At 42.0% G+C, this 72,089-nt stretch overlaps 4 protein-coding genes, 2 long non-coding RNA genes and 1 pseudogene across 8 annotated transcripts in view; 5 read left to right on the top strand and 2 right to left on the bottom strand.

The window, feature by feature from the left end:
- LOC121693365 (zinc-binding protein A33-like) overlaps nt 1–5,272 on the top strand; it is a 23,155-nt gene extending 17,883 nt beyond the window's left edge. The window contains exon 7 of the mRNA XM_042072747.1: nt 4,469–5,272. Coding sequence (XP_041928681.1) covers nt 4,469–5,010 — 542 coding nt within the window. The 3' untranslated portion in view covers nt 5,011–5,272. The remainder of the gene's footprint in view (nt 1–4,468) is intronic.
- Nucleotides 5,273–13,325: 8,053 nt separating this feature from the next.
- LOC121697184 (zinc-binding protein A33-like) lies at nt 13,326–17,237 on the top strand. The gene is made up of 5 exons (XM_042078571.1): nt 13,326–14,010; nt 14,117–14,212; nt 15,364–15,594; nt 15,761–15,770; nt 15,896–17,237. Exons 1-5 carry the CDS (start codon nt 13,615–13,617, stop codon nt 16,492–16,494), a joined length of 1,332 nt encoding a protein of 443 aa, XP_041934505.1. The 5' UTR covers nt 13,326–13,614; the 3' UTR covers nt 16,495–17,237.
- A 2,803-nt stretch (nt 17,238–20,040) lies between these two features.
- LOC121693015 (E3 ubiquitin-protein ligase TRIM39-like) lies at nt 20,041–24,837 on the top strand. The gene is made up of 6 exons (XM_042072150.1): nt 20,041–20,697; nt 21,006–21,101; nt 21,353–21,583; nt 22,543–22,565; nt 22,651–22,769; nt 23,295–24,837. The coding sequence occupies exons 1-6, from the start codon at nt 20,317–20,319 to the stop codon at nt 23,891–23,893; spliced, it is 1,449 nt and encodes a 482-aa protein (XP_041928084.1). The 5' UTR covers nt 20,041–20,316; the 3' UTR covers nt 23,894–24,837.
- On the bottom strand, nt 22,992–25,092 carry LOC121693497. The gene is made up of 3 exons (XR_006025524.1): nt 25,018–25,092; nt 23,106–23,110; nt 22,992–23,002 (listed from the first exon to the last, which is right to left on the bottom strand). It is a non-coding gene; the product is annotated as an uncharacterized LOC121693497 (long non-coding RNA).
- A 2,569-nt stretch (nt 25,093–27,661) lies between these two features.
- LOC121692959 (zinc-binding protein A33-like) lies at nt 27,662–51,502 on the top strand. 3 transcript variants are annotated; one of them, XM_042072063.1, is made up of 7 exons: nt 27,662–28,079; nt 41,924–42,181; nt 42,882–42,977; nt 43,463–43,693; nt 48,791–48,813; nt 48,899–49,017; nt 49,541–51,502. In XM_042072063.1, exons 1-7 carry the CDS (start codon nt 27,942–27,944, stop codon nt 50,137–50,139), a joined length of 1,464 nt encoding a protein of 487 aa, XP_041927997.1. In that variant the 5' UTR covers nt 27,662–27,941; the 3' UTR covers nt 50,140–51,502. The 3 variants fall into 3 exon arrangements, with proteins under 3 accessions (XP_041927997.1, XP_041928004.1, XP_041927988.1); XM_042072070.1 differs by having other exon boundaries at nt 27,662–28,084; nt 41,929–42,181; XM_042072054.1 differs by lacking the exon at nt 27,662–28,079 and having other exon boundaries at nt 41,777–42,181.
- On the bottom strand, nt 33,935–35,556 carry LOC121693420. Its single transcript, XR_006025497.1, has 3 exons — nt 35,368–35,556; nt 34,470–34,732; nt 33,935–33,991 (listed from the first exon to the last, which is right to left on the bottom strand). It is a non-coding gene; the product is annotated as an uncharacterized LOC121693420 (long non-coding RNA).
- A 2,571-nt stretch (nt 51,503–54,073) lies between the features above and the next one.
- On the top strand, nt 54,074–57,942 carry LOC121693161 (annotated as a pseudogene).
- The last annotated feature ends 14,147 nt before the right edge of the window (nt 57,943–72,089 follow it).

The raw sequence follows: 72,089 nt of genomic DNA, 5'->3' as shown, positions 1-72,089 counted from the left end.
ACTTGATAAGTATTGATAAATGGTGCATTGCCACTTTAAGAGAGTCTAAACGGTTCTCATAACGTCCTTTTGCCAGCTATGGCTCACAATGAATAAGGCTGATAGGCACTCTAGCCTTGTTTGTTTGCACCACATTGACAACACAATATTAAGTTATTACAAGGAGCCTTCATTGTTAGGATATGGAAACACGTAATGAGTTGTTGCTAGCATGACATTTCTGTTTGCAGTTGGCCATTAAAAGTGCAGTATGAGCATGGTAGCCACCTAGCTATCTGAATGGAATAGTCAAGTCAAGTCAAGTCGGCTATGTTTCAATCAGCATTATGCTTAACAAACGCTAGTTAGTCTGTTAACATTCATATTTGCAAGCCTCCAAGTACAGACGTCATCACTTTAAATCCTACCTGTTGCCTTTCACCATCCACTTATTTAACTGAGCTGCCTTGCTACAGCGGCGCTTGGCATGTTCATTTTGTGAAGATGTTATGTTACAGATCTGGCTGCCCAGAAAGTATATGATTTAAGAATTCCTGAAATGTGAATTGTGATCTGTGAACTGTGAGTTTTCTTTTCTGTAACTGAAAGAGTTTAATTCTAAGAAAAGGGGGGATGTCATGTCCATGTGTAACACACCCCATCAGAATGTTCAGGGGTATTATGAGTAGAGCGGATAAGGTGGAGTTCATTAAATTCGTACTCAGTAAGCAACAGACGTGTCTATCTGTGGTCCATATTATTTAGATTAAATTCGGCAATATCTCCTTAATTCATCAGTAAAGTTGAGATATAACAGTACTATATACACCAGGGTACGAATAGCATCCACTTCTAACTATACATTGATGCAAACAGAATACCTTATTCAGAGTGTCTAAATCAGCAGCACAAAACCTGTTGCCATTGACAGCGGTAATTATATGTTTACAGCGAATTACATGTAAATATTTTACCGTAGAACGTTGATAAATCCCAATCAGGTAAATGGAGCATTCTACTAGCATTGTGTATATCAATCAGTTTTGGTTGATTAAGGATTTAATTTTCGCCAGAAGCAATCAAAGGGACTTAATTATGCTATGGAGGAGTAAAACTTTGACCATGGTTATCCGTCAGGGTTTTTTGAGGAAATAAACTCCATAAATAACCATTAAAGGAAATGAAATGGAAAACAAGCATGGAACAATGTTTTCACAATGGAAAAATGGTTCCATGCTATCCTTATGGGGCTACATGCCCACCAAGTTTCGTGCACCCCGGTCTTTCAGTGTCCCGGGAATCCTTGACGGAAAATTGCTCATACGAAAAGAAAACTATATGACCGTCGCTTTTCTGCGCGGCGGTCATAATAACAAAAAGTTGAAATCTGATAGACAGATAATGAATGATCAACACACAAGAGCAGGGGGAGTGGTACAAATAAACATATCAGTAAGTTATGTAAAAGACAAACAGTAGAACAAACAAAATAGAAAATAACATAGATCAAATAAGCACTTATACTAAGTTAAAAGCCAGGAAGTAAAAGTAAGTTTTAAGATGTGATTTAAAAACAGGCAAAGACGGAGCCAGTCTTATATGTAGTGGGAGCTCCTTCCATAGTTTAGGGCCAGTTACTGCAAAAGCCCGATCGTCACTGCTCTTTAACCTTGATGGTGGGACTACAAGGCGGCCTTGGTCAGCAGACTGACCTTGATGGAGCAAGTGGTTTTAAAAGTTCTGACAGATACAGTGCCTATAAAAAGTCTTCAACCCCATGCTAAAGTTGACTAAAAAGGGGAATAAAAAAAAAAAAATTGGAAATGGATCTTAATCTTACCTTTAAGGACACCATTTTTTTTGTGAATGAATAATGTATCATAAATAAATAAATGTTCTTCATTAAATACAGGGTGCATACCTCTATGTTAAACCTATGTTGAATTTCCATAGAGGCAGGCAGATTTTTATTTTTAAAGGCCAGTTATTTACATCCTGATCAATTTCCCTTGGCCTTTGGAATTAAAATAACCCCAGATCATCACATACCCTTTACCATATGTGACCCAGCGAAACCAGTCGTTTTGGTAAAATTTACAAAATTAAGTTAATGTGCTCACATGAACGGCCATTGGCTAAGCTTTCAAACGATATGTATATTGAGGGTATTGCAAAAAGTATCGCTAAGATAACCGCATCCAAAATTGGCATGGTTCTCCTGTCGCGATACGCCAAAAGGGGAGAAAATCACCTTTTAAGTAAATTGTAACGTGCGATAGTGTGAGGACACAGCTATTATCAGCCTTACGGTAGCGTGACTTTGAAGCAGATGACTTACTATGTCAAGTTTTATCAACCGAGTGAGTGTCTTCAGAGCCCATTTACGGAGAGCCGGATCACTCCCTATTAACTCCATTGTAACTGCAATCTGCTGCAGTTCCGCTAGGGGCGATCACGAATAAGTGCAAAAACAATGGGGGTCTATGGAGCTAGACGGCTAAATGTGTCTCTTTCACCTGGTTGTCGTTGAAAAATCGAAGATTGGATTGTGGTTTCTGCAAGATCAATGGTCATTATAGGTCAAAAGTTGAATGAACGAGTACTTACGTCCTTTCGATTTCTTACAGGTTGGGTCGTTGTTGCCCACAACACACTAGCTTTCTGCTAATGAATGACGTCATTGACGCATTTGAAAGGCTTTTTAGAACAAATAAGTGACTCAAAAAATTTAATACTCAGCAGTTTGTATTTTCTCTGCCCCCTCTTTTGCATGCAACATTTAAATTTCTGGGCAAAAAATGATATCACGAGAAAAGTGGATTTGAGGGGTACAGCTCCATAGACCTCCATTCATTCTGCACTTATTCGTGAGCGCCCTCATGTGGAACCAGAACAGGAACTGCAACCAGTTCAGAAACCGGAAGTTTCCCCAGAGTGGCGGTTCTCCCTAACCTGACCCTAGCCAGATGAATTTCGCTCCGCCTAGCTCCACTCATCCATCTGGAACCGATCCATTGAAGTGTTGCTTCAGAAGGCTGGGCCTAATCAAAAAATGCTTGCATATGATTGAATAAGCCACTTGTCTGTCATCTATTGACGTGCTACTTCAACCACTCACATCGAAGCCAACCCGTGACGCTAATAACAGTCTCACAGTCGCTTCTACGCTATGTCACATCTATGAAACTCCCGCCCTGCGTCCTGATTGGCTGTACCATAAAATCGGTTGCAAAAATCACTCTCAATGGAAGAGGTCCCAGATGGATGTGAGTGAAGCTAGGCAGAGCTAAGCGGAACGAAATTTATCTGGCTAGGGTCAGGTTAGGTTCTCCCCTTATTAGACATAGACCTCTCCAGAATAAGTCCCGCCTCCTAACTTCCGTATCCATCCAACCTTCGGTCGTCAAATGTCTATGGGAAATAACATGGCGTTTTGAAAGATCGTACCTGTCAAACTCTGTAGGTGACAAAGTAGAAAAAGCTGCTGGGCCGATTGGCCTACACACTTCTGCCATCTAGTTTCCACTGGATTTTTTGATTTTCGGTGCCGTTTAAGTAGTATAGTCTATAGTATACTACTTAAACGGCACCGACAATCCAAAAATCCAGTGGAAACTAGATGGCAGAAGTGTGTAGGCCAATCTGCCCACCAGCTTTTTCAACTTTGCTACCTACAGATGTTTTACCGGTATGATATTTCGAAACGCCATGTTATTTCCCATAGACAATCGACGCTTGGAAGTTGGATGGATACGGAAGTTACGGAGGCGGGACTTATTCTGGAGAGGTCTATTCTCTGGTGTCATTTTCTGCCCCCTAGTTAATACCTGGGACAGTCATAAGGTGTCACTATAGAATATAATTAATGTGTTTCGGGGGAAGTAAGGGGAGAAGAAGTTTTATGTACACAGATTGTGTAGGCTAGCTAGGCTACAGGCCCACTTTTAAAATGTGCTACTGCTTCGACAATGGACTTTTCCTAGTCTGTAAAATGACGCCAGGATATTTCTAAAACTTTGTGCTTTTGACCGTTCGTGCCCTGAAAGGCAAGTCTTTCACATTGATATTCGGTTACATCTGCCAAGATGAAAGAAGAAAGAAATTTGAAATTTGTTCACAATATGAAAGTGTAGACTGTATACTGTTGAATTATGCAAAAACCTGAAATTCGACATTTTAACCTGTACGTTTGTTTATCGTGGATATCCTCAAAATAGCACTGTGCGCAAGACGACTGGTTTTGCCTTGCAGGGTCACATATCTCACGATTGGCATGGGGTATTTTCCATAAGATCATCTCTCAATGCATATCAAACCAGCTATTAGGCTAACTGAAATAAAACCATCCCAATCTCTAGGTATGTTGGTACTGTTACTACTTCTCCTGCCATTACACTTGGTAACACCACTATTAATAATGACCATCATTCACATCCTCATCACACATCACTCAGTGTTCAGCTCATGTGTGTGTTCTTTCTCTCTGCAGCTCCTGTGACTCTGGATCCTAACACTGCACACCCACGACTCATCCTGTCTGAGAATCTGACCAGTATGACACGCGGTGATGAGAGGCAGCAGCTTCCTGATAACCCAGAGAGATTTGATAAGTATCTCAGTGTTCTGGGCTCTGAGGGCTTTAACTCAGGGACTCACTGCTGGGACGTGGAGGTTGGGGACAGTACCTGGTGGTGGGTGGGTTTGATGACAGAGTCCCTCCAGAGGAAGGGACAATATGGCAATGTGAGTGGAAAGTGGACTCTGTTTAATAATAATGGTAAATATATAACATGGTCTCTACCACAGCCCTCCACTCTCCTCACAGTGGAGAAGAAACCCCAGAGGATCAGAGTGCAGCTGGACTGGGACAGAGGAGAGCTGTCATTCTCTGACCCTGATAATAACACTCACATACACACTCTCACACACACTTTCACTGAGAGAGTGTTTCCATACTTTAATGGTGGTAGGGTGTCTCCTCTGAGTATTGTAGCAGTGAAGGCCTCTGTGTCAGTAGAGCAGCCCAGTTAGAGCAGAAACTGTCTCTGTCTGAACAAGAGCCCACATGCAGCATCTGAAACCCCTATGTTGGAATGTTTTGACTTAGGAAAGATAACCCCTGTGTCACTGAACTAGGGGTGACCCTCAGGATGAGGGGTGGTAAACATTTCTTATCTCTGTAAAACAAACATGGTTAGGTGATCACTGGTGGGTGACAACTTGTGATTTCCGTGGGTGTGTGTTAAAGCAGCACCAAAGAACTTTTCCTCTGTCGCATGCACGCTTTGTTTATCCAGCGGCTTTGTAAATAACAATGTCCATACACAAGGTAGAATTTGTTGCATGATTTTATGAAAGTAGGCTATGATGTATTGTGACATCATGCAAGTCAAATTTGTAGTTTCTTATGTCTCATTCCATCGAACTACAGATCCGCTACCCGATCTGGCAAACTTACATAGTGCGGTTATAGCCGATAGAGGGCCGCGAAGCGAATGCAGAAGTGCCGTTCACCCTGTTACGAGTTGATGAACCGCAGAAAAAATTTTGGAAACATTTTTTTAAGGTGCAAAAAACTCTTTGGTGTTGCTTTAAGGGTATAAGAGTTGGCTTCACCCACAGATGTGTGGGCTTGTTACTTTGACATTTCACGTGGGTAACATGCTCCCGGCGTCGTGAATAAAGCTGCAGTCTCACACCATTTGTCTTGGATTAATTTTGACCACACTGCCACAAGCACATCAAAATATCAGTTCAGTAAACTATGTGGACATTTCTGCTTTTTAGAAGTTAGCTCAATTAGAGGGTTAATTTGGTGGCCATTTTTGGAAGACAATGAACACTGTATACACATTGCAACAGTGACATTTGGCTATATACATTACAATAAAATTTTATTTTAATTTTAATTATTTGCAAATTGGTAATGTATATGTAACACCTGTGCTGTGCACACTTGTAAATAATTTCATATGAGTTACATTTAATTAAAGATGTCACTGAGAGATGAAAGCCTCTGCCATCTAGTGGTGATTATTGTGTAACTACACTCTCCTCTCTCACCTGTGAGGTTCCCAGTAGCAGAGCAGCAACACAGCACAGGTCCAGCTAATTCTGCTGCTGTCTGATCTGAGGTCAGAAATGCTGGAGATTAAACAGCACTATAGAGACTGAGAGCACTGCAGTAAACACAAACTCCTGCACTACTGAACTCTTGATCATCATGCACATGAAATAAAGAATCATATTAATCTGATGCATTGGCAGTGTTAGTGTCTCTGTCTCTGTCCTTCATAACCAGATGGCAGGTCTAATCTACACCAGGGAGCTTTGGGCTTTGCTGAGTTTGAACACGATGAGAAGGAGGAATAAACAGAGTCAGAACTGTGTGATTTCCACAGACAGATAAAACAGCTCTAATGATACTACCATGGGCGTAGATTTAGGGTGGGACGCTAAGGACTAGTCCTAATCAATATTTTAAGATGACAAAATTGTCCCCACCAATATTTTAGCGAACTCATTTGTGCTGCTGATTCCGACAGCCAGCACAACATTCTTCTTCTTCTTCTTCTTCTACTAGGTTTTACGGCAGCTGGCATCCACAATGTTGCATTGCTGCCTCCTGCTGGACTAATGCTCTACAAAATTAAATTCTCCCATACAGCCCAGTATCAGATACAAACTTAAAGAAGTGGCGCTTTCCCTTTACACTTGTGCCCACATCAAGCACACTTTTTAGTGACACTTCCTTCAGCCCACACCGCTTTAGGCACCTGAACAAGTCTTGCCTATGTGATTCATATTTCCTGCAAAATAGCAATACGTGTTCAACAGTCTCCCTCTGCTGGCAAGAACACAGTCCGTCCTGATGCTTTCCTAAAATACACAGTGTGCTATTCAGACATGTATGGCCTATTCTCAGTCTTGTAATGATAACATCCTCCTTACGCTTACCACTAGCACAGGCCGTAACTGAGTCAGAAACACTACTATAATGACATAATGACATTACATACAATAATGGAATAGAGAATGATGTCTGCCCTTTGTGTCTTGATCCCAAAGATGTTGCCATTTAATAAGAGAATTCTGCCATATGATACTCTTTCCTTCAGACTTAGACAGTGTCAGAGGAACATCTATGGCTTCTTTTCGAGTCGCCTCCTTGGCCAACGCATCCACCTTCTCATTCCATCTGATTCCCACATGTGCAGGTACCCATAAAAATGACACCTTCACTCCCTTTTTGCCTACATTATTGAATGCCAATAGTAGGCCTATCTCATAAACAATATCCTGCCGCCCCTTTGACATTCCCTTTCCAAGGCTTTTGACTGCAGACACAGAGTCACTGCATATTAACACCTTCCTATCTCGTAGTTGATCCGCCCACTGCACACCATCAAGATGGCATATAACTTGTGTTGCCCCCTGCAGGTAACCCCAGAACCTAGTCAACGTCAGCCGTTTCTCAGACGTAACCCCGGGCCTAGGCAGTTAAGACCCACGATACCCCCTAGAGGTTATTGTAGATAGCAGGGACCTACTGTCGAGCGAAGTTGCACGTCTTCCCTCTGCGGCGCAGATAACCTATTACTCCTATTTTTAAATATACCCCTTGGAAGTTGATCGGGCTTCCGTGGTGGATTTATTGAGATGTTTATGAAAAAAGGAGCGACTACGCCTAGGTCTCGAACAGTTGGCTAACGTGCAAAGATGTTTGACCCTAGAGTTTATCTAGAGACACAGGTTATAGGCTACTTCTTGCTCACGTTTTATAAGGATGGAGATTTTATTACCGTTCAGCAGTACTAAAGTCCAACTAACCCAAGTCTTAGACAGAGCAGATGAATAACCATCTTAAACCAGTTATCTTACCCTCCTGCTGGAATTCGTAGAAAAACCAAGAAAAGACAAATACTGCTTGAAGAATTGGATGCCAAGGTTAAATGAGTTTTTTACTTTTCAGCACTTTGGTGATGTTACAAAATGCGGCGTAATATCCACTTGCAGGTTACAATGTTGTAGAAAATGGAAAAAGAGTAAATCCACAAAATAGGAAAATAGTAAATCCAGAAATGAAGAAGAGATTACAATAAAAATGGTAAATCCACAAATGGAGAAAAAGAATATAAGGAAAAAAGTAAGTCCTCAAAAAGGGGAAAAAGTTTTTATCTGATTATCTTCTGCAGTCACTCTCTGTCGGAGTAGCAGGTCTGATATCTGCAACAGGTTCCACAGAGTTTCGGTCCGCGACTCAGCCTGGCACGACGTCCAACACTTTGCTTCTCAACGAATTTCGGAGGACGAATTCTAACAACCGCACGCGACATCATAAAGCAAAAACCCAACGAGTTGAAGGAAGGAAAAAAAGAAGAAGCAGCCCCGATCATTTGGTTCGACCCCTATTTATACTAGGTAGACTTGACCTCCCCCACACATTCCTAAGGCAAATCCATCCTACTTTCCCACGACAGTTTAGAACCTTCTAGAAGTTCCCACGATAGCTGGGAATATTCTCACGGTAGCTGGGAAAATTCTCACGATAGCTAATACATTCTAGAAGTCACTTATCTCCGGGTTACATTTCGGAGATGCAACATTACATTCAGTAGGCTAATTATGGTTTAGATAGTTTCAGAAGTTACACAAACAGTTTACATTCAATGACAATTATAACAATGTGACATTACATTTAACAACGTAGCCTACACTTACAGTCATCAAGAGAGTTCGGTTACATTCTTACAGGTTACAAACACTTATGACATTACAATGCAATCTGAATACATTCATTTAAACAGTTTTGAGACATACAATTCTCTAAGTACATAATTCCCTAAACTTTACAATATCAGGCTACTAAAGTACTTGTATTGATTCATTTCATTCATCGCACTTTATTATGTATTATGAGGTCATTGTTTGCAGTTATGGTTCATTTTCCATTCTTTTATTCACATTCAATAATCATCAACTCTTTCTGAGGTCAGGGTGATTTGGTTTAGTAATCCTGCACATTGTTCAACATCTGCTTCAACACATTCATTCACTTCCACGCTTTCAGGTAAACTTAATTCAAGAGTAGGTTGCAAGGTCATTGGTTTAACATTACGATTCAATTCCTGGTCAGTTTCTTTCCTAATTTGTCTAATCATATTTTCTAGATCAGAGAGATTACCTTGATAGCTAGCGCTGAATCTAGCCTTTATGCGTTTTCGCCTTGTAAGACGTATTGGTTTTGTGCTACCGCTCTGTGGTCCATATGGATCGTGTTCAGGCAACACGTCAGGGTGATAATGTCATTTAGCAGAGTACAGGTACAGAGCCAATGAAATGCAGTTGACATCCAACCAGAAGTGCAAAGAAGCATTAAATACCAAATGCAGATAGAGTATGGTTGTGTAGACAATAGAGATTAATAATGTACAGTGTATGGATAAAGATTCCAGATGACATGTTTATATATACTGTATACAGTACCCTCCAGAATTATTGGCACCTTGGGTAAAGTTGACTAAAAACAGGTATACAAAATCTTTTGAAGATTCATTGTACTCTCACAATGAAAACAATGAGGAAAATCCACCCTTGAAGGGAAGAAAATGTATTCTGAGAAAAAGGAAAATCTCATAAAGAAGTAAATATTTTTAATGAAAACACGTTGCTCACAATAATTGGCACCCCTAGAAAAAGCTTATATACAGAACCTAACAGAAGCATTTTCCTATCTAATTTCAAATTATTTAAGTTAATTAGAGTGCCTGTGAACTTTCAGAAGTAGTTCATGACTTTCTTTTTCACTAAGGTATGAAAGTAAAGTGACACAGAGGCTAAATCCTCTAGTCATTTTTCAACATCAGAAAGACAAGAGAATACACTAAATTTAAATAAAAAGAAAGTGTGTTGAAATTTTTATAAGTCAGGAAATGTCTATACCAACTAGGTACTTTGTTGAAAATGCCTATATTTGCAGTTAAAACAATGATTAAATGGTTCTAATCAACTGGAAATGTGACAAACATGCTTGGACAAAGATCCAAGGTTATCTTGCCCACACGTACAGTATGGAGGATGGTAATATAGGCAAAAAATTCCATAAGAACCACTATTGGAGAGTTACAGACAGAGGTGTCATCTTGGGGTCACCAAGTCCACCAAAAAATCTTCAAAAGTGACCTCATTGCTAATAGCTTATTTAGAGGGCATGCTGGTAACAGCCTGTCTAGTCATTTAATTACCAATGTAAATGGCAGGAGTTACTGAATGGTACAGTGGCTTTGTCTGGAAGTGTGGTCTATTGTCAGATGAAATGAAAATTGCACTCTTTGGCTAGAAACATGTTAGGTGTGTTTGGCATATATAGAAGAATAACTATACTGAAAAGAACCCCATACCTAATGAGAATTATGGTGGAGGGGCTGTGCTATTGTGGGGCTGTTTTTATTTCCAAAGGCCTTGGGAATCTAGTTAAGGTGCATGGTATCCTGATCAACAAGAAGAACCTGAACATTTTCAAAGGAATTCTGTCAATCTCTGACAAGACACTAAAAGTTGGTAATGATTGGATCATTCATCAGGTCAATGAACCAAAACAAACGTCCAGATCAAAACAAATACACAAAATCAAGCTTCGGCCATTGCCATCTCAGTCCCCTGATCTAAACTCCATAGAAAAACAGTGGGGTGAGTCAAAGAGGAGAATGCACAAGTGTGGACCTAGGAATCTGGACGATCTGGGGAGATTTTATAAAGATTAACAGTCTTAAATCTCTTGGTTTGTATTCTCCAACTTTATGGGGTGTCATAGGTGAATATTACAAGCTGTTTTATTGGCAAAGGGAGGCTTAAAATGGTATTATAAGCAGGGGTGCCAATAATTGTGAGCAATGTGTTTTTGTTCAAAATATTTATTTATTTTTGAGATTTTCCTTTTTCTCAAAATAAATTTGCTTCCCTTCAAGGTTGGATTTTTCCTATTTGTTCCATTGTGAGATTACAATGAATCACCAACAGATTCTTTTTTATACCCATTTTTACTTTAACTAATAATTCTGGAGGGTACTGTGTATATATACTGTATATATACTGTACACACACACACACACACACATATATGTACAGTGTATTGCAGTATATTGCACAGGTTTATGGGCAGGCTATGGAATATAAAAAATAGCAGTGCAAGGCCATAAGTGAAACAGTGTAGGAGTAAATGTAAACAGGTAAACAGTGCAATACAGTCAATGTAAACAGGTAAACAATGCAGTAGTAAAAAGTAAACATGTAAACTAGTAACAGCTGTGCAAATACTAGACAGGAGGTGTAGTTTTGTTACAGCCTCTGGAATGAAGCTGTACCTGGGCCTGCTGTTACGGGAGCGCAGGCTCCTCTGCCACCTGCCAGATGGGAGTAGAAAAGACCATGTTTGGGTGGGTGGCATCCTTGACAATGGATTTGGCTTTGTTTGTACAGCTTTTATGATATGTGTTGTGGATGGAGGGGAGTTGGGAGCCAATAGTCCTTTGGGCAGATTTCATGCGTTGCAGTTGCCGTACCATAGATATGCAGTTAGTGAGTATGCTCTCAATGGTACAACTGTTCAACGTCATTCAATCAACCCTATCGGCACTGGCATGCACACACTTCTTGAAAAAACAAAAAGGGTGACATGTCACAACATGGGACCCAACCTTACACAAAAGCTATGATGTGTCTTAGTGTTTTTAACTTATATCATAAAATAAGTAAGCCCACATTTTTCCACTTTCTTGGGCTAGTTTTCAGTGCCAGTTTCATATCAAATCATGAAACATTAAGTTGCCAACAATCTTTAAAAAATACTTCAAGCACCTCTGATCTTGATCATACATATGGCAAAGAAAGACGTTAGATTGTTGGTTTTGGATATCTGAAAATGCTTCGCTCTTGGACCTCATCTTGCCTGCAGTACCCCAACATTACCACAAGATAATGGTCGTACGTAAAGTAGGAACCTGACGTGGAGCAAGCCACTTTTCCACGTCAGACGTTTTTTTTAATAAATCTGAGCATTGGCGTGCATTTGAGCGTACGTACGGGCTAAGATCAAATCTGTGCATATAAGAGCGTTTTATAAATGAGGCCCCTGCTGAACAGCAGTAACTCCACCCTGTGGAAGGGTTTGGTATGTTTAAGCTGCAGATCAGGGAGTGCTGAATGTGTTGCTCTTGGCCTTCTGGTCATCCTGAGGTAACCCCACTGCTCACCCATCTACACTACCTATGGCTGCCCGCAACAAATTCAAATCACTAACACTTGCCTGATGAATCAGTTCTGGGAAATTATCCATCATTCAGACAGGTGCAGCATGATAAAGATATAATATATAAAATAAAATAAAGACAAAATAAAAAAAGACAAAATAAAAACAAAAAGACTATAATTAATGGACCTTGTGAGGACTGTGAAGAGCTATCTGAAGTATGCTGTAGTACTTGACTGGATTAGAATGGTGGCCTGCACCTTTAAGAGCTGGAGGCCACATAAGAGTAAGGAGCAGCACACCACACATATGTTTATTTATTTAATTGGTTTATTTAAAGCAACATTTTTTAATATTGATTGCCCACTGCTGACCACATTCATACAACTGTGCATAGTGTTGCTTACGATCAGATTAAGAGAGGAGATCACAGCTGTATGTGGCTCCACACAATATCACATGTGATTACGCACCTCTCACTTTACTTTACAGATTCTTGAGCACACACTTAATTGTATTGTGTATATGTACCTGTACTACAAAACACTTTATTCTCTTCATTATGTAGGACATTCATCTGTACAGACCACACGTTGAGAATCTCATCTGCCTATTTGGAACCTGAACACCAGGATCAGTGTCTGTGTTGGAGAGAGTGTGTAATCCACTGATCTGGGGCCAGCCTCAGTGTGCAGCTAAATGAACCCATATGTACACTATGTTATCCATATATAAATGTACACAATGTTATCCATGCTAAATTAACCTATACACAACATTATGTTGCACATGTTATCCATGTGACTATGTGGGACTTACAGACTTCTTGCTCTTTTTCAATTTCTTACATTTACGTTCATTTTTAATATGTATTCAAAAACATCTTAATTGCCTCATCAGGCATCAGGGAAAGTCTTGCCTGTCCTGTCCCTGTGCCTCTAGCAGCTACAGTTCTAGGCTGAGTTCTAGGTCACCCTATACAGTTCACACCCACAACTGGAACGTTGAACTGAACTCCAGTTGGTGGCAGCAGAGACCAGGGAACTGGCCCGGCAACTACGGCTGGCCAATCAGAATCCTTTTCTTACCATAGTCCCTCCCTCTGCCTGACTCGTGCAGGAGCAGGAAGTGAAGTTAAGTGACAGGTTGATTTGTTCCCTCCACTAGACACCTTAATGTGGGATACTTTAGCTAGAACCTTCTTACTTAAACACAGTTTTTAAAAGTAATGAGGGGAACAGTTTGGGTCTGAAGCTGGTGAGGCTGAAAGTTGGCTGGATGAAAGTGTGAAACAGAAGAATCTGAGTTTGGGAATGACGCGTGCGCTGTGACTGCTGAAAGTGAAAGTGAAGCTGGCGACTGAGGAGAGACTTTACAGAAAAGACGAAATGGCTTCTAAACATGAAGAGGATCTCACGTGTCCTGTGTGCTGTGACATCTTCAAGGATCCCGTCATTTTATCCTGTGCTCACAGTGTGTGTAAAGCCTGTCTGCAGCAGTTCTGGGAGAGCAAAGGATCCAGAGAATGTCCCTACTGCAGGAGAAAGTGCTCAAAAGATTTATATCCTCCTAGCAAGGCATTAAGGAACCTGTGTGAGACCTTCTTACAGGAGAGAAGTCAGAGAGCTTCAGCAGGGTCTGAGGTGCTCTGCAGTCTGCACAGTGAGAAACTCAAGCTCTTCTGTCTGGATGATAAACAGCCTGTGTGTTTGGTGTGTAGAGACTCCAAAAACCACACTGGCCATAAATTCCATCCTATAGATGAAGCAACTCTTGACTGTAAGGTAAGAATGATTTCTCTTAATTATGGTGATCACCTTGGATATGAATGAACGTCACTGTTGATGTAGAGATGCTGCAGTCTGCAGTGAAGTCTGTTATTAATTTCAGGAGGAGCTCAAGATCAAACTGCAGCTCTTACTGGAGAACAAGAAGACTTTGGAGGAGGCTAAAGTGACCTGTGATAAAACAGCAAAACACATCAAGGTGCGGACCAGGCACATGTTACATAACATAGGTGGAGATGTGAATCAAGTCAGATGTACCTATCACTCAAAATATGTTTTTAAAGGAACAAAGTTTGCTGCTAATTGGATAACCTTGACAACAGCTTTAATGGAGAATTCAGGCGATTTTCACAAAGGTCTACAGCTAAAGCCAGGGGCGGGGCTATAGACCCTTTCAAGAGAGTTCCATTATCAGCATCTTAGTTGGCCCCACAAGACTTCCGTTTTAACATTCCATATGTTATCTTAATGCAGAGGAAGTAGATTGGGGCCCAAATAGAACGTTCAAGCATTGTTTTTGTTTACCTTGTTGAAAGGGGCTATAGGTGGGGCCACTGCCTCTGGGCCCTCCCCCAGCATTTAAATGAGGCCGACAACTGCAGTGCATGATGGGTACGATATCTGGAGGATCCATGAACGTCATCAAATTGCGACTGCACTGACTAGTGAATGATGTATAGCACATGCCTGGTGTATCTTGCTCTTATGCCAAGCATCAGCCCTGGATCATTCTTACGTTTAAAAGACTAACGCAAACAACACAGCATTTATTTATAGTTTTTATTCCAGTAGTGCATTAAAACCTTCAGAAATGAGTTATCAAGGATGTTCAATATTCAAGGATGATATTTTTGGGTCTTGCCTCTCCATTCCGCAGCTCTAGCTTGAACGTTAGTCTACTACACACTAAAGCGTAATTTGGAACAAATCATGAGCATGCAGAAGAGACAGAGAGTAAGAGGCAGGTTCCACGTAGCTTGTCATGGTTGACATCTCCTGTTAAATATAAGAAACGTCAAGAGAAAATAAATTATAAAGGCAACAAAGACAATTTGCCTGTTGAAACGCTAAGTGGCTACCAGGCTCAAAATTCTCATTTAATTGCAAACAGAAATGTAAAGCTTCCTACATTACATGCTTCCATTTCCAAAGCAACGAGTGAAGGGTGCTTGTATTAACTTAATATTGTGATATCAATGTGGTGCAATCAAACAAGGCTAGAATTGGTGAGACTGTTGAGCAAGAGACTCTACCAAGAGCTGGCAAAAGGGCCTTATAAGAACCATTGAGACTCTTCTTAAAGTGACAGTGCACTGGAGCAATGAATGAACATAAATTGATTTGATCTAGACTCAGGCCCATCACACAGAGAAGCAGATCAAGGAGGAGTTTGTGAAGCTTCACCAGTTTCTACGAGATGAAGAGGCAGCCAGGATAGCTGCACTGAGGGAGGAAGAGGAGCAGAAGAGTCAGATGATGAAGGAGAAGATTGAGAAGATGAGCAGAGAGATCTTATCTCTTTCATACACAATCAGAGCCATGGAAGAAGAGATTGGAGCTGATGACATCACATTACTGCAGGTAAGAACCATCCACTCTCATGAAGTGAGTTATGTAAACATTGGATTACTGATTTTATGGTTATATGTATCATATACTCATGTACTCATATACATGTACTACATGTATTTGAATTTGAAAAGACGGTGCAACACTGATTGACATTTAATTATTTATAATTTTCCAGAGCTACACATGTATCACATCAAATCGAATCACACCTAAACGTTATGTATTCAAATGTATTGTTTCTGAATCAAACAGCCCTATTGATAACGAGTCACATTCTCATCACAAATCTCTGTGTTCTTTCTCTCTGCAGCTCCTGTGACTCTGGATCCCAACACTGCAAAATCCAATCTCATCCTGTCTGAGGATCTGACCAGTGTGAAATGGGGTGATGAGAGGCAGCAGCTTCCTGATAACCCAGAGAGATTTGATCACTTTGCCAGTGCCCTGGGCTCTGAGGGCTTTAACTCAGGGACTCACTGCTGGGATGTGGAGGTTGGAGAGAACACACAGTGGAGTGTGGGTGTGATGACAGAGTCTCTCCAGAGGAAGGGAGACTACACCTCCACAAGTGGATGGTGGTGTGTTGGGTGTAATGATGATATATATGGAGCATGTGCTACACCACAGACCCTCACTCTCCTCACAGTGAAGCAGAAACTCCAGAGGATCAGAGTGCAGCTGGACTGGGACAGAGGAGAGCTGTCATTCTCTGACCCTGATAATAACACCCACCTACACACTCTCACACACACTTTCACTGAAAGAGTGTTTCCGTACTTTAATGGCTGTCGGATGTCTCCTCTGAGGATCTTACCAGTGAAGGTTTCAGTAACAGTAGAGCAGCCCAGTCACATTGCTAAAACTAGTTATCTAAAAACCATGAGAATTATTCATTTTCTATTAAGATAAACAAAAAAATCTAGTTTGTTTTGTTTTAGTATAAAGAAATTTAGCAATTTCTCGTTAAATCATTTGACTCCATTTAAAAAGAGTTATTTTAAGACGTCTCATCATGAAAACAAGGAAATTTGGCTGCCAGTGCTTTAAGCAAATTTGTCTTAAAAACAAGCCAACTTGGTTGCCAGTATATTAGCCAACTTTGTCTTGATAAGACGTCTGGTCCCCCGGCGGTGGAGCGATCGGCCAAGTGTCATCAGAGCAGGGGCATTCGTCTCTCTCTTCGAAAAACTCTTGAAGATGCAACTCTTCCAATACCTCCTCTCCTAGCACTTCTGACAACCTTATACACACCTGATGCACACTTGCCGTGCTCTTCCCTCTCTCTCCCCTCCTCAACTTCCTTTTTCTCCACTTCCTTCTCTTCCCCTCTCTACCTCCTTCCTCTACCACTTTCTCCTCCTACCACACTGTATTAGTATGTATAAAGTAGGCTCTCCTATCCTCTAGTGTTGACAGATGCAGTGGTAATTCCTTGCTAAGGCATCGTCTTCTGGCTACTTTAATTTTGTTCAGAATTGTCTGATATGTTGAATATCCTCTAAAATAATTGCTGGTGTTTTGCCATTTATTACTCTATGACAGTGTTTCTATGTTGCAGATTTGTTGCATGCAGGCATTTTGATGATGTTTTTGGATCTATGTTTTTCTGCACTGCTGCAACAAGCACATTAAAATATCACCACTGCAGTGAATCTAATAGCTGTTCTGTTCTATGAGGCATTGTCTTCTGGGTACTTGAATTGCATTTCTGATGTTCTGTGTTTAGAATCCTCTGAAATAATTGCTGATTTTATATAATTTATTACACTATGATGGTTTGTTATCCAGGTCTGTGTTTTTACACTGCTGCCACAAGCACATCAAAATATCAGTTCAATAAATGATGTGGATTTTTCTGCTTGGTCTCTCCTTTTTAGAACTTTGCAAGTGATTATTGGCTATATACATTAAAATACAATTAATTTAGTTTTCTTTTTTAATTATTGGCAAATTGGTTATGTATATATAACGCCTACAGTATGCTGTGCACACTTGTACATCATTTCATATGAGTTACATTTAAAGATGTATACTGCCATCTAGTGGTGGTTATTGTGTAACTACACTCTTCTCTCACATGTGAGGTTTCCAGTAGCAGAGCAGCAACACAGCACAGGGACAGAGTCAGAGGACAGTTTCCAGTAGCAGAGCAGCAACACAGCACAGGGACAGAGTCTCTGTCTCTGTCCTTCATAACCAGATGGAAGGTCTAATCTACACCAGGGAGCTTTGGGCTTTGCTGAGTTTGAACACAATGAGAAGGAGGAATAAACAGTCAGAACTGTGTGATTTCCACAGACAGATAAAACAGCTCTAATGATACAACCCACATCATTACAATTGCATTAATGAATCCCTTATGGAAATATCAACAGGACTCAATAATGACACTACAACCCACATCATTACAGTTGCATTAATGAATCCCTTATGGAAATATCAACAGGACTCAATAATGCTGTTTCATATTCATCCCTTTTCATACCCTACCTGCCTAACAGGTAGCTCACTGGAAGTAAAAAGAGAAATGCAGTAACTGAATGGGTACAGGGAGCACACACCACACACACACACACACACACACACACACACACACACACACACACACAGGTGTTGTGTGGAGACTCACTGCAGTGCATATTCACACACATCACCAGGAGCTGTGTGTGACTCTAGGCTGTTCAGGACAGATTTCTGTTGAAGATGGTGTGACCTTAATGCAAATACACACATTCAAAATACTGAACATGACAGTTGAGAGAATCAGCTGTTCTTACCTGGGGTCAGTAATTCTTACCTGGAGTCAGTAATTCTTACCTGGAGTAAGAAGTTCTTACCTGGGGTCAGTGGTTATTACCTGTGGTTAGCACTCTGGACTTGTAAGCTGTTCTTACCTGGGGTGGGTCAGCTGTTCTTATCTGGGGTCAGTAATTCACACCTGTGGTTAGTTGGTGTTTCAGGACTTCATCATCAGATGACCTGACTGAGGTTGGTGAGGCCCCAGCCTGTGCCCATCACATTTGTTGGATCTGTTAGTGTACACAGTGACCAGTGACCATACTGCGCTGTGTCCAGGTGACCAATGTCCATACTGCACTTTGTCCAGGTGAGCAGTGTCCATACTGCGCTGTGTCCAGGTGAGCAGTGTCCATACTGCGCTGTGTCCAGGTGAGCAGTGTCCATACTGCACTGTGTCCAGGTGAGCAGTGACCAGTGTCCATACTGCGCTGTGTCCAGGTGAGCAGTGTCCATACTGCGCTGTGTCCAGGTGACCAGTGTCCATTCTGCGCTGTGTCCAGGTGACCAGTGTCCATACTGCGCTGTGTCCAGGTGACCAATGACCAGTGTCCATACTGCACTGTGTCCAGGTGAGCAGTGACCAGTGTCCATACTGCACTGTGTCCAGGTGACCAGTGTCCATACTGCGCTGTGTCCAGGTGAGCAGTGACCATACTGCACTGTGTCCAGGTGACCAGTGTCCATACTGCACTGTGTCCAGGTGAGCAGTGTCCATACTGCGCTGTGTCCAGGTGAGCAGTGTCCATACTGCGCTGTGTCCAGGTAGCGCTGCCCCTCCTGACCCCCAGCTTCCTCTGTGTGTGTCCAGCTGGATGACCTTTGACCTGCAGGGCAGACCTGTGATGACCAGCATGCTGTGGGCCCTGCAGAGGGACTGGACAGTCAAAACTCTGCAGCTGACCTCTACAGACTCACACCTGGTCCCTCGTCGCTGCATCATATGCAAATAAAATGAGCCACATACACACTGATACAGCAGCCAGACTGAATGAATATTATTCTAAAATGGTTGCGGTGTGATTAAAAACCAGAAACAGTGTATGTTGTAACAGTCTGATAAACCATGTGCAATGTATACTTTAGCACGGTGTTCAGGCTTGTAAATGACTAAACTCCACAGATAATATGTATTCACTGATAGACAGCAGAACATGCAAAACACAGTTTCACTCTTCATATGAGGTTTAGTAGAATATGCATTCACATACACTTCAGGTGGATTGAGATCATTGTGTAAACAGCAGAGGAAAAGCATATTTTACTTGTTTGAATCTGTTGAAACATTCAGAGATGTAAAAGTAGAAAGTACTGCCAACACGGGTGATATCACAAATTAGCTGATCTACCTGGCTTAAGAGTTGTGCTAATTAGAATCAGCTGATTAAGTGAATGGTTTGAACAAACATGTGAAGCCAGACTTTTACACCTCAAACATTATAAATAGAAAGTACACCCATAATCAACCAAGAAGTTACCCATAATCCCTAATTGCTGCAGTGTAAAAAATAGAACTTGCCTTTTGTTCTGCCAAATACATTCACACATTCTGGTATTTTGAATTTAAATCTGGAAAAAAAGGAAATGCTGTGAGACCGACCAATCAGCTTCCTGCTCCTCTAGATCCCTCCCTGTAACTCTCGTTTCCTGAATGAGGAAGTGAAACTCAGGCACAGACTGCTGCTCTGCTCAACATTACTCCTGTAGAACTCGTCAGGCATGCGGACTTTTCTGGGGGAAATATCAAGGAAGAGTTACATTGCTTCTGTTCAAAACCTTACAGACATTTGGATAAGTTTGCAGATTGACAACTAAAACACAAACGGGACTCAGAGACTCAGTAGATTGATCAAACCTGTGAAAGTGAAAGTACAGATTGTCAACCAGTCATAACCAGAGGGAAACGTTTACTTGGATTGCATTTATTCTTTGAAAATGGCCTCTAAACTAGAAGAGGAGATATCTTGTCCTGTGTGCACGGAGATCTTCAAGGATCCTGTCATCCTGACCTGTAGTCACAGTGTGTGTAGAGTCTGTCTGCAGCAGTTCTGGGACACCAAAGGATCCAGAGAATGTCCGGTCTGCAGGAATACATCGCTGAAAGATTCTCCCCTCCCAAATCTGACTTTAAAGAACCTCTGTGAGGTTTACTTACAAGAGAGAGATCATACGGACGCACTCTGCAAAGAGCACAAAAGAAAACTGGAGCTCTTCTGCCAAGATGACAAACAGCTTGTGTGCCTGGTGTGTCTGTGCTCAAAATTACACAAACATCACAACTTCAGTCCTACTGTGGAAGCTGCCTGTGAGATGAAGGTAAGGCCTTTTGTATCAGTATAGCAGCACCTCCTTGCTTGTCCTTCTATAGAGAAGATACTGCTGCTCACTATAACTGTACACATACAAATTACACTTTACTGTTGAGCCCTAATGAAGCACTCACAGTTTTAACATTATGGGATGTGTGCACCTCAAGCCCATACTGTACATAGAAAAGTACATGTTTGTTAAGCGTCTCACAGTATCCTTACAAACATGTGTGCACATACAGTATGTGATTAATAACATGTGGTTGTTGAGTTTGATAATGGAGTGAGTTTGCTAAAGTGATCCGTTCATTTCAGGAGGAGCTCAAGAACAAGCTGCAGCCTCTACAGGAGAAGCTGGAGGAGTTTGAGGAAGCTAAAGTGACCTGTGATGAAACAGCTGAGTATATTAAGGTCAGTGTTCTAGTGTCATATGAGTTCACTGTTTGTACACATCCAAGGATGCTTCTGGCAGTCATTTCATAATGCCATGACCTGGAGACCATATTGTCAGGTGACATATTGCTGGTGAATCATCAGGTGCTTTGTTTCCTACCTATCTGCCACCTCCCCCAATCATATTTAAGTCATATTAATCAATGATATTTTCTGTATTTTATCAATGTGTGAAACTTCACTCATGTAGCTGATGTAATTTGATTCAGACTCAAGCCCAGAACACAGAAAAGCAGATCAAGGAGGAGTTTGAGAAGCTTCACCAGTTTCTACAAGATGAAGAGGCAGCCAGGATTGCTGCACTGAGGGAGGAAGAGAAGCAGAAGAGTCAGATGATGAAGGAGAAGATTGAGAAGATGAGCAGAGAGATCTCATCTCTTTCAGACTCAATCAGAGACATAGAAGAGAAGATGGGAGCTGATGACATCACATTCCTGCAGGTAGGAACATCCACTGTCTGTAAGGGTGTTGGATCTGTCCAGTGATAATTTAACAATAGCACATCTGGCTGTAAGGGTGTTAGATCTACAAGTCTAATTCCAGTGATAATTTAACAATAGCACATGTGGCTGTAAGGGTGTTAGAGCTCTAACTCTAATACCAGTGATAATTTAACAATAGCACATCTGGCTGTTTTGTTGAGGTGACCTGCCCATGCCACCCACCCCATTGCATTATCCTGATGTGTGATGTCATCTTTGGTCTCATTCTGCCGGGTTTGTGTCAGTGGTCTCTGATTGAGTGTGCTGTTGATATGGTGTGAGATGATTCTAGAGAGTAGAGCAGGAACACAATAAGATGGGAGAAGAGCAACACGCACACACACATCAGGTACAACCAGGAAGCTCATTTAGGCATGCTATGGCATAAGGCAGAACACTTCTACTGTAGTGTAGCTCTTTCGAGGCCAAGCCCCCGAGTGAGTCTGGTGATATCAGGCTGCTGTAGTTCTACTGTAGCCCCTGAGTGAGTCTGGTGATATCAGGCTGCTGTAGTTCTGTAGCCCCTGAGTGAGTCTGGTGATATCAGGCTGCTGTAGTTCTGTAGCCCCTGAGTGAGTCTGGTGATATCAGGCTGCTGTAGTTCTACTGGGACAACAGAAAGGGTTTTGAGTTTGGGGACGACAGACAGTCTCTGTTGGCAGCGTTTATGGATGTCAGTGGCGAGTTGATCAAAACTCTGTTTATTGTCCTAGGAAGTGGGGGGGGGGGGGTTCTGATGAAGGAATAACCTTTCTCAGAAGGCACTTAAAATTAAAATCTTTTCGGTATTGTCAATTGGTCAGTCTCCTAAAAACAGTGCTATAGGAACATTCAAAATTGACAAAGATGTAGCAAAAGACCTTAGACCTTATTATAGCAACAACGTTTAACCTACTTTCTCTTTTCTTATTTTCCAGAACTACAAGAGCACAGTGGAAAGGTGAGTGATCTGCCCCCTGTCTCTCTCTTCTCTGTGGTTCTGAACCCAAACCCACAGCAGCACTGACTCCTGAATGTTATTCCAGAGCCCAGTGCACACTGCAGGATCCAGAGAGGGTTTCAGGAGCTCTGATCAATGTGGCAAAGCACCTGGGCAACCTGAAGTTCAGAGTCTGGGAGAAGATGCAGGAGATTGTTCAGTACAGTAAGTACAGTACAGTCACACACACACACACACATAAAAACAATATTCACTGATACATATCGGTATTTGAACCTTGAAGATGCGAGCAATGGCAGTCTTAGCTTTTATGACGCCCTCGGCAACCAATTTTCAAGACTAAACCAATTTACTTCGGTGAGATGTCAGATTTGTTTTGTTTTAATTTTTTTAACAATTTCACACAATCCTGAAAAATAACACAGGCTACAGTGAAACTATATAAATCTGTATTGAAGATGTTATGAATGGACTTGAGGCCATTTGTGGTGTGATTAACTTTAGCTCCTAATTGCGTAAGTTGTGCGCTATTCCCTTTACGCCTGCTCCAGAATGTAGGTAGACGAGGTCCAGTTGTGAACCTGTCCCCAGGCTCTATCACATTGTATCACATCAAATCGAATCACACCTAAACGTTATGTATTCAAATGTATTGTTTCTGAATCAAACAGCCCTATTGATAACGAGTCACATTCTCATCACAAATCTCTGTGTTCTTTCTCTCTGCAGCTCCTGTGACTCTGGATCCCAACACTGCAAAATCCAATCTCATCCTGTCTGAGGATCTGACCAGTGTGAAATGGGGTGATGAGAGGCAGCAGCTTCCTGATAACCCAGAGAGATTTGATCACTTTGCCAGTGCCCTGGGCTCTGAGGGCTTTAACTCAGGGACTCACTGCTGGGATGTGGAGGTTGGAGAGAACACACAGTGGAGTGTGGGTGTGATGACAGAGTCTCTCCAGAGGAAGGGAGACTACACCTCCACAAGTGGATGGTGGTGTGTTGGGTGTAATGATGATATATATGGAGCATGTGCTACACCACAGACCCTCACTCTCCTCACAGTGAAGCAGAAACTCCAGAGGATCAGAGTGCAGCTGGACTGGGACAGAGGAGAGCTGTCATTCTCTGACCCTGATAATAACACCCACCTACACACTCTCACACACACTTTCACTGAGAGAGTGTTTCCGTACTTTAATGGCTGTCGGATGTCTCCTCTGAGGATCTTACCAGTGAAGGTTTCAGTAACAGTAGAGCAGCCCAGTCACATTGCTAAAACTAGTTATCTAAAAACCATGAGAATTATTCATTTTCTATTAAGATAAACAAAAAAATCTAGTTTGTTTTGTTTTAGTATAAAGAAATTTAGCAATTTCTCGTTAAATCATTTGACTCCATTTAAAAAGAGTTATTTTAAGACGTCTCATCATGAAAACAAGGAAATTTGGCTGCCAGTGCTTTAAGCAAATTTGTCTTAAAAACAAGCCAACTTGGTTGCCAGTATATTAGCCAACTTTGTCTTGATAAGACGTCTGGTCCCCCGGCGGTGGAGCGATCGGCCAAGTGTCATCAGAGCAGGGGCATTCGTCTCTCTCTTCGAAAAACTCTTGAAGATGCAACTCTTCCAATACCTCCTCTCCTAGCACTTCTGACAACCTTATACACACCTGATGCACACTTGCCGTGCTCTTCCCTCTCTCTCCCCTCCTCAACTTCCTTTTTCTCCACTTCCTTCTCTTCCCCTCTCTACCTCCTTCCTCTACCACTTTCTCCTCCTACCACACTGTATTAGTATGTATAAAGTAGGCTCTCCTATCCTCTAGTGTTGACAGATGCAGTGGTAATTCCTTGCTAAGGCATCGTCTTCTGGCTACTTTAATTTTGTTCAGAATTGTCTGATGTGTTGAATATCCTCTAAAATAATTGCTGGTGTTTTGCCATTTATTACTCTATGACAGTGTTTCTATGTTGCAGATTTGTTGCATGCAGGCATTTTGATGATGTTTTTGGATCTATGTTTTTCTGCACTGCTGCAACAAGCACATTAAAATATCACCACTGCAGTGAATCTAATAGCTGTTCTGTTCTATGAGGCATTGTCTTCTGGGTACTTGAATTGCATTTCTGATGTTCTGTGTTTAGAATCCTCTGAAATAATTGCTGATTTTATATAATTTATTACACTATGATGGTTTGTTATCCAGGTCTGTGTTTTTACACTGCTGCCACAAGCACATCAAAATATCAGTTCAATAAATGATGTGGATTTTTCTGCTTGGTCTCTCCTTTTTAGAACTTTGCAAGTGATTATTGGCTATATACATAAAAATACAATTAATTTAGTTTTCTTTTTTAATTATTGGCAAATTGGTTATGTATATATAACGCCTACAGTATGCTGTGCACACTTGTACATCATTTCATATGAGTTACATTTAAAGATGTATACTGCCATCTAGTGGTGGTTATTGTGTAACTACACTCTTCTCTCACATGTGAGGTTTCCAGTAGCAGAGCAGCAACACAGCACAGGGACAGAGTCAGAGGACAGTTTCCAGTAGCAGAGCAGCAACACAGCACAGGGACAGAGTCTCTGTCTCTGTCCTTCATAACCAGATGGAAGGTCTAATCTACACCAGGGAGCTTTGGGCTTTGCTGAGTTTGAACACAATGAGAAGGAGGAATAAACAGTCAGAACTGTGTGATTTCCACAGACAGATAAAACAGCTCTAATGATACAACCCACATCATTACAATTGCATTAATGAATCCCTTATGGAAATATCAACAGGACTCAATAATGACACTACAACCCACATCATTACAGTTGCATTAATGAATCCCTTATGGAAATATCAACAGGACTCAATGATACTACAACCCACATCAATACAGTTGCATTAATGAATCCCTTATGGAAATATCAACAGGACACAATAATGATACTACAACCCACATCATTACAATTGCATTAATGAATCCCTTATGGAAATATCAACAGGACTCAATAATGCTGTTTCATATTCATCCCTTTTCATACCCTACCTGCCTAACAGGTAGCTAACAGGAAGTAAAAAGAGAAATGCAGTAACTGAATGGGTACAGGGAGCACACACCACACACACACACACCACACACACACACACACAGGTGTTGTGTGGAGACTCACTGCAGTGCATATTCACACACATCACCAGGAGCTGTGTGTGACTCTAGGCTGTTCAGGACAGATTTCTGTTGAAGATGGTGTGACCTTAATGCAAATACACACATTCAAAATACTGAACATGACAGTTGAGAGAATCAGCTGTTCTTACCTGGGGTCAGTAATTCTTACCTGGAGTCAGTAATTCTTACCTGGAGTAAGAAGTTCTTACCTGGGGTCAGTGGTTATTACCTGTGGTTAGCACTCTGGACTTGTAAGCTGTTCTTACCTGGGGTGGGTCAGCTGTTCTTATCTGGGGTCAGTAATTCACACCTGTGGTTAGTTGGTGTTTCAGGACTTCATCATCAGATGACCTGACTGAGGTTGGTGAGGCCCCAGCCTGTGCCCATCACATTTGTTGGATCTGTTAGTGTACACAGTGACCAGTGACCATACTGCGCTGTGTCCAGGTGACCAGTGTCCATACTGCACTTTGTCCAGGTGAGCAGTGTCCATACTGCGCTGTGTCCAGGTGAGCAGTGTCCATACTGCGCTGTGTCCTGGTGAGCAGTGTCCATACTGCACTGTGTCCAGGTGAGCAGTGACCAGTGTCCATACTGCGCTGTGTCCAGGTGAGCAGTGTCCATACTGCGCTGTGTCCAGGTGACCAGTGTCCATACTGCACTGTGTCCAGGTGACCAGTGTCCATTCTGCGCTGTGTCCAGGTGAGCAGTGTCCATACTGCGCTGTGTCCAGGTGACCAATGACCAGTGTCCATACTGCACTGTGTCCAGGTGAGCAGTGTCCATACTGCGCTGTGTCCAGGTGACCAATGACCAGTGTCCATACTGCACTGTGTCCAGGTGAGCAGTGACCAGTGTCCATACTGCACTGTGTCCAGGTGACCAGTGTCCATACTGCGCTGTGTCCAGGTGAGCAGTGACCATACTGCACTGTGTCCAGGTGACCAGTGACCAGTGTCCATACTGCACTGTGTCCAGGTGAGCAGTGTCCATACTGCGCTGTGTCCAGGTGAGCAGTGTCCATACTGCGCTGTGTCCAGGTAGCGCTGCCCCTCCTGACCCCCAGCTTCCTCTGTGTGTGTCCAGCTGGATGACCTTTGACCTGCAGGCTCCTGTGATGACCAGCATGCTGTGGGCCCTGCAGAGGGACTGGACAGTCAAAACTCTGCAGCTGACCTCTACAGACTCACACCTGGTCCCTCGTCGCTGCATCATATGCAAATAAAATGAGCCACATACACACTGATACAGCAGCCAGACTGAATGAATATTATTCTAAAATGGTTGTGGTGTGATTAAAAACCAGAAACAGTGTATGTTGTAACAGTCTGATAAACCATGTGCAATGTATACTTTGGCACGGTGTTCAGGCTTGTAAATGACTAAACTCCACAGATAATATGTATTCACTGATAGACAGCAGAACATGCAAAACAGTTTCACTCTTCATATGAGGTTTAGTAGAATATGCATTCACATACACTTCAGGTGGATTGAGATCATTGTGTAAACAGCAGAGGAAAAGCATATTTTACTTGTTTGAATCTGTTGAAACATTCAGAGATGTAAAAGTAGAAAGTACTGCCAACACGGGTGATATCACAAATTAGCTGATCTACCTGGCTTAAGAGTTGTGCTAATTAGAATCAGCTGATTAAGTGAATGGTTTGAACAAACATGTGAAGCCAGACTTTTACACCTCAAACATTATAAATAGAAAGTACACCCATAATCAACCAATAAGTTACCCATAATCCCTAATTGCTGCAGTGTAAAAAATAGAACTTGCCTTTTGTTCTGCCAAATACATTCACACATTCTGGTATTTTGAATTTAAATCTGGAAAAAAAGGAAATGCTGTGAGACCGACCAATCAGCTTCCTGCTCCTCTAGATCCCTCCCTCTAACTCTCGTTTCCTGAATGAGGAAGTGAAACTCAGGCACAGACTGCTGCTCTGCTCAACATTACTCCTGTAGAACTCGTCAGGCATGCGGACTTTTCTGGGGGAAATATCAAGGAAGAGTTACATTGCTTCTGTTCAGAACCTTACAGACATTTGGATAAGTTTGCAGATTGACAACTAAAACACAAACGGGACTCAGAGACTCAGTAGATTGATCAAACCTGTGAAAGTGAAAGTACAGATTGTCAACCAGTCATAACCAGAGGGAAACTTTTACTTGGATTGCATTTATTCTTTGAAAATGGCCTTTAAACTAGAAGAGGAGATATCTTGTCCTGTGTGCACGGAGATCTTCAAGGATCCTGTCATCCTGACCTGTAGTCACAGTGTGTGTAGAGTCTGTCTGCAGCAGTTCTGGGACACCAAAGGATCCAGAGAATGTCCGGTCTGCAGGAATACATCGCTGAAAGATTCTCCCCTCCCAAATCTGACTTTAAAGAACCTCTGTGAGGTTTACTTACCAGAGAGAGATCATACGGACGCACTCTGCAAAGAGCACAAAAGAAAACTGGAGCTCTTCTGCCAAGACGACAAACAGCTTGTGTGCCTGCTGTGTCTGTGCTCAAAATTACACAAACATCACAACTTCAGTCCTACTGTGGAAGCTGCCTGTGAGATGAAGGTAAGGCCTTTTGTATCAGTATAGCAGCACCTCCTTGCTTGTCCTTCTATAGAGAAGATACTGCTGCTCACTATAACTGTACACATACAAATTACACTTTACTGTTGAGCCCTAATGAAGCACTCACAGTTTTAACATTATGGGATGTGTGCACCTCAAGCCCATACTGTACATAGAAAAGTACATGTTTGTTATGCGTCTCACAGTATCCTTACAAACATGTGTGCACATACAGTATGTGATTAATAACATGCGGTTGTTGAGTTTGATAATGGAGTGAGTTTGCTAAAGTGATCCGTTCATTTCAGGAGGAGCTCAAGAACAAGCTGCAGCCTCTACAGGAGAAGCTGGAGGAGTTTGAGGAAGCTAAAGTGACCTGTGATGAAACAGCTGAGTATATTAAGGTCAGTGTTCTAGTGTCATATGAGTTCACTGTTTGTACACATCCAAGGATGCTTCTGGCAGTCATTTCATAATGCCATGACCTGGAGACCATATTGTCAGGTGACATATTGCTGGTGAATCATCAGGTGCTTTGTTTCCTACCTATCTGCCACCTCCCCCAATCATATGTAAGTCATATTAATCAATGATATTTTCTGTATTTTATCAATGTGTGAAACTTCACTCATGTAGCTGATGTAATTTGATTCAGACTCAAGCCCAGAACACAGAAAAGCAGATCAAGGAGGAGTTTGAGAAGCTTCACCAGTTTCTACAAGATGAAGAGGCAGCCAGGATTGCTGCACTGAGGGAGGAAGAGGAGCAGAAGAGTCAGATGATGAAGGAGAAGATTGAGAAGATGAGCAGAGAGATCTCATCTCTTTCAGACTCAATCAGAGACATAGAAGAGAAGATGGGAGCTGATGACATCACATTCCTGCAGGTAGGAACATCCACTGTCTGTAAGGGTGTTGGATCTGTCCAGTGATAATTTAACAATAGCACATCTGGCTGTAAGGGTGTTAGATCTACAAGTCTAATTCCAGTGATAATTTAACAATAGCACATGTGGCTGTAAGGGTGTTAGAGCTCTAACTCTAATACCAGTGATAATTTAACAATAGCACATCTGGCTGTTTTGTTGAGGTGACCTGCCCATGCCACCCACCCCATTGCATTATCCTGATGTGTGATGTCATCTTTGGTCTCATTCTGCTGGGTTTGTGTCAGTGGTCTCTGAGTGTGCTGTTGATATGGTGTGAGATGATTCTAGAGAGTAGAGCAGGAACACAATAAGATGGGAGAAGAGCAACACGCACACACACATCAGGTACAACCAGGAAGCTCATTTAGGCATGCTATGGCATAAGGCAGAACACTTCTACTGTAGTGTAGCTCTTTCGAGGCCAAGCCCTCGAGTGAGTCTGGTGATATCAGGCTGCTGTAGTTCTACTGTAGCCCCTGAGTGAGTCTGGTGATATCAGGCTGCTGTAGTTCTACTGTAGCCCCTGAGTGAGTCTGGTGATATCAGGCTGCTGTAGTTCTGTAGCCCCTGAGTGAGTCTGGTGATATCAGGCTGCTGTAGTTCTACTGGGACAACAGAAAGGGTTTTGAGTTTGGGGACGACAGACAGTCTCTGTTGGCAGCGTTTATGGATGTCAGTGGCGAGTTGATCAAAACTCTGTTTATTGTCCTAGGAAGTGGGGGGGGGGGGGTTCTGATGAAGGAATAACCTTTCTCAGAAGGCACCTTAAATTAAAATCTTTTCGGTATTGTCAATTGGTCAGTCTCCTAAAAACAGTGCTATAGGAACATTCAAAATTGACAAAGATGTAGCAAAAGACCTTAGACCTTATTATAGCAACAACGTTTAACCTACTTTCTCTTTTCTTATTTTCCAGATCTACTAGAGCACAGTGGAAAGGTGAGTGATCTGCCTCCTGTCTCTCTCTCTTCTCTGTGGTTCTGAACCCAAACCCACAGCAGCACTGACTCCTGAATGTTATTCCAGAGCCCAGTGCACACTGCAGGATCCAGAGAGGGTTTCAGGAGCTCTGATCAATGTGGCAAAGCACCTGGGCAACCTGAAGTTCAGAGTCTGGGAGAAGATGCAGGAGACTGTTCAGTACAGTAAGTACACACACACACACACACCACACGAAGAGAAGATGCAGGAGATTGTTCAAAACAGTGAGTACACATTCTCTCTCACGCACGCACACACACACACGAAGAGAAGATGCAGGAGATTGTTCAGTACATTGAGTACACAGTGACACACACACACAAACATCACATGATAACTACAGTGCATGGTAGGCCTGATGGATGGATGGATGGATGATGGATGGATGGAGGGCATTCCCAGTTCAGTGGGAACATCTACTCCACATCTCTATGATCCCCCTCTCATAAAGAAGCTTGTACTCACACTCCCTACTAGAGATAATCAATTTCATGTAAGTTACAGAAATAAACTACAACTGCCCAGTTACAGGTGTCATTATACTTGGTACCAGCCCTATTGATAACGACCATCATTCACATCCTCATCACACATCACTCAGCCCTATTGATAATGACCATCATTCACATCCTCATCACACATCACTCAGTGTTCAGCTCATGTGTGTGTTCTTTCTCTCTGCAGCTCCTGTGACTCTGGATCCCAACACTGCACACCCACAACTCATCTTGTCTGAGGATCTGATCAGTGTGAGACGTGTTGATGAGAAGCAGCAGCTTCCTGATAACCCAGAGAGATTTGATTACTATGGCAATGTCCTGGGCTCTGAGGGCTTTAACTCAGGGACTCACTGCTGGGATGTGGAGGTTGGAGAGATCACAGAGTGGGATGTGGGTGTGAAGACAGCGTCGACCCAGAGGAAGGGACAATATGACTATGTGAGTGGAGTGTGGCGTGTGTGTCGTATAGATGGTAAATACAGGGCACGTGCTACTCCACAGTCTGACACTCTCCTCCCAGTGCAGCAGAAACTCCAGAGGATCAGAGTGCAGCTGGACTGGGACAGAGGAGAGCTGGCATTCTCTAACCCTGATAATAACATACACCTACACACTCTCACACACACTTTCACTGAGAGAGTGTTTCCATACTTTAACATTCCCTGTAATATCGCTCCTCTAAGGATCCTACCAGTGAAGGCCTCAATAACAGTAAAGCAGCATAGTTAGAGCCCATTCTGCCTCTTAACCAGAATCATTTAAAGCTGAACTATTGTGCTGGATGATTTAATAAATCAGTAACCACTACATGTATGTGATCATGTGACTTAATAAATCAGAAACCACTACCATGTGACTATGTAAGTTGCCCTTTTATTTGTTGTTTTGCTGTTTTTAGATTAGATTTCATTTGTCATTTAGCAGAGTACAGGTACAGAGCCAATGAAATGCAGTTGACATCCAACCAGAAGTGCAAAGAAGCATTAAATACCAAGTGCAGATAGAGTACATGGTTGTGTAGACAATAGAGATTAATTGCGATTGCCGAGTGTGGATTAACACGCTCTGGAAATTCACAATTTCGTTGCCGTTTTTTTTTTGTAAAAAAAAAAAAAAAACATCGTCCAGTATTTCTTTCGAAATTGAAATGAAATTGTATGGACTGGACTATTTTTTTTTTTTTTTTTTTTTTTAAAACGGCAACGAAATTGTGAATTTCCAGAGCGTGTTACTCCACACTCGGCAATCGACTCCTACGGACTTTCCCCTAAAGACGCCAGCTGCAGCAGCAGCAACATTTCCGGAAACAACGTGATCTCACGAGATGGCGTAAATTATCGGTTGTAATGATTACAATTATAATTGTAATCATTACAACCGATTGACGTCTTACCTTGAAATTTCCCTCCAAGCTGGATGGAAGCTGGGTTGATATCTTTTTACTAGTTCGTCAAATGACACGCCGTAACAGGCCGTCATTGATCCACAATGGGCGTGAAAAGACACGCTAAAAGACTGAAGGCCGTTACATGACACGCTAAATTGCTTTAAAAGTGGCGTGCTATTTTACGCCATCTCGTGAGATCACGTTGCAACCGTTAGCCATGTGGCATTAGCCTATCGCTCATTTCAATTTGGGACCTTGCAGTCGGAATTGTCGTTTTAGTCAAAGCCTCTTGAAAGTCCAAAGTAGCCTGGGCTATTCGAGTGGTCACTACGAACTGCAGAGTAGGCCTACGACTTGAACCAGGGATCTTCGCAACACCCCGACAAGAGAAAGGGAAACATCTTGCCATGCTGCCAATCCATTCCGTCGTGCGCAACAAAGTAGTTTGAGCCGGTCCTATTTTGCTCAGGATCCGCGCTGCTTCATAGCAATTCCTCAAAGGGATTAATCCACAAGGGTACGATCCAGAGGAATCCAATGTAACTATCCAAGTGAATGTTCTGTTTAAAATGCTCCCGCCATGTCTCACATGGCCTCGGTAACAACTCTCCGATAGCGCTTCCTGTAATTAGCGCTCTCCTCCCGCAGGGTAGGCCAAGCAGCCTTTTATCGTCAGCTGACTGCGTGACGTTAACAACCCCAATTGCGTTTAAGCAACCCGGTTGGATAAGCCTAAAGTAATATATACATTTTTATTATAAAGAATATGGAGCGGTCCGCTACAATATACACAACGCCTATGCATATATACGTTGATTAACTATTGAACTATAAAATATGTTCTATTGATTAATAGTTAGTTAGAAAAACAATTACAATATTTGTTTTTCAGATGGCTATGATAAAGCTGGGTCGTAGTCTTTTATTTGGTAGTAAATAATTTGTAAACTATCTAAAAATGTACATTTTATAATTAATTGATGGGAAATGATTGCATCAAAACTTTTTTTTAATGGCTATTATGAAGTTACATCTAGTCTTTTATATTTTAATGAACAATTTGCAAATGATCTAAAAATGCTATATTACAAACTGATGGGATATATCTGGAGCAAACAATAAACACATTGGTGTTCATAGTTCAGCAAGTACTTAACATATGACTTTGCCAATTAAAGTCAAATATTGTTAAATGACAATAGTGATAATGAAAGCAATAACACTTTACATACACTGCAATTACAGATGCTTAACATATTGTAAAGCATTGTCACACATCACAATTGGCTTTAATATCAAGAGATATTTATTGAAATCAAAACTTCTGATCCATCAGAGCAGGGCAATAAGCAAATAAAAATCAAACAAAAAACATAATAGCTTAAAAGGCTATCAATCCTTCATTGCAACACCACAGCGTAAACAAAACAGGATGGTGGGGCGAGGGGCACTTACTTCTGCTGCCTCTTCAGACAATCAGACATACAGTGCATACAGTAAACATGAACGCAACATGAACGAACACTGCTTAAACATACGAGGGTTGTTGGCGGGGGGCTTACCCTCTTAATGTAGGGTATGAGATTGCCCTCATTTTTGAGTTTTGCTATCTCAGCTCTGACCTGTGTATCTTTCTCAATAAGGTCTTCACATTTACTTAGAAAATCAGACATTTGTCCACTTTTGTTGTAGCCTGCCAATAGCTCCTCAAATTTTTCTGGTGAAGCTATAGCCAACTCTGGGATAGCTGCTTTTGATCGAACGGTCAGCTCTGTAACACCAGCAATGGTACACGCTTCCCCAAGTTTTTTTCCGCGGTTGTAAGCCCGCAGAACCTTCTTGTACCTTGCAACGATGTCTTTTGGACTGGAAGCTGCATCAGTAAGAAATAAAACAAATAGAGATCAACTGGACTGTGAGATGAGACAAAATATTGTTGACATTAACATGCATCACCCATAACTTGACCATGCCTAGGCTGGTTAAGAGTATTTTGGGTATTGGATATTTCAATGTGGTAATATGGTGGCAGCATGGAGGGGAGTGTCTCCAGGACGCTGGTTTCACTGTTAAGCCTTCATGAGGTGTCGTGGGCCTAACTTAACGAAACATCGGTGAATGAGGGTGCCCACTTAATAACCCCAATGACATGCCACATACTATATACTGCTGTTGGATGGGTCATTTGTCTTGTGTTTGTGACCATTTCTTGGTGGATTTGTGCGTGCTTTTTAAAGTTAATTTTGAGTAGGGGCTTCTTTACCTTGGATTTTGGCACAAGGGATTTTAACTTTAATCCTGTGTATTAATGTAATTGTTTTTGTAAACAGGAGCCCTCCTTTATGACTCACCTCTTTGTCCACATTCAGGTTTTGCGGACTTCTGTTCCTTCTTGTGCTTTTTGCGATGCCTTGCTTTTGCTGACTTCTTTTCCTTCCGATGCCTTTTGTCTTTCCTTGTATGCTTTTTTTTGTAACGCCTTATGACTTTCATCGTCTGATGACAATGAATGAATTGAAGGAAGAAGAGGAAGATGAATTACTGGTGGAAGAGGACTCAGATGATGACTCAGATGAAGTGGTGTGGTCAGAAGTTGTGGTATGGCATATCTTGTCTGAAAAGAAACAATAAGAAAAGGTGACGGGAAAGTTTAATCAAGTTTAATCAAGAATCAAGTTTAAGTGAGAAGCTTCAGTACTCACATAACATTTGTCAGGTACAGTACAGGTACAAAGGTGTATGTGTGTCCATCCTCAAGACCAACATGGTGACAACATGAAAAACAAGTTATACTTGATATTTGATATTATCGATGGAGTCTTCAAAGGGCTCTACTGTCTAAGGGTTAATGTATAGAATGCCAGTCATTATCGAAAAAATAAGCCCAAACAGGGCGACCCGGACCCCGCTTATTATACGGCTACCTAACATAAGAGAAGACACTTCACCTGATGGGTCTTTAAATGTATTTTTTTACTGTTTTCATTGGCAAATGATGAGAAACAAACTTCACCAAACTCACTGAACTTGAATACATTCTTTAGCAGCTGAACAACTGTCTGTAGATGTGAATCAGTGGCAAAAAGGCCACTATCCTTGACAGCGGTCAATTATGCTTAGCATAAAGAATTAACAGCCGAACGTGAATGGAGCGTTCTACTTACATTGTGAAGACAAGGAATAATAAAATGTTTTAATCCAAGTGGTGTTTGTTGTTAAGTGTCATATTGAGATAAAGTATTGACTTACCAGCCCCTTGTTTGCGAAGAGAGTCCCATTCCTTTTTCAGCTTCTTGTTCTTCCTTATCAGGACACCCTCTCTCTCCTTAGCTTTAAGGAGGAGCTCTGATACTGTTGGAGACATAGAGTTCCCTGAAAGACAGAAAGCAAGGAAGAAAAAAATAAATAAATAATAGGTAGAGCATGCTATGTTTCTGTTTTAAAAGCACATCAATTACTACAGTCATGATTTGCTCTACATTTGTTCACCATGCAGTATGCTGTTTTTCACCAAAATACAGGCAGTATAACCACAATAAATGACAATAATAAACATAATAGGCTATTTGAAGATTTTGACAAACTACACATAATACAATTAGTAGTCAGTTCTGCCCTTTGATGGCATATAGGCTTCAACAACTGTGAATGTTTACAGTGTAGGCTACATATGCTGAAAAGCATTTCTTAAATGGCTATATACATTAAAATAAAATACATTTCGTTTTCTTTGTTAATTATTTGCAAATTGGGTATGTATATGTATCACCTGTTCTGTGCACATCTGTATATAATGTCATATGAGTTACATTTAGTGATGTCACTTCCCTGAAGGGTCTGAAATATGATTACTGCCATCTAGTGGTGATTCTTGTGTAACTACACTCTTCTCTGACCTGTGAGTAGGGTTGGGCGAATGAAGCCCCACGACAAAGATAATGAATGCGTAGCAAGATGGGTCATCCTAGTTCATGTCTATGAGGGCAAAGTGGAGTTCAGTCAGAGACGGGCTCTGGTTCAGTTCCCGCCTGCACAGGGGCGTGTCACTGACGTATGACTTACGTTTGAACGCCTCGGTTCCACGCCAGACAAGCCGGAGTACAAAATAAACTTGGTGTACACCTTCATTAATGTTGATTTTCTCCCGACTGGAGGGTCATACTATCACGACATTCTACTGAAATAGGGAGGAGGGTTTGGAGATCATGATACTGTGTCAGAAATGTGCATCCATTGCAACATCCACAGAAAAATAAGGCTTTGACAAATTCTGGGAAATTCTTGGATTCTGCCATAGACCTCAATGTTAAAAAGAGAGCCCGATCACTGCATAAATGTATGGGGGCGTGTACTGCTACCCTATTTGCATAAATTTCCAGGGACAGGAAATGGCCTCTCATGAAGTATCTTCGTAATCAACCATCTTTGCCCACGAGGCTTTGGAAGGTTCTTCCTGATTGTATCGTAAGTGTTTCGAAGTGTCAAAGCATCGAATACAAAACAGTGACATCTGGTGGTTAGCAGACATAACGGCGGCTCTCATTAGAGATTAAACAATCACAGACGAAGCCACATGCCGACCAAATGGCCCTTCTCTGAAACTGGTAAAACAGAGCGGAGAGACAACGTGTTCTGTTCCCTTTTGAGTAAAAACTATTAGGCCTACAGTCATTGGAATAAACATTATAGTTTTGATATGCTTCTATTGATTCGAATTGAAAATGTAATGTGCTTGGTTTTAAATAATGCTATGTTTCCATGAAAATCTCAAAATGGCCTTGGGAGGGTGGTAGCGTGTTCGTATACTGCACGCGCGCCCGGGGTTCAAATCCTGCCATGTTCATAATTGCCATGCGTTAGCATTATTTGATATTGCATGCTTCTCTATAGTGGTTGTGTTTAAGACTTCATTTGATGTTTTGCAAAATAACGTAGGCTAATTGCTGCAGATGACCACAGCAGTGTCAGATAACAAAAAACATATAAAGGGCATTGTGAACAGTGGGGGTTGTGAAAACATGGGCATTGTGTACAGTGGGGATTGGGAAGTGCTTGTGTAGGGCTACAATTTTAGAAGGGTGCTTGTGCAACAAAACATATGTGTTGGGGACTTTAAAGGTTTATCGAACCCGTAACGCTTTAGGGATTAGATACAAGCACCGGTGGCCCTGTGTCAAATGTCCCATTTAAACTTTTCAGTGACGTCCGAAGCTTCGTACGTCATCAGTCACGTGACCTTACAACTTTGATACGCGCCTTAGGCCTACCTGCAAACAATGTAAGAGGCCTATGCTGACTGCATCAGTGCTCAAAGTATTCTAAAAGTTTATCAATTCATTGTTAACTAGATGTACCGCAGAGCGGTACAAAATATGACCGCCGCCCAGTCCAGCACATTTTTTCCACAAAAATAAATCACGCTGAAAGGCCTATAGGATTCTAACTGTCTCATTAAATTGCATTATCCACACTCAATTCTCACTGGTATCTGCTAGACAACAAGTATACCAAAACATGATTAGTTCATAGATTTCACATGTAAAATTCATTTTATACAACCCCACCTCCATCTTGCCTGAGAAATTCTTGAATTGTGTGCATGTGTGCATGTACATGTTTATGTTATGTGTGTGTGTGTGTGTGTGTGTGTGTGTGTGTGCCTGCGTATGTGCCTGTGCATGCATGCGTACATGTCTACTGTGTGAGTATGTGTCATACGTATGATTACTGTGAATGTATGTGTGTGCGTGTGTATCTGTTTGTGCACATGTGTGCACATGAAATGGGTTAACATGACCCCTGGAGGCAAACATACAGAAAAAAAAGGTCATCCTAGGCCCTACAGTTCTCAAGATATTCACAGAGAACTGTGTCTGCCCTACCCTCCTTTCGGGGGGTCCAGTCCAGTGGGGGGGCTAAATATATAAGTGGTAATGGGATGGGTTGACATGCCCCCTTAAGACCAACATACATAAAAAAGGTGGACCTCCTAGGCCCTACGGTTCTCGAGATATTCACAGAAAACTGTCTCCGGCCACCTACAGGCCAGTTGGTGTATAGTAACATAAATTAATTTATTGTGTGGCCCCCCATGAACGGAATTCCACAAAACTTGGCGTGCATACAGAGGGTGTCATAATGATCCTACACTTCCAATTTTGTGCAGTTTTGACTATGTTAGGTCACAGATACCTGCGATTACAACACCTCATTTTTACTTTTTTGTGTTTAACTAGGTGGCGCTATACATGAAATGAGTGGTTATGGAATGGGTTGACATGGCCCCTTGAGATCAACATACAAAAAAAAATGGTCCTCCTAAACCTTACGGTTCTCGAGATATTCACAGAAAACTGTGTCTGCCCTACCCTCCTTTCGGGGGGGGGTGCACTCCAGCGGGGGGGGGGGGGGGGGGTGGTGGTGGTGGCTACAGATCAAAACGAAAAACGATGGTTCCATGCTATCCATATGGGGTTACATGCCCACCAAGTTTCGTCTACCCCGGTCTTTCAGTGTCCCGGAAATCCTTGACGGAAATTTGGACATGTGAAAAAGAAAAAAAAAAAAAAAAAAAATCTGACTAAACCTATATGACCGCCGCTTCGCTGCACGGCGGTCATAATAACTTCGAGCAAGTTTGGAGAAAAGTCGGAGGTATGCATTTGTCAGGTAGGCTATGCTTTGTTGCGTGCATTAATTGCGCACAATGTTCACCTATGACAGCAAAAAGACTTTAAGATGAACATGAAGCAGGCTTGCCATGACAGAAACAATGATAGCCAGCCTTCAATGTCCTCTTTTGTCACTTCTCCAAGCATACACCTGAGAGCAAGGCAAGCCCTCACAGAGAAATGCGTTGAGTTTTGCTGCAGGGACATAATTTTACGTTGTGACGTTTCTTCATTCGGATTCATTTGCAATCCATTCCATTCTGAATAAACAAACATAGTTTAGCCTACATTCTTCATCCTCTGTTGCATTATTCATTAATATAATTCTAAACGGATTTCTGAACGGACCCCTGAACTACAAGGACAGAAATGAGATGGCCATTCACTGAACCCTGAGCTACAAGGACAGCGATATGAGAAGGCCATCACTGAACCCTGAACTACAAGGACAGACATGACATGGGTTCATCTGACTTTAAAACAGTCAGTCAAAAAACTCAGCTGTTTGTAGGTTCATGGCATGTGTGTGTGTGTGTGTGAGTGTGTGTTTGCTGTTGGATCGCAAATGGAAAGGGACTTTTATTTTGAAGAGGGAAGTGGAGACTTTACAGTCCTTATGACAGAAAGTAGTACGTGTTGGCAACAATACCTCAAGCAGCATCACACTGAGCACAGGGGCCCCCCAAGGCTGCGTGCTCAGTCCGCTGCTCTTCACCCTGCTGACGCATGACTGCACTGCAACCTACAGCAACAATCACATAGTGGAATTTGCTGACGACACAACTCTGGTGGGTCTCATCACCAAGGGCGACGAGACTCAATACAGGTTGGAGGTCGACCATCTGACCACGTGGTGCAGGGACAACAACCTCCTGCTGAACGTCAGCAAGACCAAAGAGATTGTTGTTGACTTCCGGAGAGGTCACACCCAACACCTGCCACTGACCATCGACGGTGCTGTGGTGGAGAGAGCGAGCAGCACCAAATTCCTGGGGGTGCACATCAGTGAAGACCTCTCCTGGACCACCAACACTGCATCACTGGCGAAGAGAGCTCAGCGCCGCCTGTACTTCCTGCGGAAACTCAGGTGAGCAAGTCCTCCACCAGCCATCATGACCACATTCTACCGAGGCACCATTGAGAGCATCCTCTCCAGCTGTATCGCTGTGTGGGGCGGAAGCTGCACTGAATACAACAGGAAAGCCCTGCAGCGCATAGTGAACACAGCTGGAAGGATTATTGGTGCTTCACTCCCCTCCCTGAAGGACATTTACACCACCCACCTCACCCGCAAGGCGACCAAAATTGTGAGTGATGCAAGTCACCCCGCTCACAATCTGTTTGATCTACTGCCCTCTGGGAAGAGGTACAGAAGCCTGCGCTCCCGCACTACCAGACTCACCAACAGCTTCATACACCAAGCTGTAAGGATGCTGAACTCTCTCCCTCCTCTCCCCCCTCCACCCTCAGCTACATAACATCCTGGACATTGGACCCACAATGGCCGCCTGCACTACTCCACTTGCACACTTGCACACTTGTACACTTTACAACTTGTTGTTGTTGTCCTGAAAACACAACACTTCTGCTGCTCTTACATAACTTGCACCACTATGCCACTTTCTTTCTTACTTAGGTCAAACAGAACTACCCAAGCCTTTTATTGGCCTGACTTTGCACTAGTATTTTATTGACTGTCTATGCACAATTTCAACCAAATTTTGCTGCTCTTATTTTTTCATTATTATATGTGCCCTCTTATTTACTTACTTTTTTGTTTACTTGAATGTTATGTTTGTCTGTGGACTTAAATTGGTAAAATATGTCTTGTCTTCACCGTGGGATAGTGAGAAACGTAATTTCGATCTCTTTGTATGTCTGGAACATGTGAAGAAATTGACAATAAAGCTGACTTTGACTTTGACTTTGAGAAAGCAGGAAGTGCAGAGTTATCTTCAAGCACATGTAGTGAGAAGCTGTGAAACACATGTTGAACTGTTGTTGAAGGTAGAGGGTGAAGTGGGGAAAGCTTTACTTGCTGGGCATTTCCAGGTATGCTACTGGTAGGATAATGGTTTGATGCTAATATTTGTCAATAGTTTAATGTTAAATGCAAATTTTGATGGTAAGATAGCTAAAGTTAACATAGCTAAACTGCCTTGTGCTCATGTTAGCTCATGTAATAGCATGATAGTGGTAGCATGGCAGTAATGTTGCATTAAATGAATGTAAGGTTAAGGAGAACTTTATATTTGTTTGTATATTTAATGGTAGGCAGTTTTAAGTAATTGCTGTATTTTGTGGTTTGTTTTCTCTTTTCTTGTAAAGGCTTTCAACCTGACATAATCTGATGTAAACTGACCTAATCTGACTTAAAAATCTAACTAATAACAAGTCGTAATTGAACACGAGAAGCTAACTAAATAAAATAAAGAAGAAAGATTAAAAAAGAAGCCGTTTGAGTTGATTCCAACTGATTTAACCCTGTTCATGGCCAAGGCCTTTTTCAAGTTTGGGCAGAAGTGAAGTAGAAAATCCCCTGAGAACTAGACAGTGTGTGTGCCCATTTGAAGTTATAGGAAAGCTGTGTGACTGGAACGTCCCTAATTTGCATATGTTTGGCAGTCACACAGTATCAGGATACATTTAATTTCAAATTCAGTATGACACATATGTCGTTCTGCAACCCTGTTGGTTCAGAGTGGATGTACACGGATGAAATGAAAGTTAAGCTGAACTCGTTTCACTGGAAATTAGCGTTAAGCTGCTGTTGTTTAATTTCTTCAACTTCAGGAAAACACTTGAATCAATCACTTGTGTTTGGTGCTCCAGAGAAGACCAATCCACCCCTCAGACTGAACATCTGACTGAAGGAATAATTTTGCTTAAGGTCTCAGGACTCTACTTTCCATCAGGACTCAGGATTCTACTTTCCATCTGGACATCATTGTTAGGGGTCATCGCATACTTTACAGTGAGCTTAGAAAATGGCCTCCAAGCGTTCTCTCCCAGAAGAGGATTTCTCTTGTCCTGTGTGCCATGACATCTTCAAGGATCCTGTCATCATGGAGTGTAGTCACAGCATGTGTAATGTCTGTCTGCAGCAGTTCTGGAAAACTAAAGGCCATAAAGAGTGTCCCATCTGCAGGAAAAGATTCACAAATTCAAATCCACAACTTAACTTGGCGTTAAAGAACCTGTGTGAAAGCTACATACAGGAGAGAAGTCAGAGAGCTTCAGCAGAGTCTGAGGTGCTCTGCAGTCTGCACAGTGAGAAACTCAAGCTCTTCTGTCTGGAGGATAAACAGCCTGTGTGTCTGGTGTGTAGAGACTCAAGAGCACATAAGAATCACAACTTTAGTCCTGTTGTTGAGGTATCAAGTGATTATAAGGTAAGATCTGTTCCATGGTTTTATTTATTATATTTAATCTTTTTATATTGGATTACATGTCACTGGGGGTTTCATTCATGAAACCTTATATGAATAAGGCTTATAGAAGAAAGAAAATTACTAAACAAAGAATTATCACTCTCTGCACATTTGTGCGATCTCTAAATTGTCTGTTTCCAAATGGCACTCTGTGCTAAATCATACTATGAGGCAACATGAGCTATTCTGTCTGGGTGATACCTGGCCCAATTCATGAGATGATTAGATAGTGTAGGCTAGAAAACACTAATCCTGTGTAAAGCACTGTAGTCTATGATAATACATGTTTTAATTCAGGTACAAAATAATCTAATGCTGCAGCATCTTTACAGGTTTTCTGTCAATCATATGCTGTGGAAGTGAGATGTTTTTAAGTACAGTAATCACATGCAGGCACATGTACATGCACTTATAATATCAATAATATAATATCATGACAAAAATATCAAAACTGAAACTATCAAAATGTAAAGGGATATTCCCCCATTTGGGGAATTACACTCATTTTCCACCTCCCCTTGAGTTAAACAATTGATTCTTACCTTTCTCTAAATAGTAAGCTGTCATTGTACTTTGTCTTCCATCTTGACAATGTACTGAATTTGAATTCCATGTTTATTTGAGTTGTTGCAGCATAACTGTTGTATTCTTCTTATTTCAGGAGGAACTGAGGACACAGTTGGCCAAGCTGAAGGAGAAGATGAAGAAACATAAAGAAACTAAACTAACCTGTGATAAAACAGCAAAACACATTAAGGTAAAGATAAGCCCTCACAGAGGGAATATTACAGTGGCAAATGTTATTTAACATAAACATGGTAATAACATTAGCACTTGCTATTGACGCCTATTTGTTGAACACAGAGGCTGCTTGGTTGATGATTTTGTGTTCTCTGGTTTGGTTCGTTGTCTGTATTTGTTGGTAGAGGACCCACCCATCATAAGTGTGGAGGGGGGTGAGTCTGGGACACCAGACACCACTGTTGAGCCTTCTGGAGGTGTCGTGGGCCTAATTCAATTGAAACACCTATGAAGGAAGGTATCTGCTTCATAACCCCAGTAAAATGCTCTTGAAGGCTGTTCTGTTGGTGATGTTTTTGTCAGTGATTTGTGATTTGTTAGTGATTTTGGTTTTGACGGCAAATACCAAAGGATTTGGTTGTTGATTGGCCGCTGTGTGAAATCCCCTACCTATAGTAGCATGAGGAATTTAACATCTCTTGATATATTTAATGTTTTAAGACTCAGGCCCAGCACACAGCGAAGCAGATCAACATGGAGTTTGAGAAGCTTCACAAGTTTCTACGAGATGAAGAGGCAGCCAGGATAGCTGCACTGATGGAGGAAGAGGAGCAGAAGAGTCAGATGATGAAGAAGAAGATTGAGAAGATGAGCATAGAGATCTCATCTCTTTCAATCACAATCACAGACATAGAGGAGCAGATAAATGCTGATGACATCACATTCCTGCAGGTAAGATCCCTCCCCTCACATCTGACACACACACACACACACACACACACACACACACACACACACACAGACGCAGCTGCACATTGCTCATGTTTCTCTAGATGATCTACAGTGGGTTTGGTGATCTTTGGTGAGTGTGATGTTGGTGTGGTGATCATGGGGGATGTGGTGTTGGTGATCTTGGGAGAGTGTGGTGTTGGTGATCTTGGGAGGGTGTGGTGTTGGTGATTGTTGGTAAGTGTGGTGTTGGTTTTGGTGTGGTGATTGTTGATTGGTGTGGTGTTGTTGTGGTTTGGTAATCTTTGGAGAATGTGGTGTTGCTGTTGTTTGCTAAAGATCGTTGAGGAGTACAGTGTTGGTGTGGTGGTCTTTGGAGAGTGTGGTGGTGGTGTAGTGGAGAGTATGGTGGTGGTGTAGTTTGGTGATCTTTGGAGAGTGTGGTGACAGTGTGGAGTGGTGATCATTGATGTGGTGTTGGTGTGGTTTGGTGATCGTTGATGAGTGTGGTGGTTGTGTGATGTTTTGGTACTACGAAGCGAGAACAGTTGTACTGTATGTGGAGAATAAATCCAAATTTGGCTAACAGATGTGAAAGTTCCTGTGCGTTTCTCCAGCGTGTGTTGAGCATTCTGGTGCAAAACGGCTGCTGTGCATCACCCAGGTGTGAGCTACATGGTGGTTGTAGTTAAGTCCCCCCTTCACTGTAAAGCACCTAGGAAAGGACTACATACATTTAACTAACTTGTTGCTGTGATCATGAGTGTGGTGTTGGTTGGGTGTGGATTTGTGAGGGTGTTGTCTACAGTATGTGATGTCGCCCTTCACCTATTTCCTTAATATTCATTTCTATACAAACCAAGACGGCGGATTCCTAAAGAAACACAAGCACCCACATTTGTGACTCGAAGAGCTGTAAACAGTGTTGTAAGGCTGCGTGTACAAATCCGGTTGGAGCTCCAGTGGAATTTTGATTTTGTAACGAGAATTCTCGGTCTAACCGTTGATGTGCCGTGTGAAAGGGCGGAAATAAGCACCCACCAGCCCAGCACTAAAGTCTGAGCATGGTAAACAAAATCGGATATTTCAGGCAGTAAAAGCCCCAGTAAGAACCAAACCAGATTTTGTTCAAATCTACACACCTATGGCTACTGAAAAATGCAAGGTCAATTTGTCATATGTTAGTAGTATTAAAAAGTGTTGTTGTTTTAGAATTTTCGAACGAAAGGGGCGGTAATTGGTGCTTTTACGATAATGATGATGAGTCTATCGTCATGGTTATGTCAGATTCAGAGACTGGACCCAAGAGCAGATGCTGTTCACTGATTTATTTTCAGACAGGGGAAACAGTTTGTGGACAGCCACAGGCCAATAAGGCAGTTCAAACAATTTAACCAAAAATACACTGCTCAAAAAAATTAAAGGAACACTTCAGATACATCATGCTGGATATCTATGCTGATATGGACTGGTTAATGTGTTACGAAATGAAAGGAGGGTGTTGGATGGACCAAAACATAATGTCCGAGAGGTGTTCTATTGCATTTAAGTCAGGGAAGTGTGGGGGACAGTCAATGGTATGAATTCATTTATCCTCCAGGAATTGCCTGCACAATCTTGCCACATGTGGCCATCGTTGTGCACCAGGAGAAACCCAAGGCCCACTGCACCATACAGGGTCAGAATATGTCATCCCGATACCTAAGAGCAGTGAGGGTGCCGTTGTCCTGCCCACAGAGGTCTATGCATCCCTCCAAGGGTATGCCTCCCCAGACCATCACTGAGCCACCACCAATCCGGTCATGCTGAATGATGTTGCAGGCAGCATCATGTTCTCCACGACATCTCCAGACTCTTTCATGTCTGTCACATGTGCTCAGGGTGAACCTGCTCTCATCTGTGAAAAGCACAGGGCGCTAGTGGCAGACCTGCCAATTTTGTATTCTATGGCAAATGTCAAATGAGCTCCACGGTGCTGGGCAGTGAGCACAGGTCCCTCTAGAGGCCATCGGGCCCTCAGGCCACCTTCATGAAGTCTGTTTCTGACAGTGTGGCCAGAGACATTCACACCAGTGACCTGCTGGAGGTCATTCTGTAGGGCTCAAGCAGGGCTCTTACTGTTCCTCCTTGCATAAAGGAGCAGATACTGGTCCTGCTACTGGGTTAAGGACCTTCTACCACCCTACCCTGCCAGGGCTCAAAATTAACAATGTCCCGACGTCCCGGGGACCATAAAAAATGCTTCCGGGACACAATAGATTGATCTCTGGGACAACTCTGGGACAGCAGAAAAATGGCAAAGCAAATGTCAAAATAGGTCCTTTTCTCCTAAACTGTTCACATGGGAATCTAAACGCATCTTTCTCGTCTGAATAAAATTCTACAAAATTTGACATGGCGTGACGGGCAGCTGGCAAAAGCAGCGTTAGCCAGTTGATGATCTACTGTAGAAGCGGTTTTGTACATGCAGCCTTACAACACTGTTTAGGCTACTGCTCTTCAAATCACTGTAGGCTACAATGTTATTTTTGGTACAAATATAGTTAGATACCCAAATGGGCTGGGTGCTTGCGTTTCCTTAGGAAGCCCTTTCCTTTAACCGCCGTATTGGTTAAATGAATATTAAGTGACTCATAGGCCGACACAAGAATAGGGCACGGGTGGTAGGCCTAATGGGTCACTTTCCGATATAGAGGTTAACTTATCTAACTAGCAGGCAGGTAAATGGCATTTGTTTTCATGACATTGTGAACATTTTTGACTGATAGCGTAGGCCTAAGGTTACACTGGTGTTCTAAAAAAAACGAGATGACAGTCCTCTCTGACTAAAACACTACGTGTTTTCTGTCAGTGACAGACAAACGTCACCAATATCATGCTGAGCTAAATAACCTAGGCCTACCGCAACTGCGATTTGACAAAAAGATAGTGTTGCAAGGTAGCCTATAACAATGAAAACAGTTATACAAGTTAGCATTTGACATTTCGCTGTGGCAGTTCTAAGGCTAGGGGTGTCCAAACTGCGGCCCGCCACGCACTAATCCGGCCCGCCGAGCATTTATTAGTTTATCATAGATCCAGCCCGCCACACACTTTAATCTTTAGGCTACTGCAAACTGCTTTACATTCTTCTTAGAGAACGTTTACAATGTCAAAACAGCTTGTTACATCAAGATACATAGTTGCAGCAGATCTAACTACGCTTTGCTACTTAATTTAATTGGGAACGCATTTGAGTGTGCACAAGAGGGTGAGAGCGTGGCAGAGTAGCCTATCTGACAGCTTTGTGGTAATTTTCCACGCTACTTATTGTTTTCACTGAGATCTGTGGCCATGACATCACACCAAACTGACATTGAAATTAAAGACACTTGAAAATAGATTATTGACGGAATATTTTACAACCCTGTCTGTCAAAACGACGGACAATGAGAACATCTAGTGCAACCTCAAAAAAGAGCCAAAAGCGCAATCTCTGAAAATGAGTGTTGTGTGAAACAGCAGATGATTAATGTTAATAAAAATGGTGTTTAATAAATTGTTCAGAACTGACATGGTGGACCAGAACGAGTTAATTAAGTGATGCAAGTTACTGATTTTTACGCTGTTTATTATGTAGAATGGGAAAAAACAAGAACTTGAATTTGGGACACTGGTGTTTAAGTCCGGGACAGTGCCAAGTAGAATTCGGGACAGCTGCGGGACACTGAGAAAAAAAAAAGTTAATTTCGAGCCCTGTGCCCTGCTCTCCTAGAGCAACTGCCTGTCTCCTGGAATCTCTTCCATGCTCTTGAGACTACGCTGGGAGACACAGCAATCTTTCTGCCAATGGAACATATTGGTGTGCCATTCTGGAAGAGTTGGACTACCTGTGCAACCTCTGTAGGCTCCAGATACTGGCTTATGCTACCAGTAGTAACACTGACACTATCCAAATGCAACACTAGTGAAAAATCAGTCAAGAAGGATAAAGATGGAAAAATTACCAGTTGCCACCACCTGTAAAACCATTCCTGTTTTGGGGGTTGTCTCATAGTTGGCCCTCTAGTACACCTGTAGTAAATTACGTTGACATCAAAGCAGGTGAACCTGATTCACAACCACCTCTGTTGCATAACTGGCCAGATCAATATCCCACAAGTGTGACTGACTTGATGATATACTCCTATGACCAAGTGTTCCCTTTATTTTTTTGAGCAGTGTAGTTCTTCAAACAGCAGAAAATAGAAATTAGGAAAATCCAAGTCAGTTAATCCAACATCCAGGCAAAGTCCAACAAAGCAAAGTTCAAGAGGCTGGATCGTAGTCAGAGTCCAAAACAGGCCGATTTAAAATCCAAAAACAGGTTCAGGAAAAACTACCAAACAAAAACGGAAAACTTCCAAACTCAGAAGTTCCAAACCAGAGACAGGCCAAAGCACTAGGGCACATCACCACACGGAGAAAGACAATCTGACAATGAGGCACCAGTAGGGCAGGGTATAAATAGGGCAGGTAATACAAGTAAATAAGAAACAGGTGAGTACAAAAAAAGAGAACAAAGACAGGAAGTAGGGGCGTGGCAAAAAGGCACATGGTGGGCCAAAACAAAAACATGCAGTGACAGAGGCAGACCAGCAGAGGGCTACAAATAAACAGAGTCCTAGGGGAGAGTACTGACAGGTTAACTATGTGCTCACACTGTCATATTCACTATTTCCCACAGACACTTTACTTGGCCACAGGGGCATTGTAGTGGGGGGAATGGTGAACTGACCAACCAGGGCTCTGTGTGTGTGTGTGTGTGTGTGTGTGTGTGTGTGTGTGTGTGTGTGTGTGTGTGTGGTGTGTGTGTGTGTGTGTGTGTGTGTGTGTGTGTGTGTCTGTGTTTGTGTGTGTGTGGTGTGTGTTTGTGTGTGTGTGGTGTGTGTGTGTGTGTGTGTGTGTGTGTGTGTGTGTGTGTCTGTGTTTGTGTGTGTGTTGATCATCATCATAACAACTTGAAAAAGACATTACAAACTCAATTCTGGTTAAATAAAGGTCTAATAAAATAAATACAAACTAACAGAAGAAACAGAACAGAAAAAATAAGCACATTTTCTCTCCTTGGTTATTTCATAGAGCTACAAGAGCACAGTGGAAAGGTGAGTGATCTGCCTCCTGTCTCTCTCTTCTCTGTGGTTCTGAACCCAAACCCACAGCAGCACTGACTCCTGAATGTTATTCCAGAGCCCAGTGCACACTGCAGGATCCAGAGAGGGTTTCAGGAGCTCTGATCAATGTGGCAAAGCACCTGGGCAACCTGAAGTTCAGAGTCTGGGAGAAGATGCAGGAGATTGTTCAGTACAGTAAGTACAGTACAGTCACACACACACACACATAAAAACAATATTCACTGATACATATCGGTATTTGAACCTTGAAGATGCGAGCAATGGCAGTCTTAGCTTTTATGACGCCCTCGGCAACCAATTTTCAAGACTAAACCAATTTACTTCGGTGAGATGTCAGATTTGTTTTGTTTTAATTTTTTTAACAATTTCACACAATCCTGAAAAATAACACAGGCTACAGTGAAACTATATAAATCTGTATTGAAGATGTTATGAATGGACTTGAGGCCATTTGTGGTGTGATTAACTTTAGCTCCTAATTGCGTAAGTTGTGCGCTATTCCCTTTACGCCTGCTCCAGAATGTAGGTAGACGAGGTCCAGTTGTGAACCTGTCCCCAGGCTCTATCACATTGTATCACATCAAATCGAATCACACCTAAACGTTATGTATTCAAATGTATTGTTTCTGAATCAAACAGCCCTATTGATAACGAGTCACATTCTCATCACAAATCTCTGTGTTCTTTCTCTCTGCAGCTCCTGTGACTCTGGATCCCAACACTGCAAAATCCAATCTCATCCTGTCTGAGGATCTGACCAGTGTGAAATGGGGTGATGAGAGGCAGCAGCTTCCTGATAACCCAGAGAGATTTGATCACTTTGCCAGTGCCCTGGGCTCTGAGGGCTTTAACTCAGGGACTCACTGCTGGGATGTGGAGGTTGGAGAGAACACACAGTGGAGTGTGGGTGTGATGACAGAGTCTCTCCAGAGGAAGGGAGACTACACCTCCACAAGTGGATGGTGGTGTGTTGGGTGTAATGATGATATATATGGAGCATGTGCTACACCACAGACCCTCACTCTCCTCACAGTGAAGCAGAAACTCCAGAGGATCAGAGTGCAGCTGGACTGGGACAGAGGAGAGCTGTCATTCTCTGACCCTGATAATAACACCCACCTACACACTCTCACACACACTTTCACTGAGAGAGTGTTTCCGTACTTTAATGGCTGTCGGATGTCTCCTCTGAGGATCTTACCAGTGAAGGTTTCAGTAACAGTAGAGCAGCCCAGTCACATTGCTAAAACTAGTTATCTAAAAACCATGAGAATTATTCATTTTCTATTAAGATAAACAAAAAAATCTAGTTTGTTTTGTTTTAGTATAAAGAAATTTAGCAATTTCTCGTTAAATCATTTGACTCCATTTAAAAAGAGTTATTTTAAGACGTCTCATCATGAAAACAAGGAAATTTGGCTGCCAGTGCTTTAAGCAAATTTGTCTTAAAAACAAGCCAACTTGGTTGCCAGTATATTAGCCAACTTTGTCTTGATAAGACGTCTGGTCCCCCGGCGGTGGAGCGATCGGCCAAGTGTCATCAGAGCAGGGGCATTCGTCTCTCTCTTCGAAAAACTCTTGAAGATGCAACTCTTCCAATACCTCCTCTCCTAGCACTTCTGACAACCTTATACACACCTGATGCACACTTGCCGTGCTCTTCCCTCTCTCTCCCCTCCTCAACTTCCTTTTTCTCCACTTCCTTCTCTTCCCCTCTCTACCTCCTTCCTCTACCACTTTCTCCTCCTACCACACTGTATTAGTATGTATAAAGTAGGCTCTCCTATCCTCTAGTGTTGACAGATGCAGTGGTAATTCCTTGCTAAGGCATCGTCTTCTGGCTACTTTAATTTTGTTCAGAATTGTCTGATATGTTGAATATCCTCTAAAATAATTGCTGGTGTTTTGCCATTTATTACTCTATGACAGTGTTTCTATGTTGCAGATTTGTTGCATGCAGGCATTTTGATGATGTTTTTGGATCTATGTTTTTCTGCACTGCTGCAACAAGCACATTAAAATATCACCACTGCAGTGAATCTAATATCTGTTCTGTTCTATGAGGCATTGTCTTCTGGGTACTTGAATTGCATTTCTGATGTTCTGTGTTTAGAATCCTCTGAAATAATTGCTGATTTTATATAATTTATTACACTATGATGGTTTGTTATCCAGGTCTGTGTTTTTACACTGCTGCCACAAGCACATCAAAATATCAGTTCAATAAATGATGTGGATATTTCTGCTTGGTCTCTCCTTTTTAGAACTTTGCAAGTGATTATTGGCTATATACATTAAAATACAATTAATTTAGTTTTCTTTTTTAATTATTAGCAAATTGGTTATGTATATATAACGCCTACAGTATGCTGTGCACACTTGTACATCATTTCATATGAGTTACATTTAAAGATGTATACTGCCATCTAGTGGTGGTTATTGTGTAACTACACTCTTCTCTCACCTGTGAGGTTTCCAGTAGCAGAGCAGCAACACAGCACAGGTCCAGCTGGTTCTGCTGCTGCTGTCTGATCTGAGGTCAGAAATGCTGGAGATTAAACAGCACTATAGAGACTGAGAGCACTGCAGTAAACACAAACTCCTGCACTACTGACCTCTGATCATCATGCACATGAAATAAAGAATCATATTAATCTGATGCATTGGCAGTGTTAGTGTCTCTGTCTCTGTCCTTCATAACCAGATGGAAGGTCTAATCTACACCAGGGAGCTTTGGGCTTTGCTGAGTTTGAACACAATGAGAAGGAGGAATAAACAGTCAGAACTGTGTGATTTCCACAGACAGATAAAACAGCTCTAATGATACAACCCACATCATTACAATTGCATTAATGAATCCGTTATGGAAATATCAACAGGACTCAATAATGACACTGCAACCCACATCATTACAGTTGCATTAATGAATCCCTTATGGGAATATCAACAGGACTCAATAATGATACTACAACCCACATCAATACAGTTGCATTAATGAATCCCTTATGGAAATATCAACAGGACACAATAATGATACTACAACCCACATCATTACAATTGCATTAATGAATCCCTTATGGAAATATCAACAGGACACAATAATGATACTACAACCCACATCATTACAATTGCATTAATGAATCCCTTATGGAAATATCAACAGGACTCAATAATGCTGTTTCATATTCATCCCTTTTCATACCCTACCTGCCTAACAGGTAGCTAACAGGAAGTAAAAAGAGAAATGCAGTAACTGAATGGGTACAGGGAGCACACACCACACACACCACACACACACACACACACACACACACACACACACACACACACACCACACACACACACACACACACACACACACACACACACACACACACACACACACACAGGTGTTGTGTGGAGACTCACTGCAGTGCATATTCACACACATCACCAGGAGCTGTGTGTGACTCTAGGCTGTTCAGGACAGATTTCTGTTGAAGATGGTGTGACCTTAATGCAAATACACACATTCAAAATACTGAACATGACAGTTGAGAGAATCAGCTGTTCTTACCTGGGGTCAGTAATTCTTACCTGGAGTCAGTAATTCTTACCTGGAGTAAGAAGTTCTTACCTGGGGTCAGTGGTTATTACCTGTGGTTAGCACTCTGGACTTGTAAGCTGTTCTTACCTGGGGTGGGTCAGCTGTTCTTATCTGGGGTCAGTAATTCACACCTGTGGTTAGTTGGTGTTTCAGGACTTCATCATCAGATGACCTGACTGAGGTTGGTGAGGCCCCAGCCTGTGCCCATCACATTTGTTGGATATGTTAGTGTACACAGTGACCAGTGACCATACTGCGCTGTGTCCAGGTGACCAGTGTCCATACTGCACTTTGTCCAGGTGAGCAGTGTCCATACTGCGCTGTGTCCAGGTGAGCAGTGTCCATACTGCGCTGTGTCCAGGTGAGCAGTGTCCATACTGCACTGTGTCCAGGTGAGCAGTGACCAGTGTCCATACTGCGCTGTGTCCAGGTGAGCAGTGTCCATACTGCGCTGTGTCCAGGTGACCAGTGTCCATTCTGCGCTGTGTCCAGGTGACCAGTGTCCATACTGCGCTGTGTCCAGGTGACCAATGACCAGTGTCCATACTGCACTGTGTCCAGGTGAGCAGTGACCAGTGTCCATACTGCACTGTGTCCAGGTGACCAGTGTCCATACTGCGCTGTGTCCAGGTGAGCAGTGACCATACTGCACTGTGTCCAGGTGACCAGTGTCCATACTGCACTGTGTCCAGGTGAGCAGTGTCCATACTGCGCTGTGTCCAGGTGAGCAGTGTCCATACTGCGCTGTGTCCAGGTAGCGCTGCCCCTCCTGACCCCCAGCTTCCTCTGTGTGTGTCCAGCTGGATGACCTTTGACCTGCAGGGCAGACCTGTGATGACCAGCATGCTGTGGGCCCTGCAGAGGGACTGGACAGTCAAAACTCTGCAGCTGACCTCTACAGACTCACACCTGGTCCCTCGTCGCTGCATCATATGCAAATAAAATGAGCCACATACACACTGATACAGCAGCCAGACTGAATGAATATTATTCTAAAATGGTTGTCGTGTGATTAAAAACCAGAAACAGTGTATGTTGTAACAGTCTGATAAACCATGTGCAATGTATACTTTAGCACGGTGTTCAGGCTTGTAAATGACTAAACTCCACAGATAATATGTATTCACTGATAGACAGCAGAACATGCAAAACACAGTTTCACTCTTCATATGAGGTTTAGTAGAATATGCATTCACATACACTTCAGGTGGATTGAGATCATTGTGTAAACAGCAGAGGAAAAGCATATTTTACTTGTTTGAATCTGTTGAAACATTCAGAGATGTAAAAGTAGAAAGTACTGCCAACACGGGTGATATCACAAATTAGCTGATCTACCTGGCTTAAGAGTTGTGCTAATTAGAATCAGCTGATTAAGTGAATGGTTTGAACAAACATGTGAAGCCAGACTTTTACACCTCAAACATTATAAATAGAAAGTACACCCATAATCAACCAAGAAGTTACCCATAATCCCTAATTGCTGCAGTGTAAAAAATAGAACTTGCCTTTTGTTCTGCCAAATACATTCACACATTCTGGTATTTTGAATTTAAATCTGGAAAAAAAGGAAATGCTGTGAGACCGACCAATCAGCTTCCTGCTCCTCTAGATCCCTCCCTCTAACTCTCGTTTCCTGAATGAGGAAGTGAAACTCAGGCACAGACTGCTGCTCTGCTCAACATTACTCCTGTAGAACTCGTCAGGCATGCGGACTTTTCTGGGGGAAATATCAAGGAAGAGTTACATTGCTTCTGTTCAGAACCTTACAGACATTTGGATAAGTTTGCAGATTGACAACTAAAACACAAACGGGACTCAGAGACTCAGTAGATTGATCAAACCTGTGAAAGTGAAAGTACAGATTGTCAACCAGTCATAACCAGAGGGAAACTTTTACTTGGATTGCATTTATTCTTTGAAAATGGCCTCTAAACTAGAAGAGGAGATATCTTGTCCTGTGTGCACGGAGATCTTCAAGGATCCTGTCATCCTGACCTGACAGTCACAGTGTGTGTAGAGTCTGTCTGCAGCAGTTCTGGGACACCAAAGGATCCAGAGAATGTCCGGTCTGCAGGAATACATCGCTGAAAGATTCTCCCCTCCCAAATCTGACTTTAAAGAACCTCTGTGAGGTTTACTTACAAGAGAGAGATCATACGGACGCACTCTGCAAAGAGCACAAAAGAAAACTGGAGCTCTTCTGCCAAGACAACAAACAGCTTGTGTGCCTGCTGTGTCTGTGCTCAAAATTACACAAACATCACAACTTCAGTCCTACTGTGGAAGCTGCCTGTGAGATGAAGGTAAGGCCTTTTGTATCAGTATAGCAGCACCTCCTTGCTTGTCCTTCTATAGAGAAGATACTGCTGCTCACTATAACTGTACACATACAAATTACACTTTACTGTTGAGCCCTAATGAAGCACTCACAGTTTTAACATTATGGGATGTGTGCACCTCAAGCCCATACTGTACATAGAAAAGTACATGTTTGTTATGCGTCTCACAGTATCCTTACAAACATGTGTGCACATACAGTATGTGATTAATAACATGCGGTTGTTGAGTTTGATAATGGAGTGAGTTTGCTAAAGTGATCCGTTCATTTCAGGAGGAGCTCAAGAACAAGCTGCAGCCTCTACAGGAGAAGCTGGAGGAGTTTGAGGAAGCTAAAGTGACCTGTGATGAAACAGCTGAGTATATTAAGGTCAGTGTTCTAGTGTCATATGAGTTCACTGTTTGTACACATCCAAGGATGCTTCTGGCAGTCATTTCATAATGCCATGACCTGGAGACCATATTGTCAGGTGACATATTGCTGGTGAATCATCAGGTGCTTTGTTTCCTACCTATCTGCCACCTCCCCCAATCATATGTAAGTCATATTAATCAATGATATTTTCTGTATTTTATCAATGTGTGAAACTTCACTCATGTAGCTGATGTAATTTGATTCAGACTCAAGCCCAGAACACAGAAAAGCAGATCAAGGAGGAGTTTGAGAAGCTTCACCAGTTTCTACAAGATGAAGAGGCAGCCAGGATTGCTGCACTGAGGGAGGAAGAGGAGCAGAAGAGTCAGATGATGAAGGAGAAGATTGAGAAGATGAGCAGAGAGATCTCATCTCTTTCAGACTCAATCAGAGACATAGAAGAGAAGATGGGAGCTGATGACATCACATTCCTGCAGGTAGGAACATCCACTGTCTGTAAGGGTGTTGGATCTGTCCAGTGATAATTTAACAATAGCACATGTGGCTGTAAGGGTGTTAGAGCTCTAACTCTAATACCAGTGATAATTTAACAATAGCACATCTGGCTGTTTTGTTGAGGTGACCTGCCCATGCCACCCACCCCATTGCATTATCCTGATGTGTGATGTCATCTTTGGTCTCATTCTGCTGGGTTTGTGTCAGTGGTCTCTGAGTGTGCTGTTGATATGGTGTGAGATGATTCTAGAGAGTAGAGCAGGAACACAATAAGATGGGAGAAGAGCAACACGCACACACACATCAGGTACAACCAGGAAGCTCATTTAGGCATGCTATGGCATAAGGCAGAACACTTCTACTGTAGTGTAGCTCTTTCGAGGCCAAGCCCTCGAGTGAGTCTGGTGATATCAGGCTGCTGTAGTTCTACTGTAGCCCCTGAGTGAGTCTGGTGATATCAGGCTGCTGTAGTTCTACTGTAGCCCCTGAGTGAGTCTGGTGATATCAGGCTGCTGTAGTTCTGTAGCCCCTGAGTGAGTCTGGTGATATCAGGCTGCTGTAGTTCTACTGGGACAACAGAAAGGGTTTTGAGTTTGGGGACGACAGACAGTCTCTGTTGGCAGCGTTTATGGATGTCAGTGGCGAGTTGATCAAAACTCTGTTTATTGTCCTAGGAAGTGGGGGGGGGGGGGGGGTTCTGATGAAGGAATAACCTTTCTCAGAAGGCACCTTAAATTAAAATCTTTTCGGTATTGTCAATTGGTCAGTCTCCTAAAAACAGTGCTATAGGAACATTCAAAATTGACAAAGATGTAGCAAAAGACCTTAGACCTTATTATAGCAACAACGTTTAACCTACTTTCTCTTTTCTTATTTTCCAGATCTACTAGAGCACAGTGGAAAGGTGAGTGATCTGCCTCCTGTCTCTCTCTCTTCTCTGTGGTTCTGAACCCAAACCCACAGCAGCACTGACTCCTGAATGTTATTCCAGAGCCCAGTGCACACTGCAGGATCCAGAGAGGGTTTCAGGAGCTCTGATCAATGTGGCAAAGCACCTGGGCAACCTGAAGTTCAGAGTCTGGGAGAAGATGCAGGAGACTGTTCAGTACAGTAAGTACACACACACACACACACCACACGAAGAGAAGATGCAGGAGATTGTTCAAAACAGTGAGTACACATTCTCTCTCACGCACGCACACACACACACGAAGAGAAGATGCAGGAGATTGTTCAGTACATTGAGTACACAGTGACACACACACACAAACATCACATGATAACTACAGTGCATGGTAGGCCTGATGGATGGATGGATGGATGATGGATGGATGGAGGGCATTCCCAGTTCAGTGGGAACATCTACTCCACATCTCTATGATCCCCCTCTCATAAAGAAGCTTGTACTCACACTCCCTACTAGAGATAATCAATTTCATGTAAGTTACAGAAATAAACTACAACTGCCCAGTTACAGGTGTCATTATACTTGGTACCAGCCCTATTGATAACGACCATCATTCACATCCTCATCACACATCACTCAGCCCTATTGATAATGACCATCATTCACATCCTCATCACACATCACTCAGTGTTCAGCTCATGTGTGTGTTCTTTCTCTCTGCAGCTCCTGTGACTCTGGATCCCAACACTGCACACCCACAACTCATCTTGTCTGAGGATCTGATCAGTGTGAGACGTGTTGATGAGAAGCAGCAGCTTCCTGATAACCCAGAGAGATTTGATTACTATGGCAATGTCCTGGGCTCTGAGGGCTTTAACTCAGGGACTCACTGCTGGGATGTGGAGGTTGGAGAGATCACAGAGTGGGATGTGGGTGTGAAGACAGCGTCGACCCAGAGGAAGGGACAATATGACTATGTGAGTGGAGTGTGGCGTGTGTGTCGTATAGATGGTAAATACAGGGCACGTGCTACTCCACAGTCTGACACTCTCCTCCCAGTGCAGCAGAAACTCCAGAGGATCAGAGTGCAGCTGGACTGGGACAGAGGAGAGCTGGCATTCTCTAACCCTGATAATAACATACACCTACACACTCTCACACACACTTTCACTGAGAGAGTGTTTCCATACTTTAACATTCCCTGTAATATCGCTCCTCTAAGGATCCTACCAGTGAAAGCCTCAATAACAGTAAAGCAGCATAGTTAGAGCCCATTCTGCCTCTTAACCAGAATCATTTAAAGCTGAACTATTGTGCTGGATGATTTAATAAATCAGTAACCACTACATGTATGTGATCATGTGACTTAATAAATCAGAAACCACTACCATGTGACTATGTAAGTTGCCCTTTTATTTGTTGTTTTGCTGTTTTTAGATTAGATTTCAACTTTGTCATTTAGCAGAGTACAGGTACAGAGCCAATGAAATGCAGTTGACATCCAACCAGAAGTGCAAAGAAGCATTAAATACCAAGTGCAGATAGAGTACATGGTTGTGTAGACAATAGAGATTAATTGCGATTGCCGAGTGTGGATTAACACGCTCTGGAAATTCACAATTTCGTTGCCGTTTTTTTTTTTTGTAAAAAAAAAAAAAAAACATCATCCAGTATTTCTTTCGAAATTGAAATGAAATTGTATGGACTGGACTATTTTTTTTTTTTTTTTTTTTTTTTTAAAACGGCAACGAAATTGTGAATTTCCAGAGCGTGTTACTCCACACTCGGCAATCGACTCCTACGGACTTCCCCCTAAAGACGCCAGCTGCAGCAGCAGCAACATTTCCGGAAACAACGTGATCTCACGAGATGGCGTAAATTATCGGTTGTAATGATTACAATTATAATTGTAATCATTACAACCGATTGACGTCTTACCTTGAAATTTCCCTCCAAGCTGGATGGAAGCTGGGTTGATATCTTTTTACTAGTTCGTCAAATGACACGCCGTAACAGGCCGTCATTGATCCACAATGGGCGTGAAAAGACACGCTAAAAGACTGAAGGCCGTTACATGACACGCTAAATTGCTTTAAAAGTGGCGTGCTATTTTACGCCATCTCGTGAGATCACGTTGCAACCGTTAGCCATGTGGCATTAGCCTATCGCTCATTTCAATTTGGGACCTTGCAGTCGGAATTGTCGTTTTAGTCAAAGCCTCTTGAAAGTCCAAAGTAGCCTGGGCTATTCGAGTGGTCACTACGAACTGCAGAGTAGGCCTACGACTTGAACCAGGGATCTTCGCAACACCCCGACAAGAGAAAGGGAAACATCTTGCCATGCTGCCAATCCATTCCGTCGTGCGCAACAAAGTAGTTTGAGCCGGTCCTATTTTGCTCAGGATCCGCGCTGCTTCATAGCAATTCCTCAAAGGGATTAATCCACAAGGGTACGATCCAGAGGAATCCAATGTAACTATCCAAGTGAATGTTCTGTTTAAAATGCTCCCGCCATGTCTCACATGGCCTCGGTAACAACTCTCCGATAGCGCTTCCTGTAATTAGCGCTCTCCTCCCGCAGGGTAGGCCAAGCAGCCTTTTATCGTCAGCTGACTGCGTGACGTTAACAACCCCAATTGCGTTTAAGCAACCCGGTTGGATAAGCCTAAAGTAATATATACATTTTTATTATAAAGAATATGGAGCGGTCCGCTACAATATACACAACGCCTATGCATATATACGTTGATTAACTATTGAACTATAAATTATGTTCTATTGATTAATAGTTAGTTAGAAAAACAATTACAATATTTGTTTTTCAGATGGCTATGATAAAGCTGGGTCGTAGTCTTTTATTTGGTAGTAAATAATTTGTAAACTATCTAAAAATGTACATTTTATAATTAATTGATGGGAAATGATTGCATCAAAACTTTCTTTTAATGGCTATTATGAAGTTACATCTAGTCTTTTATATTTTAATGAACAATTTGCAAATGATCTAAAAATGCTATATTACAAACTGATGGGATATATCTGGAGCAAACAATAAACACATTGGTGTTCATAGTTCAGCAAGTACTTAACATATGACTTTGCCAATTAAAGTCAAATATTGTTAAATGACAATAGTGATAATGAAAGCAATAACACTTTACATACACTGCAATTACAGATGCTTAACATATTGTAAAGCATTGTCACACATCACAATTGGCTTTAATATCAAGAGATATTTATTGAAATCAAAACTTCTGATCCATCAGAGCAGGGCAATAAGCAAATAAAAATCAAACAAAAAACATAATAGCTTAAAAGGCTATCAATCCTTCATTGCAACACCACAGCGTAAACAAAACAGGATGGTGGGGCGAGGGGCACTTACTTCTGCTGCCTCTTCAGACAATCAGACATACAGTGCATACAGTAAACATGAACGCAACATGAACGAACACTGCTTAAACATACGAGGGTTGTTGGCGGGGGGCTTACCCTCTTAATGTAGGGTATGAGATTGCCCTCATTTTTGAGTTTTGCTATCTCAGCTCTGACCTGTGTATCTTTCTCAATAAGGTCTTCACATTTACTTCAGACATTTGTCCACTTTTGTTGTAGCCTGCCAATAGCTCCTCAAATTTTTCTGGTGAAGCTATAGCCAACTCTGGGATAGCTGCTTTTGATCGAACGGTCAGCTCTGTAACACCAGCAATGGTACACGCTTCCCCAAGTTTTTTTCCATGGTTGTAAGCCCGCAGAACCTTCTTGTACCTTGCAACGATGTCTTTTGGACTGGAAGCTGCATCAGTAAGAAATAAAACAAATAGAGATTAACTGGACTGTGAGATGAGACAAAATATTGTTGACATTAACATGCATCACCCATAACTTGACCATGCCTAGGCTGGTTAAGAGTATTTTGGGTATTGGATATTTCAATGTGGTAATATGGTGGCAGCATGGAGGGGAGTGTCTCCAGGACGCTGGTTTCACTGTTAAGCCTTCATGAGGTGTCGTGGGCCTAACTTAACGAAACATCGGTGAATGAGGGTGCCCACTTAATAACCCCAATGACATGCCACATACTATATACTGCTGTTGGATGGGTCATTTGTCTTGTGTTTGTGACCATTTCTTGGTGGATTTGTGCGTGCTTTTTAAAGTTAATTTTGAGTAGGGGCTTCTTTACCTTGGATTTTGGCACAAGGGATTTTAACTTTAATCCTGTGTATTAATGTAATTGTTTTTGTAAACAGGAGCCCTCCTTTATGACTCACCTCTTTGTCCACATTCAGGTTTTGCGGACTTCTGTTCCTTCTTGTGCTTTTTGCGATGCCTTGTGAGGTCAAAAATATCCAGGCAATACTCAGGTGTGAGGAACCACTGCAGGTTTATTCACGATACCGGGAGCAGGTCACTAGCAACAGCATGTTCCAGTAACACAACTCAAAGTTCTCTAGGGCGAAGCCCCATCTTATACATGTTAATTACATTGGTAATACAAATCACATGAGTACAATCCTCATACATACAGAAATACAACAATACATACTGTATACACTTCTTGGACATAGCATGTGATCCATGCGCCATACAAGTCATGGGGCTACTCCAAGTAAGTAGATAATTGGTCCATACAATACATATACATCCTTCAGCATTCTCTTGCCATAGTCTAGTTCCTGTCGGGATATTCCTAATATTACTGCCTAAGGCAGAATACCCTTAACTCGTGACAAAAGGGGTCGCATGACCTTTATTAGAAAATCATGACATGGAGAGAACAAATGACAGACAAAGCAAAGTTGATGCACAGTATTGAATGTATAGAAAGCATACAAAGAATATATATAAGTAAATGAAATGTTAATCACTTCTATGTAATAAATGTAGATTAGTAATCCAAAATTTCTCCTTCATTTCCCCCCTTTGGGGCTTAAGGCCACAAAGAAATTTTAGCAATCAAAAAGAAAATAAAAAAGAAAAATCCAATTTCCAATAACATCATCCAAAAACATTTCCGGGTCATCATATCAGGGTAAAACTCATTTCACACTTCAGTATCATTCTATCAAATCTTTTGTCCAGTTCTATTTATCCAAACAGAATCCATTAATGTTAACATAATATTCAAGGACGAACCACCTAAAAATTGTTCTATCCCTGTCACACCTACTATGTTAAGGCAATCTTTACTAGTACACAGTCGAGATGCAGAGCATGCAGAATCGTAAGAAGTCCTGTAGGGAAAAACACGCATTTGAAAAGACTTTTCTTGGCACACCCAGCAGGTCTCATTCGTCCCTGCCACAGTTGTTCTAGCTTGGAAAGCCAGTTGACAGGCTTTATTAGAACCACAGATCTCCTCCTCCTCTGGAGAAGTGGGCATAATCAGTATGAACACGCAGAATAACAACACTAGCCCCATTCTACTTCCAGTTATAAAACAACAAACACTCTATTCTATCTTCAACAGCAGAGCTGGCTTGGGTTTTTAGGCCCTCCCCAGGTCACTGTCCAGCGATGATTAAATATCTAGCTAAACTGGAAATAAAACAGTGCTAGTTTAATGTATACTGATATCTTGTTTCTACTTTCAATATCCACCACTGATTTGGATGATGGATGGTTGAATCCACTAATTTTAATGGACACTGGTGTACCACACTAATTGATTTCCCTACCCTCAAAGGAATGACTTCACATGTGTACTTAGTAAAATGTGTAACAATCAGAGCATACTTCCGTTCATTTGCAGTCCAATACTTTCTAGTTATAATGCAGGTTAAAACAGCAGGATCTTGCAACACTTCCCTTATCCCCGATGGAACATATATCCAAAGGCCTACTGGCGAAGTTTGCCAAAACCTCCACTGGTCAACCTCAAGCATAAAGTCACAATCCGTTGAGATAATGTTCCGGTTCTTTCACCACTCTGCAGTGTGACAGATGAATCCAAGAGTCTCTTTCTGCAATTCTCACTGCAGTAGGTGTAGACAACAGAACTTGATATGGTCCACGCCACCGTTCTTCATTCCAGCGTTTTCTTCGAAAGTCCTTAACAAGCACCCAAGAGCCTGGTTCCACTGGGTATGTATCCAGAAAACTTTGAGGCAAAGCTGACGCCACCTTTTGAGAAACAGAAGAGAGAGCAGCAATCAGTTCTCGCATGTAACCAGACAAGGTACCATCTACATCTTCCAGGTTAGGGGGATAAGGTAAACCTGGAATTGGCATGGGACGGGCAGTCAAAATCTCAAATGGGCTTAAACCTTTTGATCTTGATGCACGGCCTCTGAGGTAGAGGAGAGCCAAAGGCAGAGCAGTCACCCAATCCATCCCAGTTGTAGTAGTTATTTTAGTCAATTTAGATTTCAATACTCCATTAACTTTTTCTACGGCACCTCCACTCTGTGGGTGATATGCACAATGAGTCCTAAAGTTAATTTGTAATTTTTCTGACAAGGCCACTATTACTTTGTTCACAAAATGTGGACCGTTATCTGAGGTAAGCTTTTTAGGTACACCCCATCTGGGTATGACATCTCTTATCAAGGCTTTAGCAACTGATAAAGCATTAGCATGTTTAACAGGATAACATTCTGGCCATTTAGAAAACATATCCACTATTACAAGGCAATATTCATAACCTCTGCATTTTGTCAATTGAATAAAATCCATCATAATATGTTCAAACGGGCCTGATGGTGGTGGGTGATGCCCTCCTTGGGTTCTCACTGTGGGTGCGGTGTTATTTTTAAGACAGATAATGCACCTATCACAGTAAGCAGCTGCCGCGGTGGTGAATCCTGGTGCAAAATAAAGTTGTTCTATTGTTTTTACCATAGCTGTTGCACTCGCATGATCTAAACCATGAGTAACTTTAGCAACTATATGAAAACATGATTTTGGTAAAACAGGCTTGCCTGTTGGAGTATGTAACCACAAATCATCATTATTCTTTTTACAATTTTTCCATTTTCTTTTTTCTTTTGTATCTGCCGATTTTTGTGCTTCTTTTAAAGCTTGACCTGATGTCACTATATCTGGTATATGCAAATTCAAATTGTGAAAAAACAATTGTGTTTTGTTCGAAAGTCTTAAAAACTCTGGTGGTATCCTCCTCTCAACTCCCCCCTTCGCGGCACTTTTAGCAGCCGAGTCAGCCCTCTCATTACCAAGGCTGACCTCATCAGCGCCTCTAGTATGCGCTGCACACTTGATTACTGCTACAGCAGAAGGAAGCTGAATTGCCTCCAGCAACAATACAATGAACTCTTTATGTTGTACAGGTTTACCAGTAGCTGTAAGAAAACCTCTTTCTTTCCATATTGCTCCATGGTCATGAACAATTCCCCAGCAATAACGACTATCAGTGTATATGCAAACAGATTTTCCAGCTGCCAACACACAAGCTCGAAAAAGTCCTATCAACTCAGCAGATTGGGCAGAAAAAGTTGGAGGGAGCGAGTAAGATTCAACCACTTCAAATTGATTCACCACAGCGTAGCCACTCCCTACCTCTCCAGATTCCAAGCGTAATGAGGAACCATCGACATAAAAAATTAAGTCAGGGTTAGTAAGGGGTTCCTCAGATATATCAGGACGAGGTTTAGTACAAATTGTTATGACATCACAACAATCATGGCTTTCACCATCTTCGGCGGTAGGTAATAATGTCGATGGGTTGAGGGTGGTACAATGTACAAGTGTGACATGTGCTAAAGTCAATAACACATGTTGGTACGAGAGGAGGTGGGCAGTTGTCAGATGTGATGTCTTTGCTTGTAAAAGCAATGCATGCACGTCATGTGGAACATGAACAGTCAAAGGATGCATTAATACTAGATCCGCACAAGCCATTACTGCATTTGAAGCAGCTGCCACAGACTTCAAACAAGGCACCCAGCCTCTTGCTACCGGATCCAGTCTCTTTGACAAATAGGCTATTGGTCTATACTGTCCACCATGCAACTGACATAATACCCCAGACATGTAACCTCCTTTTTCACATACAAACAAATGAAAATCAAGATCATAATTAGGCAATCCCAAAGCTGGAGCTGAAGCTAAAGCTTGTTTCAAAATCACAAAAGCAGTCTCACAGTCGTCAGTCCAAGTTACAATGTCAGTCAAACTCTTACAAGCATTTGCGCATGCTCGGAGAGGTTGTGCCTTCTCCGAGAAGTCTAAAATCCAAGCACGACAATAACCAATCATTCCTAAGAAGCTTAACAATTGCTGCTTTGTCCTGGGTCTCGGACAACCAGTAATTGCAGTGATGCGTGACGCATCCAGGGCCCTACAGCCAGGAGTAAGTATATGACCCAAGTACTTAACTTGCTCTTGGCAGAGTTGCAACTTTTCTTTAGAGACTTTAAGTCCCACCCTGGCCAGGTATTTCAGCAATGCCACTGTGTCAATCAGGCATGATTCTTTTGATGGACTTCCTAATAAAACATCATCAACATAAGAAATAACAGTACTTCCTGCCAGTGGAGTAAATTGTGTCAAACAGGCCACTAATGCCTCATTAAACACTGAAGGTGATTCTGTGTATCCCATAGGCAAACGACTCCAAGTATACCTTTGACCTTTAAAGGTGAAGGCAAACCAGAATTGAGAGGCAGGATGTACTCTTATCGTAAAAAACGCATTTTTAATATCAATTACAGAATAAAACTTCGCAGTGGATGGCAGACTAGAGAGAATTGTGCAAGGATTTGGCACAATAGGATGCCTCGGGTGAATAGCGTCGTTAACAAGTCTTAAATCTTGCACAAATCTCCAAGTGCCATCAGACTTCTTGACGGGCAAAATTGGTGTGTTAACTGGGGAGGAACTGCAACGCACAATAGCTCCCCTGTCCAATAAGGATTTGAATACGGGCTCTATCCCCTGCTCAGCCTCTTTCAACAACGGATATTGGGCTTTCGACGGGTAATGCAATGTTTTTGCGCATATTTTTAATGGTTGAGCAGTAGATAGAGTCCCAAAGTCATAACTATCAGCTGCCCAGAGATTATCTGGAACCGCGGCTAACAGATCTGCTTTCTCTTTTAAAGAGAGAACCCTCCATTCATCGGGTTGGGTTAATGAGGGTATTAAACATGCAGAGAGCTCTTTCTGCACAGGAGTAACTTTCAAGGAACACCATTGTTGGAAAAAATATGCATCTTGCGATGGTGAATAAAACAAATTTGGGGTATCTCGGACCACTGTCCAATCTTTAGCATTCACACACGCTTTCACAAACGGCCCTAAATCAATCCAATTTTCTTGGGCTTTTACCAATGCAACATGTGTATAAGAATTTGGGTTTGCAAACAAATATTTCAGACCTGGAGACAGGTCTACTACTACTGCAGAGTAGATTTTAGAGGTCAATATGCCGGCTACATCAATAGTCTCAATACTATTTCCTATCTGGTACCACTCTTTCACATACAGCTGATCTGGAGAGCCTTGAAAACATGCGATTGTACACTGAAATTGCTCAGGGGTTTCTGTCTTTTCTAGAACCGAGATCGGAGATTTTAATGCTAAACTAATGTCTTTACACTCATATCCTATCCATGTGGGGTTAACTTTTTGACAATACAGATAAATGGGCCCTTCTAGACCTACTCCTTCAGGAGAAAGAAAAAGTGTAAGATTTAATTTACACATTAGATCTCGGCCTAGTAAATTTTCAGGGCAAACACTGCTCAAGAGAAAAGAATGTTCTACTGTCTGATGTTCATATTGAACCACTAAAGGGATAGAAACTGGTTCTGCCACTGATTGTCCTGAAGCTCCTGTTACATATATAACTCTATTGCTTTTTAATGTTACAAACTTACAACTATCTTTCCTTCCAAGTGTACTAACATCCGCTCCTGTATCAACTAAAAAAGATACGTCATTACCATTCAGAGAAAGAGTTAGCTTAGGTTGTGCGGCAGCATTCAAAGTCAGTTGGGGATAAAGTTCATAAGGTGATACAGAAGTGTTGGGGAGGGGTCCCGGAGTCCCCTGTTCAGAGTCCTCCCTGTCCTATTCAGAATTTCCATTCTGTGTCCAGACCGGACCCTGAGGGCGTCGTTGTGATGATTTATCCCCGTCTTGTCTCCAATCACCCTGCTTCGGACAATATCTCGCTATGTGTTCTACGTCTCCACAATTCCAGCAACCATCTCTTTCAGTCCTCCTAAATCCTGCTCTCCTTCCTCCACAAAGTTTGTTAACTGCTGAAGCCACTCTTCCCAAGAATTCTCTAGCAGTCTGTTGTAAGCTGAGAAATAGCCATTTTAGTCCAATCTTCAGTAGGTGAATACTTGCAGGGGCTTAGGAGCAGGAACAGCCACAGCTGGTTGTGGTGCAGGGGGTGCTGAAGGGAATGGTGGTGGAGATTTACGGACTATAAGGGCTGGATTGTCAGGTTCACTCGTCTGCACATAGACTTCAGTTGAAATGTCCATAGCTCCGCACAAACCTTCTCTCTCTCTCTCTTTGGCCCTGCTCTTTCTGTTGCATAACTTTTCTCTGTTCCATAACTTGCTTTCTCTTTTCCTCTCTTTCCCTCGCTTCTCTTTCCCACTTTTCAAACAAATCATGCTTAAAAGGCCTAGCCTTCCTTTCCATCATAGCCCTACATTCAGTTAACCTTTCCAAACTCAACATACCATCTAAAGGAAATTTTCCTTCAGTCCATCTACTCCACTTATTCAATAAACATTCATCTACACATTCAGGTCCATATTTCTTATACATATCTTTTAAACATCCAGGATTATGTATACCTTTGGGCAATTTAACAGTTTTACTATTACTAGTCCCCATAGCAGTGTCCCTTTAATATATTTTATTAGCCAAATTACCTCACGCCTAAAACAGAGCAAACTATCAGAGTACAATAGCAATGTTATCAACCAATCCAATCCCCGTATCAAGCGCTTTAAGCCAATCCTACCGATTGCTTCTCTTAGCAGATCCTTTATCGATTGCTCTTCGGCTGTGCTCACAAGCCAACCTTTCTACCTTCCTACAAGTAGAGCAGATTGCTTCGGTGGCACCCCGGCACACAAGCCAACTTTTAACTACAAAGCGGTAGAAAAAAATCGCTTCCCACTCACCACCTAGGTGCCTGTGACCACAATACGGTAATACCGTATCCGAGACACAGGATGACTCCCTTCCGGCAAGGATGGGTCCCGCGGGCGATGTTGCCTTTTTTCCACGGTATTGTCCCAAAATCAAAAATAGATCTCCCGTAAGCGCTTTTCGGGTCCTACGCCTTCCAGGTTTCACCGCCGCGTCTCGGAGTTAGGTATCCCACCGCTGTCACCAAAATGAGGTCAAAAATATCCAGGCAATACTCAGGTGTGAGGAACCACTGCAGGTTTATTCACGATACCGGGAGCAGGTCACTAGCAACAGCATGTTCCAGTAACACAACTCAAAGTTCTCTAGGGCGAAGCCCCATCTTATACATGTTAATTACATTGGTAATACAAATCACATGAGTACAATCCTCATACATACAGAAATACAACAATACATACTGTATACACTTCTTGGACATAGCATGTGATCCATGCGCCATACAAGTCATGGGGCTACTCCAAGTAAGTAGATAATTGGTCCATACAATACATATACATCCTTCAGCATTCTCTTGCCATAGTCTAGTTCCTGTCGGGATATTCCTAATATTACTGCCTAAGGCAGAATACCCTTAACTCGTGACAAAAGGGGCCGCATGACCTTTATTAGAAAATCATGACATGGAGAGAACAAATGACAGACAAAGCAAAGTTGATGCACAGTATTGAATGTATAGAAAGCATACAAAGAATATATATAAGTAAATGAAATGTTAATCACTTCTATGTAATAAATGTAGATTAGTAATCCAAAATTTCTCCTTCACTTGCTTTTGCTGACTTCTTTTCCTTCCGATGCCTTTTGTCTTTCCTTGTATGCTTTTTTTTGTAACGCCTTATGACTTTCATCGTCTGATGACAATGAATGAATTGAAGGAAGAAGAGGAAGATGAATTACTGGTGGAAGAGGACTCAGATGATGACTCAGATGAAGTGGTGTGGTCAGAAGTTGTGGTATGGCATATCTTGTCTGAAAAGAAACAATAAGAAAAGGTGACGGGAAAGTTTAATCAAGTTTAATCAAGAATCAAGTTTAAGTGAGAAGCTTCAGTACTCACATAACATTTGTCAGGTACAGCACAGGTACAAAGGTGTATGTGTGTCCATCCTCAAGACCAACATGGTAACAACATGAAAAACAAGTTATACTTGATATTTGATATTATCGATGGAGTCTTCAAAGGGCTCTACTGTCTAAGGGTTAATGTATAGAATGCCAGTCATTATCGAAAAAATAAGCCCAAACAGGGCGACCCGGACCCCGCTTATTATACGGCTACCTAACATAAGAGAAGACACTTCACCTGATGGGTCTTTAAATGTATTTTTTTACTGTTTTCATTGGCAAATGATGAGAAACAAACTTCACCAAACTCACTGAACTTGAATACATTCTTTAGCAGCTGAACAACTGTCTGTAGATGTGAATCAGTGGCAAAAAGGCCACTATCCTTGACAGCGGTCAATTATGCTTAGCATAAAGAATTAACAGCCGAACGTGAATGGAGCGTTCTACTTACATTGTGAAGACAAGGAATAATAAAATGTTTTAATCCAAGTGGTGTTTGTTGTTAAGTGTCATATTGAGATAAAGTATTGACTTACCAGCCCCTTGTTTGCGAAGAGAGTCCCATTCCTTTTTCAGCTTCTTGTTCTTCCTTATCAGGACACCCTCTCTCTCCTTAGCTTTAAGGAGGAGCTCTGATACTGTTGGAGACATAGAGTTCCCTGAAAGACAGAAAGCAAGGAAGAAAAAAATAAATAAATAATAGGTAGAGCATGCTATGTTTCTGTTTTAAAAGCACATCAATTACTACAGTCATGATTTGCTCTACATTTGTTCACCATGCAGTATGCTGTTTTTCACCAAAATACAGGCAGTATAACCACAATAAATGACAATAATAAACATAATAGGCTATTTGAAGATTTTGACAAACTACACATAATACAATTAGTAGTCAGTTCTGCCCTTTGATGGCATATAGGCTTCAACAACTGTGAATGTTTACAGTGTAGGCTACATATGCTGAAAAGCATTTCTTAAATGGCTATATACATTAAAATAAAATACATTTCGTTTTCTTTGTTAATTATTTGCAAATTGGGTATGTATATGTATCACCTGTTCTGTGCACATCTGTATATAATGTCATATGAGTTACATTTAGTGATGTCACTTCCCTGAAGGGTCTGAAATATGATTACTGCCATCTAGTGGTGATTCTTGTGTAACTACACTCTTCTCTGACCTGTGAGTAGGGTTGGGCGAATGAAGCCCCACGACAAAGATAATGAATGCGTAGCAAGATGGGTCATCCTAGTTCATGTCTATGAGGGCAAAGTGGAGTTCAGTCAGAGACGGGCTCTGGTTCAGTTCCCGCCTGCACAGGGGCGTGTCACTGACGTATGACTTACGTTTGAACGCCTCGGTTCCACGCCAGACAAGCCGGAGTACAAAATAAACTTGGTGTACACCTTCATTAATGTTGATTTTCTCCCGACTGGAGGGTCATACTATCACGACATTCTACTGAAATAGGGAGGAGGGTTTGGAGATCATGATACTGTGTCAGAAATGTGCATCCATTGCAACATCCACAGAAAAATAAGGCTTTGACAAATTCTGGGAAATTCTTGGATTCTGCCATAGACCTCAATGTTAAAAAGAGAGCCCGATCACTGCATAAATGTATGGGGGCGTGTACTGCTACCCTATTTGCATAAATTTCCAGGGACAGGAAATGGCCTCTCATGAAGTATCTTCGTAATCAACCATCTTTGCCCACGAGGCTTTGGAAGGTTCTTCCTGATTGTATCGTAAGTGTTTCGAAGTGTCAAAGCATCGAATACAAAACAGTGACATCTGGTGGTTAGCAGACATAACGGCGGCTCTCATTAGAGATTAAACAATCACAGACGAAGCCACATGCCGACCAAATGGCCCTTCTCTGAAACTGGTAAAACAGAGCGGAGAGACAACGTGTTCTGTTCCCTTTTGAGTAAAAACTATTAGGCCTACAGTCATTGGAATAAACATTATAGTTTTGATATGCTTCTATTGATTCGAATTGAAAATGTAATGTGCTTGGTTTTAAATAATGCTATGTTTCCATGAAAATCTCAAAATGGCCTTGGGAGGGTGGTAGCGTGTTCGTATACTGCACGCGCGCCCGGGGTTCAAATCCCGCCATGTTCATAATTGCCATGCGTTAGCATTATTTGATATTGCATGCTTCTCTATAGTGGTTGTGTTTAAGACTTCATTTGATGTTTTGCAAAATAACGTAGGCTAATTGCTGCAGATGACCACAGCAGTGTCAGATAACAAAAAACATATAAAGGGCATTGTGAACAGTGGGGGTTGTGAAAACATGGGCATTGTGTACAGTGGGGATTGGGAAGTGCTTGTGTAGGGCTACAATTTTAGAAGGGTGCTTGTGCAACAAAACATATGTGTTGGGGACTTTAAAGGTTTATCGAACCCGTAACGCTTTAGGGATTAGATACAAGCACCGGTGGCCCTGTGTCAAATGTCCCATTTAAACTTTTCAGTGACGTCCGAAGCTTCGTACGTCATCAGTCACGTGACCTTACAACTTTGATACGCGCCTTAGGCCTACCTGCAAACAATGTAAGAGGCCTATGCTGACTGCATCAGTGCTCAAAGTATTCTAAAAGTTTATCAATTCATTGTTAACTAGATGTACCGCAGAGCGGTACAAAATATGACCGCCGCCCAGTCCAGCACATTTTTTCCACAAAATTAAATCACGCTGAAAGGCCTATAGGATTCTAACTGTCTCACTAAATTGCATTATCCACACTCAATTCTCACTGGTATCTGCTAGACAACAAGTATACCAAAACATGATTAGTTCATAGATTTCACATGTAAAATTCCTTTTATACAACCCCACCTCCATCTTGCCTGAGAAATTCTTGAATTGTGTGCATGTGTGCATGTACATGTTTATGTTATGTGTGTGTGTGTGTGTGTGTGTGTGTGTGTGCCTGCGTATGTGCCTGTGCATGCATGCGTACATGTCTACTGTGTGAGTATGTGTCATACGTATGATTACTGTGAATGTATGTGTGTGCGTGTGTATCTGTTTGTGCACATGTGTGCACATGAAATGGGTTAACATGACCCCTGGAGGCAAACATACAGAAAAAAAAGGTCATCCTAGGCCCTACAGTTCTCAAGATATTCACAGAGAACTGTGTCTGCCCTACCCTCCTTTCGGGGGGTCCAGTCCAGTGGGGGGGCTAAATATATAAGTGGTAATGGGATGGGTTGACATGCCCCCTTAAGACCAACATACATAAAAAAGGTGGACCTCCTAGGCCCTACGGTTCTCGAGATATTCACAGAAAACTGTCTCCGGCCACCTACAGG

This window comes from Alosa sapidissima, chromosome 2 (assembly GCF_018492685.1).
Source record: "Alosa sapidissima isolate fAloSap1 chromosome 2, fAloSap1.pri, whole genome shotgun sequence".
NCBI lineage: Eukaryota > Metazoa > Chordata > Actinopteri > Clupeiformes > Clupeidae > Alosa > Alosa sapidissima.
The sequence above is the reverse complement of the archived record's forward strand: the minus strand, read 5'-3'. Positions and strand labels throughout refer to the sequence as shown.

Coding starts and splice junctions, on each gene's coding strand:
- LOC121697184 (XM_042078571.1), top strand. CDS start 13,615: ATGGCTTCTAAACATGAAGAGGATCTCACGTGTCCTGTGTGCTGTGAC. Junction 14,011..14,116: donor AAGCAACTCTTGACTGTAAG/GTAAGAATGATT, acceptor TATTAATTTCAG/GAGGAGCTCAAGATCAAACT. Junction 14,213..15,363: donor AAACAGCAAAACACATCAAG/GTGCGGACCAGG, acceptor GATTTGATCTAG/ACTCAGGCCCATCACACAGA.
- LOC121693015 (XM_042072150.1), top strand. CDS start 20,317: ATGGCCTCTAAACTAGAAGAGGAGATATCTTGTCCTGTGTGCACGGAG. Junction 21,584..22,542: donor ATGACATCACATTCCTGCAG/GTAGGAACATCC, acceptor CTTATTTTCCAG/AACTACAAGAGCACAGTGGA. Junction 22,566..22,650: donor TACAAGAGCACAGTGGAAAG/GTGAGTGATCTG, acceptor ATGTTATTCCAG/AGCCCAGTGCACACTGCAGG.
- LOC121692959 (XM_042072054.1), top strand. CDS start 41,777: ATGGCCTCCAAGCGTTCTCTCCCAGAAGAGGATTTCTCTTGTCCTGTG. Junction 42,978..43,462: donor AAACAGCAAAACACATTAAG/GTAAAGATAAGC, acceptor TAATGTTTTAAG/ACTCAGGCCCAGCACACAGC. Junction 49,018..49,540: donor GCAGGAGATTGTTCAGTACA/GTAAGTACAGTA, acceptor TTCTCTCTGCAG/CTCCTGTGACTCTGGATCCC.